The 72,089-nt window shown below is 45.5% G+C and overlaps 2 protein-coding genes across 4 annotated transcripts; both read left to right on the plus strand.

The window, feature by feature from the left end:
• Positions 1-3,566: 3,566 nt before the first annotated feature.
• unm_hu7912 (un-named hu7912) lies at positions 3,567-10,339 on the plus strand. Its single transcript, XM_080003236.1, has 2 exons — positions 3,567-3,627; positions 6,765-10,339. The coding sequence occupies exon 2, from the start codon at positions 6,817-6,819 to the stop codon at positions 10,036-10,038; it is 3,222 nt and encodes a 1,073-aa protein (XP_079859362.1). The 5' UTR covers positions 3,567-3,627; positions 6,765-6,816; the 3' UTR covers positions 10,039-10,339.
• An 8,072-nt stretch (positions 10,340-18,411) lies between these two features.
• On the plus strand, positions 18,412-54,150 carry gapvd1 (GTPase activating protein and VPS9 domains 1). Of its 3 annotated transcripts, XM_080004059.1 has the most exons (29): positions 18,412-18,505; positions 25,375-25,591; positions 27,582-27,849; positions 30,437-31,009; positions 31,373-31,456; positions 31,546-31,680; positions 32,065-32,257; positions 33,539-33,619; positions 35,362-35,519; positions 36,901-37,030; positions 37,178-37,303; positions 37,423-37,596; positions 40,294-40,431; positions 41,697-41,831; positions 42,646-42,765; positions 43,016-43,093; positions 43,769-44,115; positions 44,215-44,302; positions 45,213-45,245; positions 45,935-46,006; positions 46,248-46,379; positions 46,471-46,597; positions 46,691-46,803; positions 51,909-52,068; positions 52,279-52,466; positions 52,617-52,830; positions 53,261-53,333; positions 53,446-53,643; positions 53,815-54,150. In XM_080004059.1, the coding sequence occupies exons 2-29, from the start codon at positions 25,407-25,409 to the stop codon at positions 53,953-53,955; spliced, it is 4,464 nt and encodes a 1,487-aa protein (XP_079860185.1). In that variant the 5' UTR covers positions 18,412-18,505; positions 25,375-25,406; the 3' UTR covers positions 53,956-54,150. The 3 variants fall into 3 exon arrangements, with proteins under 3 accessions (XP_079860185.1, XP_079860186.1, XP_079860187.1); XM_080004060.1 differs by lacking the exon at positions 45,213-45,245; XM_080004061.1 differs by lacking the exon at positions 33,539-33,619.
• The last annotated feature ends 17,939 nt before the right edge of the window (positions 54,151-72,089 follow it).

Here is a 72,089-nt window from a genome sequence, read left to right on the forward strand (position 1 = left end):
ATTCCCTTTGAAATCAATTCATTCTCTTTTGCTCCTACTCAGCGCAGGTTGCCATGGATACCGCTCCCAAATGGTTTCGGTTCGTACATGAATTTTGTTTTCGAAGGGAACGGCGGTGGGAACAAATGCCTGTAGCCCAAAGTAAACACGATACTGCCCCCCCCCCCCCCCCTGCTCCCCGATCGGGAATAGGCCTACTTCACATCATGACGGAGGCACAGGCCTGGAGTTTGAAACCACATGGATCAAACAATCAACGTCTCACAGGATCTCCATCTTCTACAGGGAATGCAAAGTTTGACGGTTGCTATGGGTTGCTATGGACTTTGGTCGCCATTTTTGGATCACTTCCATTCAATTGCAAAGAGAAATACACGAAATGCACAAAAACGGTGAAAGGAAGGGAGAAAATGAAGGGTCGAGGTTTCACGCAAGATGGTGGCAAGACTTTCTGTGGCAGATTTTAACTGCACGAAACTTCCAAGCCATCTTTTAACTCAAAAATGCAGACCGGCACAGTCAATGTGATCCCGCATATATTGCGGCTTGCTCCAGCGGTGTGACCTCAGCTTCACATTCCCTATGGCCAGTGGTTGTGTGGATGATGATGATGTTGATTAATAAACGCGATGAGAGCTGAGTTCGTTGAAAAGAAGGACACGGGAGCGAGTCTGCGGAGTTGCCGCTGATGAAAAGCCTCAAACGCTCCCCAGCGTGTGTAATCTGGCCTGATCCTCCAGGACGCTGCTCCAGGAACCTCACAAAACTCCGCCAGGGGGGATTCTTCAACCGCGTCCAAATGCATCCGAACGGGCGTCCAAGCGCCCGTGCCAACTGTGTCCAAATCCTGCCGGGAACACGTGATCCCGTGCGGCCCCGCTCCTTCTGTAGGGGAGCGGCGTGGCTGTGAACTCTGCGGCACAAGGGTTTGGACTGAGAAGATTGAGTGGTTTATTTTAATTTGTCGCTTAATCTGCCTTCAATTAGAACTGGGGTAAGACTGGATGGCTCTCCCCCGGAGTCCTCAGATTTAGCCCCTTAAACTCACCGCGCCCGGCCCGTGAAGTCTAAATCCCAGCGGAATCATCCCGACCGCTACGTGCTGGATTTCATCGTGGACTTTAGACGATCCTGCAAGACTTCTGAAAGAACCACCCCCCACTGCGAGCGAGCGTCTAAATCTGGTGATCTGAAAAATTAATCGCTGTCAGGAGCACACAACACAACTGACGGCGTTCGAGGACTCTCTGCGGACTTCTCCGTGACACAAAGAATGTGACAGGCGTTCGCTTTGCCCCGTTCTTTCTACCGAATTTTCTGTGTTCCCCTCTGACTGCTCTTTGCAAACTAATACAACAGATATAAAAATGTAGAATAGGTACAGCGATTTTGTAAGTTCATAGTTTGCAGGCGTGAACGCTGCACACAGTAGACAAATAAAGCAATCAAATCTTCCCCCACGTCAACCATCTTGGCGGAAACCCCCTCCCGAGAGCCCCGTTTGATGGACGAGGACGGACTAATGCCGTGTTTTCGTTCCATTTCGCTCCTATGCAGCGATATAAATCGGACTGATCCCCGTCGACGGCCCCCTAATCAACAAGAGCGAAAGCCATTGATTTTCTTTCCGCCGAGCCTACAAGGTGCCGGAGACACCTGGTGGCAGCCAGCTGACGGATACTATTGCCTTGCCAACCAGCAGCTGACAAAACCTGATGATGCCAAAGCACGGCGGCGTTGAAGGGGGTTGAGTCACACGCGGTCGGACAGAATCCCACTCTCCAGGAAGGTTGAGAAGATGTGGGATCCGTCGTGCGATCCTCTGAATCATATTTGCCACAAGTGTTATGTCACAGTTGGAACGCCGGTTAGTGTTAGCGTGTTTTGTAATGCGAATGTACAATGTGAATGTACAACCCCCCCCACCAGAGATCACCTGGCGCCATTTGCGCGGCGGAAGACAATCTGTCCTGCAAGTAGTAGTACGACGACCGCTACTCCGATCTCTGTCAAATCAGCCCCGTGTCTGTGGTGATTTCTATCTGCAGCAGGACTGCTTCCGCAAGCACTTCTCCTGCAGCAGTCACACGCGGTAAGCACGGTGCTTACGTACGACACCCCCCCCCAACCTTAGACAATTTACACTGGGCCGAGGCTGTTTGCAGGATTTAGAGCCAGCGAGATGTCAGGTACGATGATCGACCTTTCCAGAATCGTCCCCTGTTGAATATCACAACCGTACCATTTTACAATTTTACTGTGCTCTCAGCCTGTAAAATAGAAAACAGTAAAACAGTCAATGCAGTCCATTACATGCACGATAAGTTAGGACACCGAGCATTGTCCTATAGCCTAAGTAAAATGATAAGCCATAGGGCTGGGCTATACATCATTATATTGTCGATATCGTAATCGTGACTAGATATTGTCTATGGTTTTGGTTATTGTAATATTATATCAAATTTGTCTTGCTGCAATAAAGTAAAGAATTGCAACTCTTTGAACTTAATAATTGTTCTAGCTCTAGTTCTTACCAATGCCTCTGCCTCTACCTAGCCCGAGGCCATATACTACTGTAGTGCTAATATCCAATAAAGTTAGGCCTTATTAAGTGAAGGTTGGCAGAGCGGATGCTTAAAATTCATCATATTTTAGCTATCTGTAACCTGCAGCTGCATGGCATGGTGGAATGACAACTGTGCAGGCCAAAAAAACAACTTATGGAAACTGAAGCAGCGGTGGGAGGGTTGAAATGACCTGGATTTCCCCTCAGAGTTTAATAAAGGTATCTTATCTTATCTTAACTTATCTTATCTTATCTTAAATGGATGTGCAGTAGTTGCAGAAGTTAGTCTGGATGAAAAAAAAGTGTTGTTAGTGCTTTTATCTTAATTGATCTTAAATAAATACATGTAAAAATAATAATCAATTAACTCAAAAATAAATCCTAAAATCTTATGTGACCTTTATAGCTAGTCAGGATGAATACAGTGTTGTTTATGTTGTGTTATGTTATTTCAAATGCTTGCGAAGTAGTTGCAAAGAGGTAGTTGGGATTAAGTGTTTTATCTTACGTTTTCTTATATTATTTTTTTCTTGCCCGAGAGCCTCATCTTAAATGTATAGGCAGTCGGGATTAATAAAGTGCTATTTGACCTTGTGGCATCTCGTTTTTTTCTTATCTTATCTTTGATGTCTGCAAGGCCGACATTGCTGCGTGCTTCCCGGCTGAACGGTAACCCACTCCCCTCTAATTCCCTCCATCCTCCTCCATCCTCCTCCATCCTCCTCCATCCTCCTCCATCCTCCTCCTCCAATAAAAAAAAACCAAAAAAAAACACGCGCACCAGGGCCCTCCGGAGGCGAGCACGCGCGCACGTACCACAGCACGCCCACGGGCCCACGCGCGCAGGCTCAGACACACCCCCCTCCCCGCCCGCCCCCCTCCCCGCCCGCCCCCCTCCTCTCCTCGGCGGCAGAGACGGTCCGGACCCCGTGGAAACGGAGCGGCGCGGCGGCGACAGCGATGGCTGCTCGAGGCGCGGGGCCGGTGCGGTAGCGCCGAGCGCGACAGCACCGCGGCGGCTGCGGAGCGTCATGCGAGACGCGTCTGTCACCGACGAGACGGTAAGAGACACCCCCCCCCCCCCCCCCCCGCCCCCCCTTTCTGTTTATCTTTTTTTTTGGGGGGGATGTCAAATGTTACATAAGAAAAGTTATCTGTTTACCTTTTTCCCATTTCTACGGATTTATTCGGAATCGGCGTGTACGCGATCGTGGTCATCGGCGCTCAAAGACATCGGGTCGGGGATGTAGATCGCCCGCGCCGCAGCACCAAAATAAAAAAAAAAATATATATATAAAATCAAACAAAAACAGGCTGCTCAAGTGCATCACAAGATTTGGTCTTGTTAAAAAACAAAAAAAAGAAAAAGAGAAAAACAAAACAACACCCTGCGCTCTCGTCACGACTCTCTCCTGACTGTGAAATATTATTGTTGCTGGTTGTGCATATAACAGTGGAAACAGTTTCCCACCGTGTTCATTGTTGTTCCTTGCTCCACGGGAGCGCCCTGACGTGTTCAGGGTGGCATCGCTGGCACAGTGCATCGGGGCATCTGGTTCCCGCTGTGGATGAGCTTATAGACTGTCTCAAACTCTGGCCTAGAACAGTGATCATCAGCCTTTTCTTTACCAAGAACTGTCAGTTTGACAGCATCAGGCCACTGACCCCATTTGATAAGAGAGGTGTATCTAGGGCCCCCAATCTGAGATGATTTTTATCGTTACATATGATTAGATTTAGTCCAAACCTCCACACCTGTCAATAGGCCTTACTACTATAACGTAAGGGAGATAACGATCAAACTAGGATCAACACAGCCATTATTGCACATTATCTAATGGTGCTAATTAAAGTAACGGTGAAGTTTAAATATGAACTATTAGTCATTTTGCTGGGGACCCCCTGGAACCTCTCTAAGGATCCCTGGCGGGGTCCCCGGACCCCACGTTGAGATCCACAGGCCTCGAGAAATCTTCAGACCAACATTTTCCCCCTCACCGCTCTGAGTCTACAGTGTTTCATTGTTTCGCTGCTCCGTGCTGCAGCTAGGCGACAGACTTTTGTGGCATGTGGGCTTCCACTTGAAGGCCACGCTAAAACCACAACAACACATGGGCTCAGACTTCACATGGAGAGATAGAGGTTTGAGGAGCAAATGGTGAAACCTTACCACTGCAAATAGTAAAATCATATGGAGACAGTTTTATTTGTTTATAGCGTCATTTAAACAAACTTTAATTGCACTTTAACTGCATCTCGCCACATTCAGAGCAGAGGTGAATATCCAGAGCTATTAAAGAGTGAAATTATTCATGGAAAAATGCACATTTCCCTTTGCATCCAGCCCATATTTCCGGGAAATGTAAATTTTAGCTTCATCTGCACCGCACCTCACAAGGGAGTAGACCTACGAGGAGCGATCATCAACCTTTCCCTTCATTTAAAATATAGCCCTCACCTGAGCTGCTAAACTATCATTGACAGTATATTTTCAGTAAGAAAGGATATTTGTTTTCAAAATGTATCTACATACTTGGATCAGCATCCAGATAAGTCTATAATAATTCAGTTTCGGCTAATGCCAACTTTGAAAACAATTGTCAAATGCTGCCAAATTAAATAAATAAAACTCCAGGCACGGTGGTAAAAGTCTTTGAAAACATAACAAGTCATTAAGACTAGAGAAGTTTTGAAAATGATAATAGGATGTGTTTTACATTCTACCTAAATATCTAACATACATTTCTTTCCCAAGGGCCAATTGTCTATATCATTGAAAAGCTGCTGTATGTGAGACAATGAGGATAATTTTGAAAAAAGCAAAGGAATGTAGATGTGCTGATTTTAATCCATTTTATAGGCACATTGATCCGTTATTAATTAAAACAGAAACGATGAAACCGTTATGACAAGAACATTTGGGATGGTTCTAGTGAACAGGAGGTTTATTAATCATAATTATTTTTCTGCCAATAGGACCATACCGTTGTCAGATTTTATGTTATCGCTTCTTATAGTCAGCAATCACATTTTACTTTGCCCTGATGAAATCTCATATTTGAATCATTTTAATATTGGTTTTTGAAATGTGAACAATATGGTTTGAAACCTACCTTAAAATGATTAACTTCTGGGCCCGCTCACGCATATCTTTGCCAAAAATACTTTATTTTGCTGTATTTTGTATTTGTTAAGTGGCAGCAGTGCCATTGCTTTAACAAATGTACAACTTAATAAGAATAAGGTGAATCGGTACAATAGTGTAGATTTACTGTATATCTGTTGAGGTTATGGCCGTGTGAACAGATTTGATATTGAGGTGTGTGGTGGACAAATGAGGGATGGTTGGTCAGCTCTCTCATCAGGATGAACAGATGGTAACTCAGGGTTAGCTCAGGGGTGAGTGCCAACAAGGAAGCCTGGATGTGTGTGTTTGTGTGTGTGTGTGTGTGTGTGTGTGTGTGTGTGTGTGTGTGTGTGTGTGTGTGTGTGTGATGGACATGTTTCAAAACATGTTTCAAAACAGTGATGAAACAGATTCTAGCCTTTTCACACTCACACACACACACACACACACACACACACACACACACACACACACACACACACACACACACTTTATATCTACTGTATATATACAATATATATATATAACTGTGAAATATATATATATATATATATATATATATATACTGTATATATATATATATATATGGAGAGAGGGATATACAGATATACTAGATAGATAGATAGATAAATAGATAGATAGATAGATAGATAGATAGATAGATAGATAGGATATATTCATCCTTAATCTCTCTCAAATTAAAAGTTCCCAAATATTCCTAGTTTTCATCTCCTTTTTACAATAACTGTTTTGTAAGATACTTTAGTAGGGGAGCCATTCATTGTTGTAGATAATGGAATCCACTGCTGCAGTGGTAAATCAGTTACTAAGTCTCTTCACAGTCTTTGGCCCATTTACACAGTAAACTTTAGGCAACCAAATATACGCTTACAGTATCATCAGACCAAAACAATAATATTATAATTAAAAACAGGTATATTTCAGAATTGTTTTTATACTTGTCGAATTCTATGAAAGTCACATTTAAAGAACTACAGTTTAATCACATTAAGCACATATTTGCTTGTTTTTGTGTATATCCCTACTAACCCCCCCTCTATCTTTCCACAGGCAGTGTTCACTTTGAATCACACCGAATGGGGCCTAGTGGAGTTCCTCTAAGATGACACGCACCCATCCACCTGATATTCTCGTCTCTAGTCTATATCAGGACATTACTCGCAACCCCATTACTGGGCACTCTGTTTCTCTCCATTCTTCCCAGCAATGTGATCTACAAATGATTGACAAACCAGAAATCATCAACAAAAGACATTGCCGTAGCTTTGACTTTATCGAGTCACTGGATGAACCGCACTCCTTCTCTTCCTCGATGGAGTATCCATATAAGAGGATAGCGCATCACACACTGGGGAAAGATGTCATGTGGAATGGCCTCGACCAAGCAGGACACCTTCGCTTCTCCTCTCCTGACCTGTTCAACAACAGACTGCTCAAGCAGCACGCGAGCCAAGCTGAGACAGCCAAACCCAGCCACCTGAGCTGGTGTGATTCAAAAAAGAGAACAAGGTCAAAGAGTGCTCCTCGAGTTAAGACGACCCTCACCCCAGTGCCGATCTCCGTTTCCCCCCCAGGAGCCGGGAAGGGGAAAGAAACCCCTCATGCTGAGTCAGACTCTCTTAACACCGCTGAGACACATCGAGAGACCTACTCCTCCAACAGGGCTTTCTTGAATGAGGTTCACCCCATCAAACTGCAGCCCCACTCTCCGCTCTATGTTTCGGACTGTTTTGAGGAGGATAAACAAGATAAACCAGCCATTACTCCCCATGTAAGGTGCCGTGTGGACATTAAACCGGATTCTGCTGTACTCCAGCACGCATCCCGACAAGTTCCCAGTGTAAGGACTGAGCATCCTTGGCAGAGATATTCTCAGTCCAGTAGCAGCAGAGGCTTGTATGTGCCACGGCAGATTGTCTCCTCACCAACGCCCACTCCAAGCGAGTGTTACAGTGGTGATTTCAGACAAGGATACCATTATACCACCAGCGTGTCTCCTATCTCCTATCAGCATGTCGACATGCACAGAATATCATCTCCAACATTGCCATACCTTACCAGAGAGCAACGGGCTTACTCCAACCCTAACATACCCACTAAGTTTTTCTATACGGAGGACTCTGTCAGATATCCCTTTCACCCCTATTCTAGAACCTGCTTTCAGGACGATCAAGCTAGTCTCACCAGCCATGGCAGCACTCTGACCAGCCAGTATGATCCAAGGACTCGCTGGGTGCACACCCTTCCAGTCAGGCCATTTTACACAGACCATGTATCTAGCCAGGAGCCAATGCAGACTGTCTATGGCAGACCATACTCCACAAGTGAGGCGGGATCGTACTTTTCCCAAACACCACTGTCTCGACCCTATTGTGGAGAAGACCATCGTGGTCATCCATATACTTTTAATAACTCCAGGATGATTTATTCAAAGCCGTTCACCCCCCCTGCAGAGCAGTATATTCCATCAAGGCCATATTACACGGAGGGCCGGCGGCGGCCACGGATGTCCCAGTCTTTCACAGATGACTGGTATCGCTCAAGCATTTCTTCTCACTCCAACCAGTCCTTCCAGCAAACACCCCCAAGAGTAGGGCAGGAGTCAATTATGCCCCCCTGGTTTTCCAATATGGAGTCAACTAGGCTTGGTGCAGAGGTCAAAAACCACTCAAAATCTTGGGACAATATTCTATATCCACATCCTGACAGCAGCAGACAGCAATCGGTGCCTCGTGGACGCAGCTATGAAAACCTGTTTTACCAGGGCAGGAATGCACCATCTTCAGATGTAGCACCTGAGCCAGTAATACTTAACCTGTCCAGTTCACCGAGGCGCTACGCTGCCTTGTCCCTCTCTGAAAACTCTTTGGAGAGGGGTCCAAGCAATCCTTGTAGGAACAGCAAGAGTGGGATCTGGTTTGTAACTCCAGAGATCACTATAACAGACAATGACATACGTGCTGGAAATAGAAAGCAGCGCAACACCCACTCAGTTAGCTGGGATGCTTTAGATAATGAGGAGGCGCCATCCCCAAGAGCAACTCCTCAAGAGCAGCCATCTAGCATGGCTGAAATGACCAAAGACAGAAAACACAACAATTTCTCCCTTCAGCAGAGTCTAGAACAGTTAGATGAGCTACTGGCAGACCTGGTTGTCGATTATAAACCGCCACCTTGCAGGAAATCGAGCGAAGGCCTTTTGGACCAATTAAAACAATTAATCAGTGAAGACGATGGAAAAGAAAGAGCACCGCCTGGTCTCAAGAACCTCGGACCTCTGAACATACTGCAGCCATCGAGTAAATCCAGCCCTGACATGGCAAAAGACCCAGATAGTGGCTGCGATGGTTTACAGAGGAGTGGAGAGGAGTGTTCTCCTGACCACAGCACAGACGAGGAGGACACCATGGTTTGTGCGAACAGAAATTGCAAGCGGACTGAGACTCTGTTCAACGCCTGCCTGTACTACAAATCCTGCCATAGCTGCTACACATTTTACTGCTCCCGAAACTGCCGCAGGGATGACTGGGAGAACCATAAAGAGAACTGTTTGTATGGTCGTGTCAGCAGTGTGTGTCGGCACAGCCTCAAGTTCTGCAGAGAGAACACAGAGATCCATAAAGCCTTCTCTCGCATTGCCAAGGCTGGCTACCTTTCCAGAGGGAGAGGCGTTCTCTTCCTCGGTTTCGCAAATCCAGGGACAGCTGACAACTTCCTCCAGGTCGGGCTGGAGAGTCTCCTCATGTCCCCAACATATCTGTCTCTTAGAGAGCTAGATGGCTTCAAAGATAATCTGGGGGAATACTGCAAGGAATTGCAGCAGGCAGGCAATGAGTATGACCCCAATGAATGTTTCCTTCTGAATGTTTCAATAGCTGTTGGTGAACTAGTGCCTAAAGGACCCTCGCCCAGACTCCAGGCACCGACAGTTCGGAAATACGCAAAGGTGTCCTTGGCTTCTTCTAGCCCGGACAAAAAGGTATTCAGGAAGGACAGTGAAATGGAGACCCTCATCCTCACCCCTCCCCCGGGCACACCTGACATTGACAAAGAGGGGGAGGAGGGAAGGAAAGCCAGGGAGGTGTGCTTTGTCAATATCCAGCGCGAGCTCAGGACCAGGGGCGTCTTCCTTCGTCACGAGTACCCCAACATCTATAACCAGCTGTGCGAGTTTGTGGAAAGCAACAAGAGGTTCACTCCGACCACCATTTACCCGGTTGATAAGAGAACAGGGAAACAGTTCATGTGTATGATCATGGCGGCCTCTGAGCCAAGAACACTGGACTGGGTTGGAACCCCCCATCTCCTGGATGATATTATATAGATTAGCACCACACGTTAAGGGTAAAGATGTCAGCTGCACTATGTGTACATACTGTATATCTTACAGTGGTTTGGCAAAGTGATTTTGAAGTAGTTTGACTTTTTGGCAAAAGCTGATGTTTTATGACCTCTCTTAGCCTATACTTTAACATGACCCTTTTGTTTTTGGTTTTCTTTGTTTTGATCCTGTAGCACTGAAAAGATGTTTAGCCTGCATGTTGACCGGGCGCAAGCCTGGCAATCCAGATGTTCCAAGATATGAAAATGTATGATCTGTGCAATTTGTGGAGCTACTGTATGACGCACACGTAAATTATAAAGTACACACGCTCTAGTGTCCACAAACAAGAGAGGCACTTTACATAATATACTGCTACAGTCACCGTCCATTGTTTTTTCCACCAAATACTCTATCCAAAACGTATATTCTACCTTGTTACAGTGGCTGTAATATTACTACTGTTCAGTAGTATTTAGGTATTATTTCTGAAGTATAGTTGTGTGAGTGATTATTTATCTTATTGCTATATTAGTTCTTGTTTGATAGTCCAAGGGAAGTTCAAGAAATACCAGGAGTTCCTGTTCCACTAAATTGAGAATTGTGGTTGGAACTCATCTCACTTGATCACATTTGATGTCATTCTTGTGCAACTTGCTTAGTTTGAAAGTGCCCTTCAGTCAGAAATGCGGAAAATGCATTTGACACGAAGCAATGTATTAGCTATTTCTTAAAGCCTGACTGCTCTTGGCTTAGGTTGTATTACCTACCATTGTAAATTAACAATTATTTTGCTTAAAGCATGTAATTTATATTCAGGTATTTTAATATTGATATGGCTCATAATGAAAATTAATTATATTCATAATAGAATATCATTTGATGCGCGGAAATGTAATATCTATATTATATATAATAATTATCAGATTTGTTATTTCGTTTCAATGACGTGACCTTGACACCTTACCGTAACTGACAACAAAGTTCCAAAATATATGCAATAAATGGATTTAAAAAAAAGAGCACCCTAATCACCTATTGTAAACAACTATTTTATTAATGACGAATAAGCCTTGGAGCAACGAGCTGCAAAGACTTTGTTTGCACTAAAATGTACATGATAGAATATGAATGTTTTTAATGTATCTGCGGTACAGCACACTAAAATGAGATTGATATCACGCTTATTTCCAGTGTCAGGCTTGAATCTAAAGTTGCTCTTTTTCTTCATCGGTTATCTTTGTGCAAGACCTTCCTCTATTCTATTTTGTGATGTTTATAACCTATAATAAATTGAATTTAATGACTGGCTGATTGTGTTTCTCACAAGGTGTTATTCTCAGTTTGGAACTTAAGGTATGTGATACTATTAAACATTGTCATTTTCACCACGGATGCAAGAAAGGAAAGATCAGCCACACGGTTGTGAAAACGAAATACTACCTGATACACCTGATACACAGTACTGTATAGTTCAAATAATATGTGGTATAACATGACCCCCCCGCAAAACGCTCCTCTGTTTACTGTGGATGCACACAGCAGCTTACAGATGCAATTAGCCTCTTTGGCCTTAGCTTTACACAGCTTTATTTCCTCTTGTTCCTACAAATTGTCCCTTCGTTTCCCTAAAAGACATGCACGTCAGGTACGCTTCCCTGCTGATGCCCTTGACCAAGGCTTTGGCTGCACATCTGGAGTTGGTCCCTGGGAACCGGACTGTGGCTGCCCACAACTCCAGAACGGTCAGGGTGGGTTAAATGAGGACGAAGTCCCGCCCGGGGATCAATAAAGTAGCTCTTATTCTTCTTAAACAAATCATTTTTGCATTACAATTGAGCTATTTTTTTGTTTTAGAAAATGGACGGTGTATACATCATCCATCTGTTTGGATAGATAAACTACTGAAATTCGACTGCTGTACATATTGTATACCATTACACCATATATAGATATATATTGTATAATATACAGTATATATGTGCTATGTACCCTGCTTTTATAATCTCATAGGTATTCCTCATAGTATCATTACATTATGTTATTATTATGATGATGATTATCATTATTATTATTTTTCTCCTTGGCATTTTTCCAGCTGAAAGTGTCCGGCACACAGCAACCGACAAACCTATGGACATGGATTAAATATCGTTGGATGTGGGGAAGTTCGGACATTTTCTCTCAATGGATCTATATTTGGAGCAGGCATTAGTGAAAAACCGTTGACTATCTACCGGAAATGTGCCGGTTCTCACCGGTACACAGTACCAACACTTCTACCTTTTTCTGTTTCTGTTCTGTCTTTGGCGTTCCGGGGCGTTTTCTTGAGCACCGGCACGTCTCACAAACTGCCGGTACTCTCTTCTGCCCTCTGAAGTGAACAGATCAAGTGGGCATATTGTAAGATATATTATATTTTATTGAGTCGGAGCGCACTTATTTATTTTATTATTATATAGCTCCGTTTCAGGGTTGCCATGACGTCATTGGCAATATATGTACACAGATCGTGGGCGTCCTTGTTTCGCACCTTTTTGGTGGGAGCAGCTGGTTTCACTCAATCTATTCCACCAGTTCTGGTGGCGCTGCCCGTGTCAGGAATGGCTCCCAGCAGATAGCACTATGAATGTGTTGTCTGTGCAATTGGGATTTAATTGTGGGCTTTCGCCCGGGGTGAGGTGCGCGGTAGTCTACGCTCCGCTGTTGTGCATTGGTTGCTTACTTTGCTTCGCGCAGGATCTGCGCCAAGTCCAGACGAGAGGGAGCCAATACTGCGATCCATGGGAACTCAGGAAATTGTAACTCGTGTTGGTAGGAAGTAGTATTGCGTTCCATGGGAACTCGGAAAATTTGTTTTAACTGATGCTGCGTTCCATGGAAACTCCGAAAATTTTAATTTGGCTCGATTTGAAGCGATGCTGTGTTTCATGGGAACTCGGACAACTGTTATTCATGACTAACGTGATTGACCTGGACCCTGTGCATTGCTCCCTGCAGCTATATTTAGTTGGGGTCCAGCCCCGAAGGTCCAGCCCTATTGCTTTTGTTAATGATAAACTGATGTCAGTGGATGTCATGGACAGACGATGAAAAAAAAAAAGTGTATTTGGGCAGTCCCGACATGCATCGTCCAAGACTGATCCAGAGCGGTCCATTATTGTGGAAATTAGTAAAAAAACTTGTTTCACCACCCATGTGCAAATGGCTCGCTCAGGTCACATGATAGCATTGCAGTATAGTGATCGGTGAACAGGAACCATCTGATTTGTTGAATGTTAGACTTTGTGGATCCAACGAAACCACAGACAATCCGAATAAGATTTGTGTTCGGGGCAGTTCCAACCTGGTATTGTTTGCGTTTCATCCAGAACGGTCAAGTATTGTGGATGAGTTGGTGATCACTGCCTCACCAAGATGGCACCAGCACAGATGTATAAATCCATGCGCAAGTTGATGTAATAGCACCTTGGCACTGCAGTCTGCAGGGCGTTACGAGTGAACCTCGCAAAATATTATGTATGTGTCATGCGCAAGGACATCTCAGCGCACTGCCAGGAGGAGCCAGGGATCGAACCATGAACCCTCCTGTGCCCAAAAATGCAAACTCTTAACCAGACGAAGTCAGAGGTATTATTTACTATTAAACTTTGTGTGAAGAAATGTTGTTTAAGTAGTACCAGAAGACAATTGGATTGAACAAAGCGCAGCATATTAAATGTCAAAATTCAGGTACTTCTATATAGTATATAAAGGGTGCCACTCGATGCTTACCAGTGAGACGCCACGCAATTGCGCGCAGCGTACAATACAGACTGGTGAGAGCTGGTCGTAAGTCCCTTATACATAAGTTACAATCCCATATACTGTACATGAGTCTATTCCCTACTGTGGCAGAGTCGCCACCACGCGCCTCCCAAGTGGCGTTTTCAGGGCCCTCCGGCACAGAGACAGACGGCGGGGTTGATAACGAGTTTATTGTGGAGATGAGGCCCGGTGGAATTAGCCAGGAGCAGATGGAACATGTTATGACACAGGGCTCCCATCCTAACTGGGAGTGGGGATGGGGTTTTTAAACCTGATGCTTATTAACCCAACCAACATCAGGTGTGGCGTCTTAAGCCACCCCATACATCAAACTAACCAGGAAGAATTCCTGGCTGAAGCCTATACCTGAAACTACAGACTGACACAGGGTTACTATACCGTGAATAAAGAAAACACTGGACTCTGAAACAAGGTCCCCTTACAAACGTCTAAAAACTTTTTACAGGTCCCCTCCCAGAGGACCTGAGTTCCCCGGGGCGGCACGGTCGACTGGCCTCCTTCCATCATGGCGTCGACAGACTGTCCCCTCCTCCCCTCTGGAGCGTGGGGCCTTCGGGCTGCTGCGCTGCTGGTGACGGTGTGGACCGGACTTGGTGGCCTGGCTGCTCCTGGGGGCATCTGCTGGAGCATAGAGGGAACATGTCATGACAGGGCGCTTATCCTGACTGAGTGTGTGGACGGGGTTTTTCAACCCGATGCGTGTTAGCCCAACCAACGAGCATCGGGTGTGGCTCCTGAAGCCACCCCATCCACCACACCTACTATTTTGTAGCACCGCTTTGTGTTATATTTCTGAGTCTTATTTAATTTTTATTTTAATTCTATTTATATTATTCTATTCACTAACTGCATTACGTTCTAGGAATCAGTTAGTTACAGTTAGTTAGCTAGGTAGGAATTAGGTCAGCTGTTATGTTCGGATTTGTAACTATTGTGCATAATCTCCGAGTGCGTTGCAAAGGCATGTATGTGTGAAAGTATATACGTCAGCATATATGTAGGAAAGTATGTATATGGATGTGACGAATAAACCTCTTGAACTCTTGAACTACCTGTATACACCTCTGAGGACAACTGACACAGAAAATAAAAAAAAAGCCCAATAACATCACTGTCATAATTTATAGACATTCCAGAGATAGCAATGTAAACAAACTTCCTGAATTATAATAACTGGTAACTATAACCATAAGCAGTTATATAATACAAGAAACATGTATTTATTGTGTATGTGTTTGGAAAAAAAAATGTGTAGGTTTTTGGTGGAGGCCACTACACATAATTTATTTCAGTATATACAATTTCAATCTACAATTGCAATCAGTTAAACGACTTTTCTTAGTGTATTTATTTATAGGTTTATAAAATACATATACTATTATTATTATTATTATAATTATCATCATCATCTTCATCATCATCATTATCATCAATATTATTATGATTATTTGCAGTATTAGTAGTGGGAGTTTGGCATCAAAATTGGTATTAGAATTATTATTATGGTATATCCACTACAGCTTCTGTCCTTTTGGCTGTGTTTTGTGTTTATTAATCTCATCAGACTATAAAGCTTTTCTTGCGCTGCAACGTATATGGTCATGTGAATGTGTATTGCTTAATGTTGTATATTCTGATATTCAGGTCCTCTTAATTCTATTTTTTTAATGACGATTATTATGCAGCTTGCTATTGCGACGACTGAAAACTCCTTTTGAACATTTTTTTTCCATTTGCGTGTAGTTTGAGCGCAACCTAGTGGCTAAATTTTCGAACTCCTTCCCACGTTTCAAGCACATTATCTACATGGGGGGGTTCATGTACATGTCTTTACCAGAAGTATTGTTCACATACACTGTTCACTTAAACAATTTGTTACCAAATGCTATTTTAGACATTTAACATTGAAGGCCATTCACCCTCTTTTATCAAATCCCTGCTGTATCATTTGTTCAATAACATAATGATAGAGAAATAGGTGACGAGAGATGAGTATCCTGTTTGAAGTAGAAGTGTGATGAACAGATTTCAGGAAGTTTGAATTGTCTATGAACTCCAAATTATAAATACATTTGTAATAATAGCAATAACAATAACAATAATAATAATAATAATAATAATAATAATAATAATAATAATAATAATAATAATAATGATAATAATAACAATAATAATCATAATAATAATCATAATAATAATAATAATAATAACAACAACAACAACAACAATAATAATAAAGAACAATAGAATTTCTTATTTCTTTCTTATTTTCTTATTTATTCTTTATTTGTATAGTAGTAGTGCAGTACGGATCTCCTGGTTTTATAATATTCAGTGTCCTGAAATCTAGATGAAGTCAACAGCATTCTACTCATCAACAAACTGTCTAAATGCAAGACTCAAGAGGTTGAGAACATCCAATCGCTCAAATTCACTTTCACGTCTCTACTGCTGATGATGTCGTCAGTTTAGATGCCGACAACATTTTCGCGGGTCTTGGAATGGCAGTCCCAAATGAGAAGACACGATTATTGTATGGCTCAGCCCAGGAAAATAACTGATCCATCGCTTCACTTCTCTCTTCAAGCGCGCTCAAGTAAGACTTCAGATGACACTGCATGAATCCCAAGACGCGGTGGTGAGCAACGACGCGCCGGCCTTGGCAGCAGGACGCAAATGGAGACCAGCCAGAGCAGTGGAGGAGGCAGCAACAGTTCTCAGACATGCGGACACCGTGGGACATGTTCAGCAAGGAAGAGGAGGCCGTGGGTTAACAACTAACCGCCCAGCTTGGAACAGAGCCACAGCTCCAGAACAGATGAAGATGGTGGTGGAGGAAGTACGCCACCAGGAGGAAGCTGCAAGGTGGGCCAAAGCGGTCCTCCCTCGCTAAACGGGGCCAATGGGCACGGTGGGACAGTGCGGAGAGGAGGAAGATCTGCCGGAAGGACTTGTAGAGCATGGAAGCGAGGCGGCTTAGCTTTGTCATCAGAGCTACGTATGACGTCCTTCCAACAGCAGTTGATCTTCATCAGTGGTTGGGTGAAGAACCAGGATTGTGCCCTCTGCTCCAGGCCAGCCTCCCTCAAGCACATACTCACAGGGTGTAATGTCAGCCTCAAACAGGGACGGTACACCTGGCGTCACAACCAAGTCCTAAAGAGCCTTGCCTCCACCCTGGAAAACAAACGAGCTGCCACCAACCCCGTACCACCATCAGCATCCAACCACCTGCAAACAACCACCTTTGTCCGTGAGGGGGCTAAGGTAACCAGGAGCAGCCCAACACCACTGGAGCAAGGCCAGCTTCGCTTAGCCTGCGACTGGAAGATGCTGGTTGACGTTGGCCGGCAAATTGTATCTCCTCCAGAGATTGCAACCACCACCCTAAGGCCTGACGTGGTACTCTGGTCCCTTTCTCTCCCCTTCTCTCAGGAAGGTCTTCATCATTGAGCTTACCGCACCCTGGGAGGAGCAGTTAGGGTTAGTAGTAAATGGTTAATGGACTGTATCTTATATATTAGTACTAGTAATAATAGTATCATTATTACTACAATTACTATTGCCTTTTGGGCTATTGTTACCACTGGTATTATTGTAACGCCATTATTTGGGGTCAAGCATTAAGTTTTCTGTTTTTGTGTGGATTTTAATTGTTATTATTGTTATTATTATTATTATTATTATTATTATTATTATTATTAATACACTTTTACTTGGCAGGATACTCATCTCTCATCACCTATATCTTTATCATATGTGTTATTGTACCAATGATACAGCAAGGATTTGATCAAATAAAGGGTGAATGGTCAATGTTAAATGTCTAAAATAACATCTGGTAATACATTTTTTGAAGTGAACAGTATATTGTTATTGCTCGGATTTTATTATTTTTAATCTCTGCGTCTTTCGTGGGTCAAAAGTATCTGGAACAGGGGAACCGCAGTGCACGCAGACGTGGCTGAGGTCTCGTTGGAACCGGGACGTTTCAGATGTCCTGCCATTTGGGTTTGATCGACACGTTTCGAGCGGAAACGAGCGAAAAACTGTCTTCATTTTTCCACTTGTAGAAGAACGTTGGCGCGATTTGATTTGTTTCGGGAACGGGGGGGGGGGACGTCATCACCCTAAGTTATATAAGTCCAAGCCCGCTGCGTTTCGAGGGAACCCGGAAAACTCAAGGTACATTTTGCTCCACTCAGCCTGTGAGTTTGGATCGGAGCTGGTTTCGCTGCCGAAGACGCGAGTGACATTGGAGGTCTTCGGGGCACGAGAGCATTGAACGGGGTTTATCCGGCGTTTCTCCCCTTGTGATCAAGGGGCCGTCACACGCAGCGCAGCATTGACATCTCCAGCAACCCGGCCACTGGCCACAGCCACCCCCCCCCCCCCATGCCATTTGAGCTGGAGACCCCCGGCCTTACAGCGGGCGGTCGCTCCGACTTTGGACTACAGCCCCCGTGGGCCTTTGCGGCAGCTCGTCTGTGCGCACGCGGGGACTCCTCGTGATGACAGCGAATGACAGCAGCGGATCCTGACTGGAGGCGATCGGAAGCAAACACAGCCCGTTTCCGAGATAACCCCATCGGCGGCGCCTGGACCTGCCCGTGGACGCCTATCGCGCCGCAAACCCAAGTCGGTACGTCGCCGAGTTCCCGCCGTGTCGTTTCGTTCGGCGGGTTTTGGCGAGCGAGCGAGCGGGCGATTGTCATTTTAATGCTAAGCTAACGAGGCTAGCTAGCTTACGTTACCCCTCTGCCCTGTTTTGGCTAGTTCGCGTTAGCTGCACGTACGTTGGCACAGTGGGTGCGAGGTCGCTGTTTCGAAATGTAAGTGCGCCGCCTACGACGCCGACGCATGCCACCAACCTGCCGTGTTTCTGTTTTCTTGTCAATGTGATTAAAAAAAAAAAAAAAAAAAAGGTATGGTCATGTTATCATGGTGCCCCCCCCCATTTAGCTTGGTGTGAAGCTCAGCGTTAGCCGCGCTAGCTGTTCGACGTCAGGTTAACTCAGCCCGCTGGTTAATTTGAAGGTGTTTACAAGCTTAGGTTGTCGCTCAATGGACACATTTCGATCAGTAAAACACGATTTGAGTCTATACTCCAACCGCATACATTGTCTCCGGTGGTTCTCACTTCGTTTTGCTTGGGCATGGCATATTAGGTGTTATGGTGTTATGTTATGTTAATTTGCGCTTTAGACGCCGAGGGCCGAGACATGATAACAGTCCCAATTGCCTGAAGACCCAGCTGTCCAGAGCTGTATCTGTGTCTCCCCAACTTATTATCCTGGTTACTTAGACTATCAGTATCCCAACTGGACTCACGGTGGCTGGCATCCTTTAATCTCGAAAATTGGAGATTGTTTAGTAGCAGTGGTCACGTAAAAAAAAAACAAAACCCAAAACATAAGTGAAACGAAGGCAAGTTGAACCGATGCGTCTCTGTAAGGATGGGGCAGATTCCTCATTATGAAGAACTCTACACCTGATCACATCTCATACATTTCAGACGTGGTGGGCACCTTTGGCCATGGTCCATCTTGATCCCACAGATAAGTGCAGCTCGATGGGAGTGAAGGGTTGGGACAACAAGGGACAGTAGTGATAAGTTGAATATTTGTGGGCAAAGGACTTATAGGATACCTGCGTTTTATTTTCCTTTACTGCGAGCACAATCCAACACCTACCTCAGCAATGTTTAGGTGATTTGATATTTTGGGGGTGATATTTGTGTGATCCTAAAAGTAAAACCGAAAAATAAAATGGAGAGTACTTTATACAATGTTAATTTATCTCCCTCTAAATGACGTTATCAGCAGTAGTGTACAAGTAGGTGGTTTAGGTGTTAACACCATTCCAAATGATTCAAAAAGCAAATTTTCTCGGAAAACCCTTCCAAGTTCTCGAGATACATTTTTTTCAAATTATTTGTCACTATAATATCACCTTACAACATTCCAAGCATATTCCCGTGAGCAGCTGTTCATTTACAGCAATGATATTATAGACCTTGCATCTTGAGACAGCGCCTGAAAAGTAGAATAATAAACAAATTAATTTAAACTCTCTAAGCTTAAGGAGCAGAAGAATATACTGTTGACCTGAATGGAGTTTTTTATTATTGATCAATGGCAACTCCATTTCACGGAAACTGAGCAGTCAAATCAAGCAATTAATCGAAAAAAACAATGCCAAATAATTGTGTCCAGTATACACAATTAGGAGTGTTGTTATATGTTATATTGTGAATAGCTGTGTCCTTTAAGCCACTAGTTGAGCCAGAAAATGGACTTTCATCCCCTGCCAGTCAGGGACAGTTTTTGTGTTCCTCTTCTCTTCGGAAATTGAAATCCCTTTTCCTCTGTAAAGTTGATGGTGCTGCCTGGAAATGGGGTCACTGAGATTTTGCTGCAGTCAGGGTTGCATTCAGGAAGTCAGAAAGTCAACCACTTGGATGCCTCTCCTTGCGGAAAGTGGGTGTGGTTTAAATTGAACATTTAAAAAAAATATGACTACGAACAAGGGTGTGATGTGTTTTTTTATTTTATTTTATTTTTATAAATGATTGGAAAACATAATAGAAGTTTTTAAACGTTTTTTCAATTCCATTGTCCTTTCACTAAACTTAGCTGACATTGTTTAGGTATAAGCACGAGTTGAGGCTGGGATTAAGGCTGGGATTGGCTGGTGGGCCAGTTTGTGTCTTAAAGCAACACTATGTAACTTTTTTTTGTCTTTTAATAACTTCAAAATCATTTTGATGGTATGTAATATAGAGAATGGCACCTTTTTCACCCCCTTGCCGAACACCTTTTCTTGCACTAAGTAACTTTTGTGTTCGGGTTAAAAACCATGGGAAAAGTGTGTTACGCTTACCGCATTACATCACTTGCTTGATCAGGGTTTCTGGTAGCCGCTAATTGCCTTTTTTTTGCCTGGTAATATTTATAAAAACACCCCCGATAAATTATAAACTTGCCGGGCAAAATTGTCCAGTACTAATGCCAATACCAAACGTAGCTGCTCCACCTCCTTCGACGGCGCAGGCGAGACTGGCCAGTGGTGCGCCCTGCACCCTCACCTCAGCCGTTGCACGCCGGCACTCACTTTCATTGCGCCATAGGGTTCGTTTCCCTCTGAATCGCGTGTGGAAGATGATCTGCCAGGCCGAGCACATCTGGTACCTTCATCGGTAGCAGAGGGCCCTGTCCCTGCCCGCGCCCTCTCCATTTGTCCGGTAAAATAAATTATTTTCAGGCACCGGACCGAGTTTTACGACAGTGGCGTAAAAGTGCAATTGCACTCAGAAACTGTAGGGACGCCAAATACCAAAAGTTACATAGTGCTGCTTTAATTCCAGGTAAATTATTCAAGTAGGACTAAGTGAAGTGTATTTTCTTTTTTTGTGGTACATGAAAGCATTCTTCAAATATAATTTTTACATTATATTAAGATATTTTTTCCACTCTTCCTCAAATTAGTCTATTACCATTCCATTTGCAGGGCAAGTCCTTTATGCTTCTTCTGCAATATACAATTCTAAGCTTTTCTATTAAAGAAAAAGGAAAACCACAAGGTATGATCAAAGATAAAAAAGACAGCATGATGGTATTCTATGAAATATAGGCCTATCGTTACGGTGTGAACAATGTTTAAAATGTATTAACATGAAGATTACATGCTCTGGTTTGCACTATCCTACAAAAAGGACCGCCATGAAACATTGGAGTTATTTTTATCCTGCACGTTTGTGTGCAGTCATTGTCATTTAGGCCCCTCCACAGGGTGACACACACTCTGGTTGACTGGAAGCTTTCAGATTATTCTCATGCAGTTTCTTCATATTAGTTGTGTGCAGAGCAGCAGAAGATATTGTGTGTCGAGATAGTGAGACAGGGACAGTCAAGGGGTCTCTGAACCGTTGCCACCTTTTTGGAAAGGGAAATCATTTTGAATAGTCTACGAAATGTACTGTGTTCCGCGGTCTCCGTTGGTACAACTCATCGTAAGATGGGGTGCAGTGCTTTTTTTGTACTCTGTGTTAAAATGATAATTCCTTGTCGTTTGCTCTAATCTCTTCATTAACAGCTGGTTATTGTCCTTTTAATGTCACATCAGTGGTGTTAGGATTTGGTAGCCGTTGTGCCTTGGCCATCATCACTTTCACACACATTGCTGAGAGCACTGGTCTGCCTTCCCTTCCAGACTGTTTGGTTTTTAGTTTAGTTTCTCTCTTCTGCTTTAAAGTTCCCCTAGTACACGGTGGGACTGACTCACCGTACGGCTTATTTGATCTTCATTTTTGGAACTGCGAGGCACATGGGAGGCATGAGACATGACAGGAGAGCCGTCAGCTAGTTGTTTTTTCTTCCTGTGAGGAATGTGCTAGCTTGTTCAAGAACTTGCAAGTGCCTGCATGCAGGCGCGCTGTCTACCTGTCAGCAGTGCGAGTGTACCCCTTGCAAGGGAACTAAAAAAGAAACAATTTTAGTTTGTGAATATCTTTTGGTCCTTGATTAAAATGATAAAACCATTGTCAGAAAGCTTTGTCAGAAATTCACTACCCCATCCACTTCTCACACTGCTTCTGATTTGGGAATGCCAGGCCTGGTTCATATTTCTTAATATGCATAACCTATTGAATTTCTCAGTGATTTCAAGCACGATGCTTTGGTTGTCTGTTAGCTTGCGGGTCTGCTTGAGGCGGTTTTGCTCCGTCTCCCCTCACTCACCTCCAAGTCCAAGCTGCACAGTCTAGTCTGTTTACCATGTTAGCAGCCAACCACAAAGAGGCCTTTTGTGTAACGGACTCCCTGGAAATCATTTAAATTTCACGCATTCAATCTAGTTCTATGTCATGCCTGTGTATATTTGGAAACGGGAAACATTGATTTGCATATCCAGTGTGTGTAGTGACACCCTTGACTTAATTGGAAAGAAAGCTTGACATAGAAGGGCCTTCTTCGCCAGAGTGTTTAAAGCACAGTCAATGCACATATGACGTGAGTGTCATGTGTGAGTTAGGATGCCTGGTTCTCCTGCAGGAAGCCGGAGGTATTCCCGCTCTTCCTCCTAGAATACACCATGCCTAAATGGTGAGAGCTGAAAAAAGTAATTGCCCGCTATCAGCAGGCCAAAACAGTGTGATTTTATTTTAGATGTAGGTTATTTTATTTCACGTCTCCCTATGGAATGTAACGTGCGTATGGAACGAAACCTGGTGTATTAGAGACACTTTCTCTGTGGCTGTCTCCCCGATTGCCTCCTCTCCATGCGTTTTGCGCAGAAAATGATCTGAACGAGTCTACGGGTCGTGCCCTGTTCCTCCGTATCTTATCCCCACACTGTTTTTAGTTGTTTTATTTGGAGGAATGGGACTCAGTCCATGTTCGGATGTGGGCGATTCATACATATAAAAATATATTTATGATTCCCCTAATTTACACACATGGACAAATTTGTTGGTACCCTTACAGCTCATCGAAACATGGCTTCATTCCTCCTGAAAAGTGATGACATTTAAAGCAATTTTCTCATGTGTACCTGCATGCCTTTGGTATGTCATAGAGTAAAGAAAAGAAACTGGTAAAAGAGATAAATTATTGCTAAAGAGATCATTATATTCTAAAATGACCTGGACAGATTTGTTGGTACCCCTTAGAAAAGATTATAAATAATTGGATTTTCGTGATATTTCAAACTGACTGTTTTCTTTAATTGGTATCACACAGGTCTTCAATCTTTTATAATCAGTCATTCAGCCTATTTAAATGGAGAGAAGTAGTCACTCTGCTTTTTGGTATCATTGTGTGCCACACTGATCATGGACCAGAAAAAGCAAAGGAGAAAGTTGTCTGAGGAGATCTGAAAGAAAATTATAGACAAGCATGTTAAAGGTATAGGCTATAAGACCATCTCCAAGCAGCTTGATGTTCCTGTGACTACAGTTGCAAATATCATTAAGAAGTTTAAGGTCCATGGGACTGTAGCCAACCTTCCTGGACGCGGCCGCAAGAAGAAAATCGACCCCCGATTGAACAGAAGTATCATGCGAATGGTAGAAAAAGAGCCAAGGACAACTTCCAAAGAGGTACAAGCTGAACTCCAAGGTCAAGGTACATCACCGTCTGATCGCACCATCCGTCGCTTTTTGAGTGACAGTGGGCTCCATGGAAGAAGACCCAGGAGCACTCCACTTTTGAAAGAAATACATAAAGCCAGACTGGAATTTACTAAAATGCATATTGACAAGCCACAATGCTTCTGGGAGAATGTCCTTTGGACAGATGAGTCAAAACTGGAGCTTTTTGGCAAGTCACATCAGCTCTATGTTCACAGACCAAAAAATTAAGCTTTCAATGAAAAGAACAACATACCTACTGTGAAACATAGAGGAGGCTCGGTTATGTTTTGAGGCTGCTTTGCTGTATCTGGCACGGGGTGCTTTGAATCTGAGCAGGGCACAATGAAATCTCAAGACTATCAAGGCATTCTGGAGTGAAACATACTGCCCAGTGTCAGAAAGCTCTGTCTTATTCGGTCAGGGGTCCTCCAATAGGATAACGACCCAAAACACACAACTAAAAGCACCCAAGAATGGATAAGAACAAAACATTGGACTATTCTGAAGTGGTCTTCTATGAGCCCTGATCTGAATCCTATCGAGCATCTATGGAAAGAGCTGAAACATGCAGTCTGGAGAAGGCGCCCTTCAAACCTGAGACAGCTGGAGCAGTTTGCTCAGGAAGAGTGGGCCAAACTACCTGTTGACAGGTGCAGAGGTCTCATTGAGAGATACAGAAATTGCTTGTTTGCAGTGAATGCCTCTAAAGGTTGTGCAACAAAATATTAGGTTAAGGGTCCCATCATTTTTGACCATGCCATTTTCATTTGTTTTATTATATAAAATATTCTGTTGAATCAAAAATCAAAAGCAAAGTCTGATTAATATTATGGAATAAACAATGATGGATGGCAATTACTTTTGTGAGTTTCAAGTAATTTCAGAGAAAATTGTGGGTTATTTTTTCGTCAAAGGGTACCAACAAATTTGTCCAGGCCTTTTTAGAAAATAATTGATCTCTTTAGCATTAGTTAATCTCTTTTCAGAGTTTCTTTGCTTTAATCTAAGACATACCAAAGGCATGCAGGTATACATGAGAGAATTGCTTTTAATTTCAGTTTAATCACTAATTTCAATCACTTTTCAGTAAGGAATGACGCATTGTTTCAATGAGTGGTAAGGGTACCAACAAATTTGTCCACGTTTAATAATATAGTATAATTCCTCATTGAAATGTTATCCCTACGCATTTTGTAAGCTTCTGTCTGTTTTATCCTGTTATTGTAATGGACACTGACTGGAAAATAACAAGCCAAAAAGAAAAACGTCAGCTCGACTTGAGGAATCTCAGTCGACTGATGGCTTTCCGACTGATGATTCAACTCGTTGACTTTCAGGGGCCAGCCCTAGACTGACCGTATGCTGTCTGATCTCTCCTCCAGCTGCTTGCCTCCACCTGCCTGAGCCCGGCAAGATGGTGAAGCCAGACATCCACACTCTGGCCCACCACCTGAAGCAGGAGCGGCTCTACGTGGCCTCTGAGAAGCAGCTGATCCAGCGTCTCAACGGCGATGTGCTGAAGACGGCCGAGCGGCTGTACCGCGCGGCCTGGATTGCCAAGCAGCAGAGGATCAACCTTGACCGGCTCATCCTCACAAGGTCAGCCCCGCCACCACCCTAGATCCCCCCCCCCCCATACCAAATAAACCGGGAATGCACACGCACCACTTTTCAAGTGTCACTTTCATGAGCCAGTATTAGACTGAGTGGAAGGTTACAAAAGTCTTCTGTTTAATTTAGCCTGCAAACTGCAAACATAGCTTGGTAACTCTGCTGAGTTGCCGAGTGCATTATGAGGCTCATTCCACATTATCACATTCTAGAACCTTTCTACTAATCCTAGTAAATATTCTGAATACGACATACCAATATATGTATGTCAAACAATAATTTCTGGGTTGTTTTACCGAAAAGCATGAGCAATATGAGACCCACTTTCCTCCTGCTTATGAAATGAATGGAGAGTGAAGTTGCCAGGATGTGTTTGGCTTGGCTCTTTGTTTGTTTATTTTGGTCTTTGGAGAACATTGACCACCAATCATTTCTCCCGAAGTGATACTGGGAAAGTGTACAAAAAGGTATCAGTTCATCACAGTTGAGGACCTTTTTTAGTTTCAAACTTCCTTTTTTAAGGTAGCATTCTAAATAACCAGCATGGCACCGTATCTGAAACTGTGGGGGTTGATGCTGTTTGCCTAAAGCGTATCTGATCAATAATTATATAAGCTGCTGACCTTAGCACAGACATCTTGTGTCCACAAATATCAACATTTATTTCAGTATTGATATTTCCAATATTGTCTAAATTTTAAGGTACTAATAATCAATGCTTAATGGCATCAAGACAAGGGACAATGGTATTTTTTACAAGGGCTTTCAATCAATTAAAATATTTAATCACAATTAATCACATGATTGTCCATAGTTGATCATGATTAATCGCAAATTAATCTGACACTTTTCATCTGTTCAAAATGTACCTTAAAGGGGTATTTTTTAAGTGTTTAATACTCTTATCGACATAGGAGTCGACAAATATTCTTGCTTTATGCAAATGTATTTTTATTGCAAATCAATGAACAACCTAAACAATGACAAATATTGTGCAGAAACCCTCAAAGGTACTGCATTTAGCATTAAAAAAATTCTCAAATCTTAACATGGCAAACTCAAGCCAAACAAGTATCTGTAAAGCACTAAAATGTCCCAGTTTTAAAACATTCATTCCCAAATTGGCCCGGTTTTTCATCTCAGTTCAACGAAAAATAATAATAATAATAATAATAATAATAATATTATACTTGTTTTCAGCGCTTACATAGACATTTACCATGTTCTGTCTCACTCATTACCTAACCCGATCAAGAGAACATAAACAATGCACTACTCGTATGATTGATTGTGTGTCAGTCAATCAATGTGTCGATGTCAAGGCGGTTGCTAGCCGACAGTTGTGGCACTTTCTCTCCCGCTGTCCTCCCGTTGAGATATTTTCCTGTAAATCTCCCATGTTTTTAAACTTTAAAAAAGTTTAGCTGTGAAGGTGTGTTTAGTTAAGCTGTCTGATCAGAACGAGGTTCCCCCGCCTTCTCAGTCACTTTCCCCCCTTGCCTCCCTATTGCGTTAATGCGTCAATAAAAAAGTTTAAAACTTGCATTAATGTGTTATCACATAAACTTTGACAGCCCTATTTTTTACTTTTACTTTTTTAGAATATAAGCGGTTTAAAGAACCATTTAAAACTCTTGCGTTAACACTGTCAATATTCACCTGAGCAGTGTCTTGCAGGGGGGGCCTCCTTCATACCAGGGCACTCTTGCAAGAGATGCAGACTAAGAGGAGCCCTTTCATCAAGAAGCATGCTATACAGTTAGGGCTGCGGGATTATGGCTAAAATGATAATCATGATTATTTTGCTCAAGCGGACAAATTAAAAAATTTAATTAAATCATCCCCAGCTATGATTAATTAATTGTGGAGGCCAATATCGACATTGCGATTACTATACAATTTTATAGCCGTTTCCTGAATCTCCCCCCATAGATTAATAAAGTGTTTATTTTAACCATGAAACCTCCTGGTCCCACAGTGCCGAGGCCTCTCCGGCCGAGTGTTGCCAACATGCCAAAGTGCTGGAGGACACGCAGTTCATTGACGGCTACAAGACTCTGGGCTTCCAGGAGAGCATCTACGGCGAGTTTCTGGCCAGGATCCGAGAGAACCCCCGCCTGGTGGCGTCCTGCCTGGTGGCCGGGGAGCGGCTAAACCAGGAGCACACCCAGGGCGTCATTCACACCGTCTTCACCTCGCTGTACGGAAACTGCATTATGCAGGAGGACGAGAGCTACCTGCTGCAGGTCAGGAGCTCGAAATAAATCATGGGTTCCACGTAGAATGTTTCTCTCCTTGTCAAAACACATTTACATCTCCAAATTTAACAACTTAATCCTCTCTTATCTCAAATCATGATCATTTAGTTGTGTGCCTGATAGGGTTAGGAAATATTGAGGGATCTGTCTATGGAGCTCGGCAGTCGTCCACGAGCCCGCCGCAGAGGATCCGCACAGAACGCGCTGCCCGACGTCCGCACTTATTCCGTCCGAGTTACTTCTAAAATCAACAAAAACATCTCTTGAAATAATAAAAAATATCTGGAAGGAAGCAAATTCAATAATTAAATAGATATAAGTCAAACATGGCAATTTAAAATAACTGTAATGTCTGTTATTTATTTATTTATTTATTTATTTATTTATTTGTCCCTTTTAAAAACAATTCCAGGACAGATCCAGTAGCAACAGGGTCTGTTGCTTTAAGACATTGCATTGTGGGTAATGTAGGAGCCTTGTCTGCACATGGCTGGAGGGGGATGCTTGACAGAGAGACCACTATGAGAGCTGATAGACTTGTTGCTTGTTATTACTTTATCCTAAAACATAGAAGGTAACTGTATGTCTACAACCTGTCCTCAAATAAATGCAAGTCTACAGAGTCCTGCCTCATGGAGTCTCTGTGGAAGGAAATCATTCCGTGTAGGTTAGGGTTACTTTATAATCCCAACAATAAAAAAGTTCCATCCAAACGGACTAAACACTGCATGTACGTCAGAGACCTTTCATCCACTTTGGGGACTACAATAAAATGTACAAGATTGAGACCCGTTGCCCTTTTGCGGTAAGCAAACTCCAAATGTGTAGACACAAACATGGAATATTTTTTTGACTGACTTGGCGTGAGTAAGTAAATTCCGCCATACCTGTATCAACAAATGTCTGAGGTCTAAAAAATGCATTTTAATCTTGTCGGCTAATCGTTAATGATTTGTTAACAAGGGTCGGCTATTGGTCAGAAACAAAATTCAGACATAGCATCCCTGAAGCAAACATAATATTCTGTTAATCATGTCATATTGCTTATTACTAATTCATTACAAGTTGGACCGTCAGCACAGGTTGCTGCTGTAGGCTACTTTTTAATTTGCCAGAACGTCTCATAATGACAAATGCCAGTTCAGTTGCTTTGCATAAAATCAAACCTGTTTAGGCTTGTAAACAGACAGAACCAGACCGTTAAAACTGGCTATTGACCAAACTCTTTTTGTCCCTGATACACTTTCAGACTCTGATACACTATTTAATTGTATTTTTTAGGCTAACCAACTGAATAAAAATGATTTCACATATTCTTTAAATTTTTTTTGCTCATTCTTATTAAAACATCATATTCAAATACTTGTGACTACAGTACGTAAAATTTGCCTTGTTTCCGTTTTGGTAACTTATAGCATGCCTACATGGACCTCTTATGCTCCTTTTTACACATGTTAATATAGGTCTCTGAGGTCCCCGTAGTGAAATCAAACTCATACATTGGCATTTATTGAGAGTACCGTATTTCCTCAAATAGTGACGGGGGCTTTTATCTACCTCAACTTCTGTTTGGGTGCCGTGCTCCTCAAAATAATATATATGAACTTGCATTTTTTTTTTCCCCGGAGACACTGGAACGGAACCGTGGACCAGAGATCGATCTCGCTCGATTACGCGAGAGAATGACAAAAAGACACAGTTTGCCTCAGGGGCTTCTACTGCGAACACCGCAGGAACCCAGATCCCCGCGTCAATTTGTTCTTATCTTGTTCTGATATTGTGTTTTTGGTCCAAAAATTCTACTTATTTATAAGTGTACCTCCACCTTTACTCCATTTTATTTATTTGGTAAACTTTCACTGATTTCACCTTATCAGTCCACTGAAATCTGTTTCTGAACAAATGTGAGGTGAGAAATAAGCAATCAAGTTGCTGAATCTTCACTCCTAATAGATCAACAAGGCCTCATTTAAAAGTTAGTTGTAGACTTGGGTTGCCATCCTCCAGGCTTGTGGGAGAGAAGGACAACACACTGTGACGCACCTGGACTGTCACATGCGGGGATTTTTTTGTTTTATGTAAACATCAGAAAATAAAATGAATACATCTACAATAAAAACACTATTTTTATTGGTTTTGCTTGGAGAAATGCCCAGCGTAGCGGATTGGGGCGGATGATATGAAGAAATCCGTGATGAGCTGATGTCAGCTCATGCAGAGAGTAGAAAAAACCTTTGAAGTCAGAAGCGAGTGTTGGGTTCACCGCGATTACTTTGTCATTAGTTTACCTCATTATTTAACACTTTGGCCACGTCTAATATGAATACCAGACATTGTAACATTATATGACAGAAATTAAGGAAAAGCATAATAGGTCCCGTTTATAAGCAGACTATTGTAATAGAAAACTGGAGAATGTTTCTATCCTAGTTTTAAGAGGTTTTAGTCTGTCCAGAAGCAATAATGTTTTGTTTTTCAGATGTTAGTCTACTTTAACTCTGTTTTATTCTATTTAACTCTCAGGTGATACATCTTCTCAGATAGTTTTTTTTAATATGTATGAACCCCCCCCCAGGTGTTGCGGTACCTGGTGGAGTTTGAGCTGAAGGAAAATGACAACCCGCGGCGCCTGCTGCGGCGGGGCACGTGCGCCTTCAGCATCCTGTTCAAGCTCTTTTCTGAGGGCCTGTACTCGGCGAAGCTCTTCCTCACCGCCACGCTGCATGAGCCCATCATGCAGCTGCTGGTGGAGGACGAGGACCACCTGGAGACGGACCCCGCCAAGGTGACAGAGCGGCTAACGCCCGCCCAGCAGGAGCGCTTCGGTGAGAAGGGTTCTGAGGGCTACCGGCAGCGCGTGCAGGCGGCCGTGGAGGCCAATGAGGCCAAGCTAGTGGCGCTGGTCAACAAGTTCATCGGCTACCTGAAGCAGAACACCTACTGCTTCCCGCACAGCCTGCGCTGGATCGTGTCGCAGATGTACAAGACACTGTCGTGCGTGGAGCGGCTGGAGGTCGGCGAAGTGCGCACCATGTGCACTGACCTGCTGCTCACCTGCTTCATCTGCCCGGCCATCGTCAACCCCGAGCAGTACGGCATCATCTCGGACGCCCCTATCAACGAAGTGGCCCGATTCAACCTCATGCAGGTCAGTGGCTGAGCACAGGTCAGGGTCTTCACATACCCCCAAATGGGTTGTGGTCGGTGTATTTACAACAGAATTTTAAATTAATCCTATCAACTTATCCCACATACAAATGCATGGAAATGAAACAACCTTGTAACAAAGCATTATGTAATAACTTGCATACAAAAAACTATCTCATGTTCATTATGACACCCGCATTTTATAATACACATCTTAAACTCAATACATAATATGTTTTGCCGCATTGTGTAATAACCTATAACATAATGCAATGGTTATTACGTATTGCGGGGGTTACAACTTTTCATGATGACTTAAGTAAACAATAAGAGAACACAATGCATCACCCTTTCTGTTACACAGGTCGGACAACTGTTGCAGCAGCTGGCGATGGCTGGCAATGATGGAGACCCCAGGCGGAAAAGCAGTCTGTCCAAATTTGATAAAGTAAGCGCCTTACCTAGCAGCCCTGATCAAAGAGTTGCAATCGTAGTAACTGCTATTATTAAGTCACCGTTCTGGGTTCGTCACCTCAGAGCTGTGTGGCTGCCTTTCTGGACGTGGTGATTGGAGGGAGAGCAGTGGAGACTCCACCCATGTCCTCAATGAACCTTCTGGAAGGCCTCAGCAGGACTGTGTTCTACATGACACACAACCAGCTGCTAGCTCTGGTAGGCTGCAGATTCAGTGATGATACTGATGATACAGCAACTGTTTCATTTTGTATTCTATTTTAGCATTCAATATAGATTTATTTTTTATTTTTTAATTATTAACACAAATATATGACCGGGGATTAATGACCCAGGGACTGATCAAATCATATTGTTATCTTTAGTCACTATGATATAAACTTTAGACTACGTTTTTAAAGTGTCTTGATTGTAACCTGATTGTAACCCCCTGCTGGCGAGCTCGGCGAGCCCAAACTTAACAACTCAACGTCCCTCTTATAAATTGAACAAAGTTGATTCCCACAGTCAGAGAAAATGTCTTTATTTAAAGGGCACAAAACAAAACAAAAACAATAAACATTTCCTAAATGTCTTTCCCAGGTCGACTTTGTGCGCAGTGTGATGGCGGGCGACCACCTGCGGGAGGAGGAGCACGTGGCCCTGGAGACGCTGCTGTCCACCGTGCCCCAGTCCAGGACGGTGAAGAGCAACAGTCTGGAGCTCACGCCCTCCAACACACCCCAGTTGTCCCCGGCAACCACCCCCGCCAACAAGAAGAACAGACTCCCCATAGGTACTTGAACTCCTGCCGCGTCTGATTTTGCTTTGTATTTCTTTTTTGCTTTGTTATTACTCACTTGCAGCCGTGCTCCAGGTGTGTGAATGTATTATTAATGCGCTGGCCGTGGTGCAAACCACCGGTAATTTCGTGAGGTGAGAATTAGAAGGCCGCTGTAGCTTTCTTGTTTTCTCGTAAATACTAAAATTCGAAAAACCAGAAGTGGAACCGAGGACTGACGCGTTTCCTCTAATGAAGAACGAAATAAACAAGCCTGGCGGAGGGCTGATGGCCAGTGAGAGACACTTGTTTTTGCAGGAAGCTAATGAGCTCCTTCTCAGCTTGTTATAAAGATAATTAGCACGGCCTGGATCGGAGCTCAATTACAGAAATGACAACCAATTAAATTGCCAAATATAAATGAACTAATTTTAATTAGGATGGATGGAAAGATACATAGACTTTACCTTCATTAGGATTTCCAGGACAAATGATGCCGTAGCAACTCCCCCTCGATTAGAAGAGACCCACTTCTCTGTAAAATGTGGCTCCTTTGTACCTGAAATCCGACTTATGTAGAGTTGTAGGGCTTCACAATTAATCGTATTTTCATCAAGATCATGATTTCGGCCACTGTGGTATGTTAATCGCAAAAGGGTCGCCATCGCTAAATTCCATTTAGTACTCCGGGGTGCTAAAACCAAGCTTTCTCAGATGCAAACCAAACGAATCAGTAAATGAGAGTGTAGACAATCACAGACATCTGTTGAGTGTGCTGGTTAATCATCTTTTAGTTACTGCCAATTTCTCTTTACAGTAGTTAAACTGCGAGGTGCAGACTCAGGTTATTATTATGTGTTCAGAATATAGCACATCCCTGTGTCCAGCAAACTCCAAAGGAAAACATGTAACTGAATCCCAGCCATTGTGTAATATTTAGCAAAATAATAATAATAATAAAAAAAAAGATTTACTCAATTTATAAAAGATTCATGATCCCATTTTGTTGTAATACGGAACTGTATCATAACCTGATGATGCTATGAGTTATGCTATTAGTGTAGTAAAATAATTTAGGAATGCAATTCTCAACTTTATTGGTTTCAACTGCGTAGGCCCACACATTTTGCGCCACAAAAATGTATTTTTCATTCAACAGATCACAATTAGTGATCACAATAATAATCATTGCAGTTATAATGGTGTGATGATGGTGCACTCTGAAATCCCTCTCCTCTCAACCTTCAACCTATTCCTCTTCCATTTTTTCCTCCTGTGCTGCCAACCAATGACCAGGACAACACTTTGCCGCGATAACATCCTGGGACCCCACGGCCACCGCTCTGTCTGCTCATATTCCATTAGTAACCCCTTTTGGTGCGTAGCTGCTCAGCCGTTACAGGGTCTGGAACCAACCTGTTCATGTCTCTGTTTGTGGATTTTTAAACATAGCAGTGTGTCGGGTGTCCGCTAATACTCATCCCAGCACTAGCTCATGCACCGTACCGCAGTCACCCTGCCTCACCAGGTTGAGCTCAGCAGCGCTCCTGTCCACACGCTTTGTGCCCCCTTCACCGCGCTTCTTCAAAAATAGAGTTTTGCCTTTTTAAATTTTTTTGTTTGGTTTCACTCACTCGATTTTTTTTCCTAAGTTTTCCATTTCGCTTCTTCACTCAGCAGCATGTGGCTATTCATTTCCAGGTATTGTGGGGAAATAGCTCTCTCTTTAACCCCCTCCGCTCCAGGAGCAACTGAATTAAAGGAAACACTAATGAGATTATGAAAGAAACCCACGAACAATGTAGAGTAGGATGCTCTTTAAGTGTGATTTTTGACCAATCATCTTAACACTGAGTTAAGTTACTATCTCAGCCTAACCCTAACCCTAACCCTAGACCTTTTACAATATTTAAAACATGCTTGATTGGGATCGTGTTTTCCTCCCGGGCATAGCATATAGTGGAACGTCTCTTTTTATGGTTGTTCACATCACTACTTCACCGTTGAAAAACACTTTGCATGTTTGGAGGGGAGCTGGAGTTGAGAATGATTGTAATTATCAGGAAATTCAGGGGTGAATTCACACAGCGATTGCGCAAATAACACAAAAAGCGAGCCCCTGTGGAGAGCTGGTGGTAACTGATCTGTGATCTGTAAATAATATTGTGACATTATTATTATAATCATTATTACTGTCATGGCATCTGTAGGTAGCGGAAAAAGCACGTAGCCAAATAGTCGTTGACTTGCTGCACAATTCACACCGCGCTTCCCACATCACGCTGCTTGTGTGGTAGAGAGCACTTTAGGTCTGGCATGCACTTGTGATTCCTGGGATGTTCTTCGAGCGGTCAGTTTGTATTCCAACGCGCACAGACTCCAGCACACTAATAGTCGCAAAATATTCATCTTTATGTCAAATTTCCCAAAGTGTTAAAAGTTTAATTCTGTTTTTCCCTACCAAGCATAACTACAAAGCATGGGTGGTTGATATATTCATATATATATATATATATATATATATATATATATATATATATATATATATATATATATATATATATATATATATATATATATATATAATTATTTTTTTTTTTAAGGCAGATCTAGGGTCTGGGTGCTTTTCTCTAATGAGGCTTTGGTTGGAACGGTAGCGGAACTGGGTATAATGAGCGGGAGGCGTCTGCGTGCTGTCACATGTACGTCTACATATGCAGATGAACCCGCGTGGTATAGTCAGAGCAAAAGGGGGATACCATATTAGCTTTGAAAGGTTATGAGAGAGAGAGAGAGAGAGAGAGAGAGAGAGAGAGAGAGAGAGAGAGAGAGAGAGAGAGAGAGAGAGAGAGAGAGAGAGAGAGAGAGAGAGAGAGAGAGAGAGAGAGAGAGAGAGAGAGAGAGAGAGAGAGACACTTCCTTTGTTTTTGCTACAGCCCGTATGTTGATGTGGTCTGAGATTTGTTTTGCTTCATTTTTAATTCCCTCCTCACGCTACTCTTCCCGCCTTTGAGTCTGTCAGCTCTTGTGTGCTTTAAACGTGGCGGCTCATCTCTGTCTTCTGTGCTGTCCGAGTAGAACCACCTGAAAGGTAACCGCTTCACACCCCCTTTCCCCAGCGACGGCCCGCAGCCGTAGCCGTACCAACATCGCCCAGGAGGGGGAGACAGAGGCCAGCTCCCAGGAATCCCTGCAGGAGGTGATGCCCGAGGAGGTGCTGGTGATCTCACTGGGCACCGGCCCGCAGGCCGTCCCCGGGATGATGTCAGAGAATGAGGTAGCGCTGGGGGACGGGGAGAGCGGGTCATGCGATCGAGTCAATGTCGTAAAAACCTGACGGGAGAATGGGAGGCTTAATCAGCCTGTTTTAAGGGAGCTCTGCGTTTGCTTTGGTGATAAAACAAGCAAAAGGGGGAAAGAAATGCCTCATAACTTTACTGCACTTCAGTGTCTTTGGCTGTACCCAACTCAGAACGGGCACGAGCAAGAGCAATCGATCATGCCTAGGGTTGGGTACCTGCACCTGGTATTTAACCGGCCCCGGGGCTAAATTAATAAAAACCGTAGTATCGATAAGCTTCGACATTACCGTTACTGTTAACGGTATTGGAGAGCTAAAGAAAATTGATTTTAGATTTATTTAGGCTATATATCCTTTTTTTAACTTGCAATAAGATTAAGGTATTCGTCTGAGAAGCATTTTCACTATAATCAGGAGAGACCACTCTCCTCTTTCCATCGCCGCAGATATGTGTGTGGAGGGCCGGACCGGCTCCTCATGCCTCTGACACACACATAAGGAGACCCTGCTCTGAGGGACAATGGCACCGCAAGCGCAGACTGCTCCTGATTGCCCCCTCTTTATACTTAATTCAGGGGAAATAAAGCAGTGTTAATTCTGCTCTTAATTTTTTTTTAGTATTTCTGTTGAAAAATGAAAAAAGAACCGATAAGAGTAGCCGAGAAGAGTACCGGATCGATAAGCATTATCCGTAACTAAAAACAGGGTGTTTTTAGTTGTTTTATTTGGAGGAATGGGGCATGGCGCTCGGGGCGCTTGGAGAGCCGGGTTCACATTCTTCTCTCACATATACATTTTTATTTTTTTTTATCATTCCCTTATTTATAATTCCTCATTGAAATGTTATCCCTGAGCATTTTGTCAGCTTCTGTTTTATCCTGCTATTGTAATGCACACCGACTGGGGGGCGACTACTCAACTTGAAGAATCTCAGTCGACTGACGGGTTTCTGACTGATGATTCGACTCATGGACTAGGGGCAGCCCTAGTTGTTGCTTTGGATCTCTATTTTGCGGGTCATACCCCTTCCAAAACATTTGTGACATTAACATTTTGGATAGAGCTGACACAATTTATCATATAATCGCCTGATCGCAATTATTTAAACTAATTGCAGTCATTTTGTGAAATCGTTAGATTTCACAATCATATGTTTACTTGTAAATTATGTGGGAATTTTGAGCCAATGTTAGAAGTGTTTCTTTCCAAATCAACTGTACTTGAATTTACATTTCTATTTTCCAATATTCATGGATTTTCTTCCTTAGGTGTATGTGTATTAGTACACAAAGATAAAAATGAACATTAAAGTCAATTCAATTGCTAACCACAAACACTTTTCTTTCTGTGACCCCAGGTTCTGAACCTGCAGATGAACGACGGGGCTGCGGGCGACGCCCCGGCCGACGACAACAAGCTACACGGCAAACCGGACAAAACCCTGCGGTTCTCCCTCTGCAGCGACAACCTGGAGGGCATCTCAGAAGGTCAGTTCAGGGCAGGGAACACACTACGACAACTACCTAGCAAATTAGGAATCCACTCACTTTTCTGTTAGTTGTTATTAAATAACGCTATAGATTCATATAGAATCTAATATCCGAATAATAACTAAAATAATATCTGTTCTCCAGGTCCATCCAACCGCTCTAATTCGGTGTCTTCGCTGGATCTGGAGGGAGAGTCAGTCTCTGAGCTGGGGGCCGGGCCGTCAGGGAGCAACGGGGTGGAGGCTTTACAGCTGCTTGAACATGAACAGGGTGTGTGGAAACTTGGTTGTGTGTATTTGTGTTGGAAAACACAAACACATTTTATTTTTTTTTAAATATTGTCAAAAAAAGAAATAATAATGTTTTCCCCATCTTTGTGTCTCCCTCAGCCACCACACAGGACAACCTGGACGATAAGTTGCGTAAGTTTGAGATCAGAGACATGATGGGTCTGACGGACGACAGGGACATCTCTGAGACGGTCAGCGAGACCTGGAGCACCGACGTCCTTGGAAGTGACTTTGACCCCAACATGGACGAAGACCGGCTGCAGGAAATAGCAGGTAGGGAAGAGAGTAACTCAGTAAAAGTAACAAGTCATTTCGGCAGCCTGCTGTCCGATTGTGGAAGGAAATGATTTCAGGGAAATGTCGCCACCTTGTGATGGGACGCTGAAATGGCATTTAAAGGAGCAGCTTTTTTTTTTTCTTTCTGTGCTTGCTCTCTCTTGCTCTCTGCATTCATTGACCATCTCGGGCTCAGAAAACACTAGATACCATTTGTTGCCCAAATTAGATGCCAAACTATATTCATTAATAACCTATAGGTTAAAGTTGTAATCCATACCTGTTGTAAGTCCCAGAATTCCATTACACCCCTTCTTCTAATCGATTGATTAGTTTTTTCTTGGTCACTTGAGGTGGTGGGGATATTAATTCCATCTGAGGGGGCTGTTATGTGAATGTTTATTGATATTGACAGTTTACTGAGCATAACTAGGCTATGCTGCTTTGTCAAATTCACTTTGGCTGCCTTTCATTTCTTGCGCATGCCCGATCAGTACATTCTTGCCAGGAAAGGCGGACCCCGCCACCAACAACTGAAACAGCATGTAGCAGATACATAACGCAAATACTGTGGCTGTTTTCTATTTGTGTCAGCTTAATCAATGTGAGCTTTGTATCAAGGAGGATATAGACAATCACAAAAGCACCCAGAACTTTTTCAAAACTGTCCCACTCACATGTAAATGGAATGGAATTAAATATCTCCAGACATGGCTTTCTGATATTTGAATTCATATTCAGTCAATCATCTTGTACAGCCTTTCCACACATGTTCCATGTTCATCACACCCTGAATACCTTCACTGATGATAACAAATGGTGTGCAATTAAGATTTATCGTAACGGTAGTGTTTGTCCATTTATATGTACGTTTATATGGACAAACAGCCTGCAACTGTAATTCTGTTGAATTCTGTTGTTTGGACTACTCCCAACTCAAAGTGCACGTTCCCTAGGAAACATGTTGAAAATGGACAGACATTGAGTATTTTTCGAGCTTATGGAGCTTGTGTGTAATCACCGGGTGTCATGCCATTTCACTGCATATATGTACGACTGTATGTGTATGTATGTGACAAATAATCTCTTGAACTTGAACATCCAGGGAGTTTAAACGAATCGCACCTCTTTCCAAATATGTCAAATATTAGTAAAAAAGGAATTCATAGGAGCCCTTCCCATAATTCCAATAAAGTTCATTGTGGTGCTTTTAATTTAAAATCGATTTATGAAATTGATCTACAGGCTATTGTTTTTTTTTTCAAAATGTCAAATTCAGAAGTTGATGGGCAGATGCCATCGCTGTCTACCACCACAGAGTGGATTCTCAGAGCAGATCCCTGTCTTCCCGTCTCTATTCTGCCCTCCCTCCACACGCTGCTCTCTCACTCGTTTCACTCTTTTCTGCGCTCTTTCTGACATTCACTAAGTCCCCGCAGTCTTATTGACCTTGGTTCCTTCTCATTTGCATCCACCATTTTTCATTTTTCGGAATATGGCGTTGGGGGACTTTTCCATCATTAAGTGAATTTACAGCGATTTCCTTATGTGTTTTCTCCGAGGGATTGGGTTATGAGATGCACATTAAATATCCATTAATACCTCATTATCCCACTGATAAGATTACCATGATAATGAGGCAGAAATTCTAATTGTTTCACTTCTTGTTGTGCCACTCATTTAATCATCGGGCTGAAAGACGAGTGCGGCGCGCTCCTACCTTGAAGACTGTAAACACGGACAGCAGGGTGGAGCTCTCCCACCATCGACGAGGGCCCTGCCCCCGCCGGCACCAGCGCACGCGCTGCTGGCTGGATGCTGGCACGCATGCACACTCGTGGCCTGTGTGTGCTGTGATGCGGAAGTATGGCATACTGGGTACCGGGCGGCGGGCGGGTGTGAAGCGGGGGGCTACCACGGGTCTGCTTCTGATCCTCAACCTCAGCCTCACACCTGCTCCCTTCCCCAGGAACGAGCCATGCTCTTCCTTCCGCCTTGTTAACCCAAATGGAGATGGAAGTACGGCGTGGTGAGGACTTTACGGGGAGGGTTTGGGCGAAGGGGGTAATTTGGTTGTGAGTAATGCCCGTTTTAATCAACGGCGCAAAGTCATTGCCCCGGAGGCCGGGCACAGGGTGAGATATTACCATTAACCTCTGACCTCTGGCACAGTAGTGTACGTGCCTGTGGGTCCCAGCGTGAAATGTGCGTGACCTCCAGCTCTCCGACCCTCCCTGTATCTCTGTACGCAAAGCTTAGCGTCTGAAGCCACACTCGCACAACAAGCGCCACTGCTGTGCCGCTCGTCTCAGGGCCATTAACACTGAAAGTCAACAAAATGTCAGAATTGAAGGCTCAGAGACACAGAGACAGAGGCTTTTTGGTGGTTGCTTGACCGATGCGCTTATAATTGCTCCAAATTGAATACAGAAGTTGTGACTGAACATTGGGTTTGTGCAACCAAGAAATATGCTGTTGTCAAAAAGGCATCATTTTTGTGAAGAATGCTTTCTGGCTTCCACACTGTCACAATTTACTTGTAGAATTGAAATGGTTCAGAAAGCACATAAACAATAAGAAGGCTACACAAAGTCTTTGGCCCACCAATGAAGCAGGAATGCAACTGAAGCCCCAAAGTCCTAAAAACCAAAACCCACCCCCCAACCTTTGAAAGGTGTGTCTCTCATCTTCCAGGGGCGGCCGTGGAGAACATGCTCGGCAGCTTGCTGTGCCTGCCCGGCTCTGGCTCGGTCCTGCTGGACCCGTACGGATCCACCATCTCTGAGACCACCAGCGAGGCCTGGAGTGTGGAGGTCCTCCCCAGCGACTCAGGTGGGTCTCCCTAATCACACAAGCTGAGTTCTGGAGTTATTGTCATTCCCTTATTTAGATGGCTCCATGACAGTTTTGCGTGTGTGTTGTGTAAAATGCTGGTGGTGGGGCGCGGCAAAGGAGACACACCAGGCGTGGCTGCGCTGCATTCCACGCCAAAAAAAAATAATGTGTGCATGCATCTGTCATCACGTTTGCCTGTCTTTCAGGGCAGATCTGCACATGCTAGTAAAAGGCGTTTCAGGGGGTCCCAGGCCGGCGGGCGGGGGGGTGAGGCACGTGTGAGGTGTGAGGCAGCGGGTAGAACGCACAAGACGGCAGCTGTCCTCAGTCAATTTGTGTGGTGTCAACCCTTTATGTATATAGATAGACGCATAAAACTTCACTACACTTGATCTGACGGTGTGTGTGGTCTGGCACCATCACCTGCTGTCAGTTAGCAACACAAACTCCTGTGGTTTCCTCGCAGCAACGATACACCAATTATGTCATCGTGTTGAGGTTAATGTCACGCAGTCCAATGAATTATGGAGTACTTCTACTGTATCTGCGCAATAGTTAAATTAGCTCACTTAAAGCCAGAGCTTTTGTTAATGCCAGATTACGTGCTCAAAGTCTCCCTGCCCCTATCTCTTCTGAAAGGCAGTGTTTCGTAAAAATCAGCTGAGTGCTTTATTAACGCTGCTAAATGTTTCTCGGAAAAACGCCCGAGCCACATGTTAATCGAAGCATTGCGCCGTTTCAATATGTGCGGCGTCGGGAACGACATGCATGAGCGTCTTGATTGCTTTTTGTTCCATTTGCTGCCCCTGTTCTGCTCCGTAATGGCACTGTGCGAGGCTCACCCTGGAGTGGAGCGCTTGTTTCACGGCCAGGCAGCGGAAAAGTGCACTCTGAAGAGCACTTCACTGCCGCTTTATTACTAACGAGCATGCAAATGAGCGCTGGCCGCCGCCGGGTGTGGAGCCTCTGTGTTCGGCCCGACGGCTCCACCGGGCAGCCGAGGAATTGACCGCACCGGCTTTTATGGTTTGATTTTGGCAGTTATAGGGCGCCGTTAGGTATGCTTTGTTTGGCTCTGTGCATATGCGCGTTTTCTCGCCTCCCCCATAATCTTCTCTGAGCGGGCAACAGTGAGAGGTCGGCCGCCACCCGCAGCGAGCGCTTAAAGTAGAACTTATTAGCTGTTGCCGTTTAAAAACACTCCGGTTTGAAAGTGTCCAAAGTGAAGAGTTTAACTGTACCGCTGTGCGTTCCCCCACCAGAGGCCCCAGACCTGAAGCAGGAGGAGCGGCTGCAGGAGCTGGAGAGCTGCTCAGGGGTCGGCAGCACCTCGGACGACACCGAGGTGCGGGAGGTGAGCTCCAGACCCAGCACCCCAGGGCTCAGCGTTGTCTCAGGTAACTGGCTCTGGCTCGCTGTCTCTCCCATTCTGGCTTTATGTCTCTTTCTGTCCCTCTTCTCTTTCGTTTTCTGTTTGCGTCTTTCTCTATTTGTTTCTCTCCCTCTGTTTATTTGTTCTGTTTCTCTCTCTGCCTCTTTCTTTATTCTGTCTTTTTGTTTATTTATTCATATCTTGTTCTTTGTGTAAATATATATATTACTTTATTTATATATGTATATATACTGTATATTGGCTAGGTATTTATTTTCCTCCCACCTGGTCAGGTGAAGGTGAACTGAAATTAAGTTCCGTCTGTGCAAAGTGTTACACAGTGTAACACTGGGAGCGCTTGTTATCCGGGGCGCGGGGGTCGGTGGGGAGCACTTGGCTCGGACAAGGAGGTTAATGCCGCTCGTCTTTGCTGCGGGCTCAGGTGGGCGCGGCAGGTTGACGTGCATAAAGCGGCAGCTCGGGTTAGGAAGGCGGCGGTGGCGACACCCACGACTCAGCCGCCGGGGAAATACCCCAGGGACCCGGGCCCGATTGATGATGTGCACCTGACTATTAGTCTTACCCGTGTCTTTCCCCAGCACCCGTGGGAGCTTACGCTGCTTATTTAGAGGTCCCAGTAGGCTCTTGTCTGAGAGAAAGAGACCCAGTATGATGCTCCATGCTGTCTGGCGCTCCACCAAATAAGTTCTGAGAGCAGAGACCATTCCGGCTCTCCTGGGACTTTACTTTTGTTACAGTTGCTATTATGTCCTGTTTGGCCTTGAAATCAGCAGCACTGCTGGATGTTTGAATCTGTCCGTCCACTACCTTGTGCTCAGGTATCAGCGCGACCTCGGAAGACATCCCCAACAAGATCGAGGACCTGCGTTCGGAGTGCAGCTCGGACTTCGGAGGGAAGGACTCGGTGACCAGTCCAGATGGGGAGGATGCAGGCCACGGTAGGAGAGAGAGGAAGAGTGTCACCCCCCCCATCACTCCACAGTCTAGCCGTTCACCACGGCAGCAGCCGCAGCTATCAATCTCTGTCCACTTTGCAGCTGTCACTAGATCTTAGATACTAGTGTTTGCTGACTGTGCTAGACACCTGTGATTTTAGTACACTTGTTCAATGTTTTGAACAATGTCTGTTTGTGTATCAGTGGTGTATGTATTAAATGCTAATAATTCCCTTCTCCTCTGGTGTTCCAGGTACACACCATCTGACATCTCCACCCTCGCAAACTGACTCCTTACTGGCCATGTTCGATCCCCTGTTGTCCGCAGAAGGTAATTTGCTTTACCCAGAATGCTCGGGAGCCAATCGGGCGTCATTAGGTTATAGTGTTGCCGGAGCACAGCTTGAGCACCAAAAAATGAATCACAAAAATTGGTCCGCACCCCACATCCGAGTCGTACCCCAATTACCGGCACAACATTAGCACTGCCGAAATGATTAGCCGTGTCATGCCGACTGACCCATTTTTTGTCTCACCTCTGTGTTCTCCGCTCTGGTTCTGTGAAGTGGTGCGACAACAAAAGAGTTGCCTCGAAAGGGGGTGGGGGCTGTGTGTCTGTGACAAGGTGAAGGCATGACAGGTTGAGAGACCTCACCCCAGGCTCTTTGGCACGGCCCCCCCCCGCCCCACTGTGCTCATGGCACGAGGATACCGTTGGAAGCTTTTCAGGAGAGTGTGTCTACCCTTGGAACAGGTGGCCTGCCTGCACCCAGAGCCGCACCCCCACTAACTCTTTCCGCTTTACTCCCTCAGTCTAAGAATAAAAACAACCTTTCTGCTCCTCACTTATAAACTGACAACATCCATTACTATGAAGTGACTGTGGGGTGACTTTTCATAGGTGTGGACAGCAGTCTGGGTACATTAAGGAGAGATAACTGGATACATCATTAAAACCCCACCCCATGCTTTTTCAAACATTCTAAATCTCTTTTAACCCCCACAGGCTCTTCCACTGGAACTATTGTGAGGCCCAAGGTGCACTACGCCAGGCCCGCTCACCCTCCCCCGGACCCCCCGATCCCTGAGGCCTACGCCCTGGGCCAGGAGCCCCGGCACTCTCTGTTCACCCCCCACTGCCTGACCCAGGCCGAGCTGGAGCACGGCAAGCTGCGCCACTCCTACCCCGACAGGCTGGTTCGCAGCCGCAGCTCGGATATCGTGTGCCCCGGGCGTCGGCCCACCAGTGACCCCGGCCTCAACCGACGGGCCATGGCCGAGGAGCGTGACCCTGCCGGGGCTTTTGCCTTGGGGCCGTCCTCTTCCCCGAGCAAGGACTCCCTGAAAGGAGAGGTAAGCAGTGGTCCCAAAGCTATGACCATGTAGTTATGTAAAAATGTAAAAAGAAAAAAAAAAAAAGTCTAATTTGGTCTTGGTCATCTTTATCCCTAGATTGAAGAGAGAAAAGACAGTGACGATGAGAAGTCTGATCGCAACAGACCATGGTGGAAGAAACGCTTTGTTTCAGCCATTCCAAAAGGTGAGGCTGCAGGTCAACTGATCATTTTTAAACCCGTCTATCTTCCTTCTCTGGGAATATCGTGGTTTTTGTCCCTTTTTTTTTTTTTTTTTTTTTGTTTTTTAGAAATGTGAATTGCACCGTTACCTTTCGCCACCTTATTTCTTGCTTCCCTTAATCACACCCGTGACGCGAAATATCGCACTTTAAAGAGCGGAGCCAGAACCGATTTATAACGTGAGGAAAGAGAATGATGATCCATGTTCTCCGCTGCTGATTTTCCAGTTGGAAAATGATGTTTCTTGTTGTTTGGGAAAAGTTCCTCCAGAGAAATGTCTAGCCCCCCCTCTCTCATGTTTCGTGAGCCGCAGATTTATTTAGACTTTTCAAAGCTAATCAGTCATCAGAGGTGGCTTTAGCTGTGCAGATAGCACGGCCGAAGCCCTCCCAGCAGTGCTGTCAGCCAGCAGCTAATGGTCATTCGATAGACCTCTCTGTCATCGGCGCTGATAGATGGCACATCTCTCGTTGCCGTTCAACTCTACCGCCATCTCTCATATGCATCTGTCTGCCAAATAATGAGCTCTGCGCACATGAGAGGACTGCTTATTACTCTTTGAGGTGATGACGGTCCTCAAGTAAACATTAAACCGATATTCATAAAATGGAGAGGTGCGTATACGTGGGGCTGGAGGGATGGGGGGGGCGGGGGTGGAAATCCTGAACCCCGAGCCCGCAAAGCTTAAACCTGCCACATCTCCGCCAGAGTGAGTGTGTGTGTGTGTGTGTGTGTGTGTGTGTGTGTGTGTGTGTGTGTGTGTGTGTGTGTGTGTGTGTGTGTGTGTGTGTGTGTGTGTGTGTGTGTGTGTGTGTGTGTGTGTGTGTGTGTGAGAGAGAGAAAGGCCAACCCTGTCTGTTGTGTCCCTCACAGTGCTTTATTGGACGGCAGAGAGCGAAGCGCCAGGTAAATGTCTCCACCCACCCTCCTCCTCCAAAACCACCCCATCGCCTTCCAGCTAGCCTCAAGTCACTAGAGCCGGCGATTGCGTGCCGTGCTGCTTTGTAAAGCGTGGCTGTCTGTGCTGATGTAGATCTGTTTGTTAAAGTGGGTGCAGCCCGCCGCAGCATCTCCCCACCCGTCATCCATGCATTTGTTTTGCCCGTGACACCCACACAGCACCACCTTGTTTTTTGTTTTGTCCAATGTTACGTAGCCCCCCCTCATGGGGAGCGCGCAGAGTATTTCCTTTTCTGTGTTCTGATTCACAAAATGGAAGACTCTCTCCTCCCCCCCGGCGCTGGGTCAAATTGGCAACCAGCAGGTGTTCATAGGACGACCTTCTCTCACTCGACTATATCCCGGTCTTGACCGTTTGTCAGGGGTCACATAACAAACTAAAGGAAAGTGAAAGAAAGCGCGACTTGGGCGGCCGTGGAGCTCAGGTATGAAAGGCCGTCCTTGGGTGTATGACTCGCATGTACAACCATGGGACACAGCGTAAGTATTGATTCAGGAGTCAGTGCCGCGATTAAAGAGGTGATTCGTTGTTTCTTTTTCCCTCCCATACCGGGGATCATCCTCTCATCTGGGGAAACGGTGTCTCACTCTTTATTGTCCCGCTGCCTCATCATGCCCCCCTCTCCTCTCCACAGCTCCGATAGCAGCATTCCGGAAAAAGGACAAGCAGGAGAAAGACGATATGGCCCACGAGCGAGTCCCACAAGGTCTGGGCTGATTTATTGTCACCACATTCCAATTTTTTATTTTTTATTTTATTTTTTGCACAATCTGTAAAATCAAGCTGTGTGGGCACGCACATGCACATGCACACACACACACACACATACACACACACACACACACACACACACACACACACACACACACACACACACACACACACACACACACACACACACACACACGTTTTTCAAAATTCTAACACGTGTCAATGGGTTGGGCCAGATGAGGCAGTGCCCAGACAGCACTCTCAGGCCCAGGCGGCAGAAGACATCTTGGACAAATACAGGAACATTAAGAGGACCAGCCCTAGTGACGGAGGCGCTTCTGCCGGAACGTCCTACGACGCAGCTGGAGGTCAGGGCCAACGCTAGACATTCAGAAACAAAACCAAGACACCTGCAGTTGTGCTTCACTTTTGTTTTTTTCTTCTCTATATGGCCAACAGATCTGTGCGTGGAGGAGAGCGTGCACGACTGCCCCAGGGATGACGCCCTGCAGCACATCTCCACAGACGACCTGCCGGACTCGGCCAGCCAGACCGCACAGCAGCACGATTCCAAGTTCTCTTTCAGGTGCATAGAAATCGCTAAGCGGGCTCTCGATTCACCTGCAGTATACCAACGTAGGGTAGATTTAATCTTTTCTCTTCTTTTTGTTCTTTTCAGTGACGCCAAGAAGAAGCTGAGGATGGTGCTCTGCTCTGCAGACTCGGTGGCGCTGCCCCTCATGGCTCCCGCCACCACACGGAATGGGCTGCCCGACCACACAGACTCTGAAGGTAGTCAGCCTGTGCAACTTAGCCGTGCTGATGTACACGGTAGCAGTACTATATACAGTGGCTTCAGAAAGTATTCAGACCCCTTCACTTTAAGCACACTTTATTGTGTTAAAATAAAATTTCCATTTTTGCCCATCAATCTACACTTAATTATCCATAATGACAAAGTGAAAACATGTTTATAGACTTTTGCAAATTTATAAAAAATCAAAAACTGAAATCTCTCATGGACATAAGAGTCCACCCGTGGCAAATTGAATTGATTGGACATAGTTTAGAAAGGCACACACCTGCGTATATAAGGTTCCACAATTCACATTGCATATCAGGGCAAAAACCAAGCCATGGAGTCCAAGAAACTCTCTGTAGACCCTCGCAATAAAACTGTGGTGAGGCATAGATCAGGGCAAGAGTGTAAAACCATTTATAAAGCTGAAGAGTGTTCCCAGGAGCGCAGTTGCCTCAGTTATTATGAAATGGAAGAACTTTGGAACCACCAGGACTCTTCCTGGAGTTGGCTGTCCTGCCAAACTTGGTAACCGGGCAAGAAATGTCTCGGTCAGGGAGATGAACAAGAAACCCAACGGTCGTTTTGAGAGAGCTTCGGAAGTCCCCTGCAGAGATGGGAGAACCTGCCAGAAGGACGACCATCTCAGCAGTGGCTCGTGGAAACCCACTCTTGAGTAAAAGCCTTATGACAGCTTGCTTTGTGGTTGCCAGACTGCATTTAAAGGAGTCAAAAATGTAACTCTTTGGGTAGAACTCCAAGCGCTGTGTCTGGCGAACACCGGGCGCTGCTCATCAACTGGCTAATACCATCCCTACAGTGAAGCATGGCGGTTGTTTCTCAGCGGCAGGGACAGGGAGACTGGTGAGAATCGAGGGAAGGATGAATGCAGCCCAGTACAGAGAGATCCTTTAAGAAAACCTGCTCCAGAGCGCACCCGACCTCAGACTGGAGGGATGGTTCACCTTTCAGCGCGACAATGAAGCATACAGCCAAGACAAGGCTGGAGTGGCTTCGGGACAAGTTTCTGACTGTCCTCGAGTGGCCCAGCCAAAGCCCAGACTTTAACCCCACAGAACATCTGTGGAGGGACCTGGAGATGGCAGTTCACGGACGCTTCCCATCCACTCTGATGGAGCTTGAGAGGATCTGCCGGGAAGAATGGGATAGACTTCCAAAATCCCTGTGTGCAGAGCTGTAGAGAGTTACCCAAGAATACTCAAAGCTTTTAATTGCTGCTAAAGAGTCTTCTACAAAGTACCGAATTAGGGGTCTGAACACCTAAATTAGTAAAAATGAGAGGTCTCTCTTAAAAAAAAAAAAAAAGTATATATTAAAAAAAAAAAAACAAACAACACACGTAACCCGCCACCGATCCTGCCGTTTCCCGGCAGATTTCAGTTTTTGACTTTTTTTTTTTGGTTTCATTCAATTTGTAAACGGAAATAGAAAATTCTGATCTAAAATAAAACACACTTTCTATTTGTTTTGTTTGGAGAAACGGCGAACAAGGAAGCGCAGCGGGGAAAATATGTGCCGTGTCGGTTGCGAACGAGTCGGCTCCAAGCCGGCTTACGAGAACCGATTTCTTTTCTTATTTTATTCAAATTTTTTTGTAAAGTGATACAAGACAGAATAGAAAGATGATCCTTAAGAACGACCCAGAAACGTCTCACTTTGGTAATAATAAGCCTGGTGAGACTTGTATGTTGCAGCGTTCACCCCCTCAGCCCCGCCCCCTCGGAGCGCAAATTTAAATCGTGGAGGTTGAGGTGTCCCGTCGGAAAATAACAACCTGGGATGGCCGTGTCCCTTTTTATTACGGACCTCTCGTCAGTCTGGTTTTCACTCGACCCCAGCGCTCGCCTCACTCTCCTCTCCTCTCACACTCCCCAGGGACCCGCTCCCTAGACACCTGGGCCAATTACCCACTATCCTGGACACCTCCCCTCCAATCACATGAACTTATGCAAATGATAACAACCCACCAATGAACTTGAACCCCCGTCTCCCCCCTCCCCCCAAACACACACATTGCAATACCTTTTATGTCTGAAATACCACCAGTGCTTTTATTAGTTATTGTGTGAAAACTAGAAATCGGTTTCTGCCCATTACTTGTTTAAAAATGACATAACAGCTTGGAATGTTAATAATTAACCGCTTTACCGTTAAACGACAATTAGAATTTTGACTGATTAATACTATCAGTTAAACGGTTAAAAATAAATAAATACAATTAAAACATAATAAAAAAAAATGTTGTTGCACGGTAAATGAAAATAGGCTATACAAATCTATATCTTAAATACAATACAAGACACGTGCGATTAGTTCTGTGACGAATACCGCAGTCACGTTACGTCACTGCGGGGTTGAGCTTATCACCGCAAATAATAATAACATATATATATGTATTTATTTATTTATTTATCTATATATATTTGTATTTCATTTTTTTGCTGGTGAAAGTTACAAGTGAAATATAAATGTAATAATCATTGTTTAATGATCATCATTGACTGTCTTCCATCCTATGTTCAAGGGCTTCGGGAGAAACAAAACCTTTCAGTTGCTCCGCTCGTCACTTGAGCTTTGTGCATGAGGGGGAGGGACAGTCCATTAAACATGTGGGGGATTTACTTTGTGTCCGATTTCTTTTGTATGCGCACGGAGGAACGGGGCACGAGTTCTTCTGTGCCCCATCCCTGTTCCTCTAAATACGGAATGCCTCTCTACAATCGGGTGCATGGAGAGCCGTGTTCACGTCTAAAAATATATTTATGATTCCCCTTATTTATAATTCTAATTTGTTAAGTCCAATAAAATAGGCCGTGAATTTTTTTTTTTTTTTTCCCCTCTTCGGGGACAGTGCCCTAATATTTTAATATTTTCTGATAACGGTTAATGATCGGTTAACAAGTGTCGGCTAAAAAAAAAAATCTAAATTAGCATCATCAACATGTTGATCTTGTTTGTACTCCTATACAATACAATGTACAATATATATAAGATCTTACAGTCTTACAGTTATCCAGTTTAAAAGGTATGAAAATGTTTTTATAGTAGTCTGCCATAAATAACTTTTAATATTATTGAAATGTGAGCCACAACTGTAATTGTTGAAATTGGTCAGTGGGATATGTTTGTACTGTATTTGCATTAATTCATATATGTATGTTTGTTTGTATCTAAAACATTTTTTGATCAATAAGCAAATCCGACAGCAGCTCTACGTCTCGTCTCATGTAGGCTCATGTAAAACACATTTAAATTGATTGTAGTCTTTACAAAAACATTTCTGTGTAGATTTATCTTGTGTTTCTATGGAAAAGGCTCGAGGAGCCGCACGCTTTTGGGAAAAAAATAAGCCTCTTGCGCCAAAATAGAGAAATGCCGCACGGCTCCGAGCAGACCCTGCGCGGCTGACGTGGCCAGGGGATTAACATGGATTTAATAGGAAGAGTGCACCTACGTGACGCCGTGCCGCACCCGCACGCTGTCAATGCGGCATCGTGTCCGGTGTTCTTCTAGCATAAAAGGCAGAGCTCACAGCTTGAGCCGGAGCCTGTCTTTTATTTATTTATTTATTTTAAATCAGATTCAAAATGCATCCACAATTGGCAAACAAGCGATTTACGTGTAACTTCATTAAATGTTACACAAAATGTATTCACAGATTTTGGTAATGACACAGGAGGTGCAGGAACCAATATTCGCAAATAGTAGGTAGTTTATTTTTTCTTCAATGTTTTGTTACCTTGTAGGGCTATATTAAAAAAAAAAAAATAGGGAAATTAGTTTGGTTGTACTGTTCAGTAACTTGCAAACTAATCTAGTCTAACCCTAAATGTAAGCACAGAAATAAAATGCTCAAAACAGATTAAGATGTTGAAGTGCAATTTAAAACATGGCAAGACTCAAACTAGAAAACTCAGTAGGACGGTTACTGCATATCATCTAAAATTCCAGGAATTCCTTCAAGTCCCTGTAAAGCAAATATAAATGTGTTCTGAATTTGTCACACAACAGAAAAATGTGTTGTCCAGCACCCAGCCAAATGTGAATGATTGAAAAAAATCTGCAAATACTTAATACTTAACTTAACTTAAGTTTCTTAATTGTGGAGGAAAAAAAAGGCAGTACCCTCTGCTCTGAGACGCTGGGGGCATGTCCGCTGAAGACGCTGATAATAAGGTTGAATGTTTACATTGGTAAATTCCATGTTTAAACGTTGTGCTGAACCCAGTCCTGTGTCTCTAGTTGCTCACCTCAAAACACCTCTGTCTGGCAGTGGGACTCCCTGCTCTCCGGTGCCTCTGGTGCGCCCCCTTTCGCTCCCTCTCCATGCGTAATGCGCAATGGACAATTTGCGCCCCTGTCCCCCTCTCCCTCTGCATTTTTCCTGTGGGTACCTGACCTGCTCGGTCCTGAAAGCACCCACGTGATCGCCCCCAAGACTTGGCATGAGTTCAGTCTCCCTGAAGACGCCTTTTACTCCGAGTGTTAATTCCCAAAAGAGCGTTTTATCCCAAACTCCGGGCTGTTAGCTTATCTTATTTCACCTCCGATGCTCCTATTCTGACTTGGTGTTTATATATAGTATTAGGGGAGGGGCCGTGCCAAGTACGACCGCTCCACCTCATCCAGTCCTGATGTAGTGCGGACCACAAAAAGGTTGAGAACAGTCTAACTAATTCAGTCCTACATCGCTCAGTCTTTTCACATGTTTTCGGCAATTACTTTCGAACATGTATAATTGATTTTGAAAGAAATCGCTGAATTCATGAATCAATGAATTATATGGATTAATTAAATAATACATACAAACTATTGTTTGACCAGATATGCATTCTAGGGTTAAAAGTAGTCATTGTTGGGGCTCCCCAACGTGTCCTCGCAGCCCTCCTGCGTTAGGGGGCGCTCTTCAACTTCCTAGAGCCAGAACACACAGAACAGAGAGCGGCGTCCCCTTCCAAACGGCGAAATCCGCGAGGTGCCGGCCCGGCAGCCATCCGTCACGTCCTCTCGCTGTTGATCACATGATCGCATTACCGAAACTCTGTCTTTCCTCCGTCCTCGTCTCGCCGCTCCCCAGACAATGAGATCGTCTGCTTCCTGAAGGTGCAGCTCGCCGAGGCCATCAACCTGCAGGACAAGAACCAGATGGCACAGATCCAAGAGACGACGCGCTGCGTCAGCCGCTTCGACGCGCGCACCTGCAGGAAGCTGCTGGCTGCCATCGCAGAGGATTACAGGTGACTGCCGGGGGTCTGGGCAGACAGCGCGCCTCTACAGATGTCTGTTGAGTGTTTATTTGTTTTTTTTGTTTTTTTTGTCTTGTTCTTGTCTTTATGAGCAACTCTTGTTGTCAGAACTGTAGTGCAGCGACAGCCCGCGTTATGACGGTAATCGCAGGACGTTTGAGTTATTACTTTATCTGTGTCTCCTTTCGTTTCCACCGTCAGGAAGCGGGCGCCGTACATCGCCTACCTGACCCGGTGTCGCCAGGGGCTGCAGACCTCGCAGGCCCACCTGGAGAGGCTCCTGCAGAGGGTGCTGCGGGACAAGGAGGTGGCGAACCGCTACTTCACCACCGTGTGCGTCAGACTCCTGCTGGAACACATGGAGTCCAAGATGCTGGACTTCATCAAAGGTATTTCACTGCGTTCGCGTGAAGTCGTTTTTCTTCAGCCGGGCACCCTGTCGAGGACGGAAACACCGGCTTCTGAAATGCTCCACCGTGACCTTTTTATTGACAGTCAAAGTTAAAGTACACGTGGATATTGTTTTTCCCAATCCCCAGCATTCCAGGGGTGCACAGCGTCTGATGACAAGACCGCGGCGGTGGAGGATTTCCTGCGCTACTTGTACGGTGCCATGGCCCGTGATGCCATCTGGCAGTACGCCAGCGAGGACCAGCTGCAGGACGCTCAGATGGCGATTGAGCGCAGCGTCATGAACCGCATCTTCAAACTGGCCTTCTACCCCAACCAGGATGGCGACATTCTCAGAGACCAGTGAGTAATGGGGTCGCCGGTGCCTCGAACGCGCTGGCACCGTGCCCCGTGAGCCGCTGGTGTAGTCACTGGGGCTTTAACCTTTTTTTTTTTTTTGTTTTTTTACTTTCTGGTATCTTGTCTTTTTTATCCATTTATAGATGGATAAATGTTCTCGCTTTAAATACCTCGGCTTTTGAGACGCCGGAAGGTGTATTTCCCGAATTTCACAGGAGCTAGGCTAGTTGATTCCCTCTGCAGCCTTGTATTATTGTAACACAGTTAGCATGCAGCTCATCGCTATCCCAATACTAGCATACAGGGACCTATTTGCTATTGACCATCTTCTCTGAATCGGGGTAAGAAAGACAAAAAGCAGTATCCCTTTAGTAGTTGGAGATTGTGTACTTGTTTCGTTGCCGACTGCTCCATAGTGTTTTCCCGTGTGCAGGCTTTTCCATGAGCACATCCAGCGACTCTCCAAAGTGGTGACAGCTAATCACAAAGCCCTTCAAATCCCAGAGGTAAACACACTGGCAGAGAAGGAACAAACGAGTGCCCGAGCAAGGCCCTCAGCAGTATGCGAGGCCGGCGGCGTTTTATGCCTCTCTTCAAGTCGTTGTGTTGCGGTCGCAGGTTTACCTGCGGGAGGCGCCGTGGCCCTCTGCGCAGTCTGAGATCAGGACCATCAACGCCTACAAGACCCCGCGGGACAAGGTGCAGTGCATCCTGCGCATGTGCTCCACCATCATGAACCTCCTCAGCCTGGCCAACGAGGACTCTGTTCCCGGAGCCGACGACTTTGTCCCCGTGCTCGTCTTCGTCCTCATCAGGGTGAGTGCCTTCCAACTGCCCCCCCCTAGTTTGGTCAAAACAAAAAGGCCAAAATAATTGTCTCTTTTTGTTTTGTTCCCATAAGGCCCTATTTTTCCACATTTCCATAATCAGTCTCGCAGCGTAAGGTTCTCTCAGCCGCTAATGTGGGCCCCCCCCTCCCCCCTCCAGGCAAACCCGCCCTGCCTGCTGTCCACCATTCAGTACATCAATAATTTCTACGCCAGCCGGCTGAGTGGGGAGGAGTGCTATTGGTGGATGCAGTTCACCGCGGCGGTGGAATTCATTAAGACCATCGACGATCGCAAGTGAAGCAGAACCGCCACCTGTACGGGCAGACTGCGGGGAAGGAGAGACTTCCCACCCAACTGCTGCCTCCGCACGGCTCCCAGGACGCCGGCCGCGCTCCCTCTGTATAGCTGTACATAGCCAAGAGGCAGTGAAAGATTACAAAGTATATATGGTTACTGTTAGTCTGTCGGACACATCCCGGGTAGCCATGGGGGAAACTGGCCTTGGAAGATGTGTGGGGCGGGTTGGGAGGGGGGTAATTGACCTGAATCTGATTTGGATATTTTCTTTTTTTTATCTCTTTATCTCTTGAAGTCACATTGGGGGGTTTTTTTTTTGGGGGTGGGGGGGTGGGGGGGTGTCTGCGTTAGGTTGTTCTTATTGGCATTACATTGATACACGGTGGAAGACGAAAACAGATGAAAAGGGACCATGCTTCCTCGATTCAATCCTTTCTTTTTATATTATTCCTCTCCTCCCTCGAAACGGGCCTTCCAAGCTAAATCCAAGCGACCTAACGTTCAGTCGAATTTGATTGTCAGTCGGGAATTTTACGGTGCGCCACATCACGCCGAGGACTCGGTGACTCGTGTGCACTTGAGATCGAGTCGTCATCGCCTCACTCCGTGTCATAATAGTCGGGCAGCTTTTTGTCGCTTTTAACCGGAACATGTGAATCACTTAATCCCGCCCCCGCTCACTCCTCTGTCCAGTGATAATTTGGTAACAAGGGCCCACATATTTATATCATGAAATAATATGTATTTATTTCCTCAATTCTATTTAATGCTTTCTTTATCTCATGTGTAAGAATGAAAATACATATCACGCCCATTTAAAGATGTCGAAGGGGAGAACAGATTTTAACGAAACTGCAATTGAAGTGTGCGTCAGCGTGGAAGGCACCTTTTAAGAAGCGCGTTGTGGATGGGTGAGGACGTCGAGCGATGCGGGGTCATTATGCACAGTCTAAGCAGCAGTGGTGCTCTGGGTGATAGTGAAATAGTGAAAACAGTGCCTTTGAGGTGGGGCACTCTGTACACAACTGGGTGACTTAAAAAAAAATAATAATAAAAAAATAAAAAAATAAAAAACAACCTCTTTTGAGGTTTCGATAGGAGCTCAACACAGAATAGACAACTCCCCTTCCCCACCTAAACAAAACGTACGAACCTACCAGTAGACGGACAGCGTGGCGCACTGAGGAACTGAAATTTGACCAACGATCCCCCTTCATGTTCCAGATCCTACCTCAAAGTCGAAAACCAATGAGCCTGGCGTCTCGCTTTTTTTTTCTTGCGCAAAAGTACCCGTCTTACATTTGTCAACAACAGAGTTTCCCGGTCGTATTTGCACTGGTCAGGCGGTTTGCTTTAGATTCAGCACCTTCTTTCCTGGTAGGACGACGGGGCGGGACGAGGATCCGCTCAAGTTCGGGTTCCTGTCCAGTTGTCCCCACGCCAGCCTTTTGTCAGCGAACAAAGACATTTTCAGCGTGGGTAAATCGCGTGGATGGGCAGGCTAGTGATCCGATTAGCTTCCTACCTCCTACGTTTAAGAAAGGGACTCATGATTATGTGCACTTACTATTTCTTTTCAATATCCTCGATTTCTGAGTGCAATGATATCCCGTTGTCCTTCCAATTATAGTACAAGCATGTCTGTAATTTGCCAGAATTACTCAAATTAATTTTCTGTCAGTCCCGCCGCTTCTGTTCTGTGCACACACCTGTGCCATATGTGTGTATTCTAGTTTGGATATTTCAATACTCTGATCGGTAAATGACCTGACAGCACAATATACAGTAGGATAGTGACGGGTGTATAGTCAACATTATTGACGTGTTACTGACTTGGGGTGTGTGTGCCAGAGTGCTCTGTGTAGTTGGTGTGTGTGTGTGTGTGTGTGTGTGTGTGTGTGTGTGTGTGTGTGTGTGTGTGTGTGTGTGTGTGTGTGTGTGTGTGTGTGTGTGTGTGTGTGGAGATGGCTGCTTGACCCTCTGCCTCCCCCTGCATGAGGTCATCACATGGCCTGTGCATTCTCACTCATGATGAACGGTGAAATAGGATTAGTATCTGACACAGGGCCAGTAATTGAAACTGCAGGAGGACGTCGAGCTCCTCCTCCCTCAGTCAAATATGCGGAAATATGTGGAGAACATGCTCCAAATGTTTCGACTATTTTGAACAAATTGCCTTCGCAGCCACAGCCATCTCACATGAATATTACTGTAAGTGAGAAATTGATGATTTGAGTAGTTAAGCTAAGGACCTGACTGTGACTGTTATGCCTTGCCTCTTTAAGTTAATGGACATTTACAGTAAACAGGACGATTAAAAAAGAGAAACAAAATGGAATAATGCAACCGGTCTGTTTGGCTCTGTACAGTATGTGCAGTTTATTTATTTCCCCGCAGAGTCTTTGTAATCAATTTTGAAAAATCCATGGACTGAATAGATGCACCCAGCAGAATCGGATGGAATTATTCAGACTTGTTTCCTCAGATACAGGAGCTTTCTATAGCTTTTCTCAGTGACCCGTGTGAGGGGGGGAAAAAAACAAAACAGTTTGTGCACCCAACTCTTTAAACCCAGAACACCGTGAGGGGGATTTGGGAGACACGTGACTCCAATCTACCATTGATTGTATGCAAACTACTGGGCAGATGTTTTGGCCGGGGCCGGAGAGACATCGGCTCTTCAAAGCTTTACAATCCTCCCTGTGTTCTGCCGTTTTCCCTGTACAACATAAGAGTTTCAAGGCTGGGCAAATAAGTGACTTTTTGACATTTTACGTTTTTTATTATTTAATTGGTAGCTTGCACAAATATAACATTCGGGGAAGGCAATTTGTCTTTACTGTGATTAATGCATTATGTAATTCTTAAAAAAAACAATAAATTAAGTAGACATTTCCTTTGGCTCTGTGTTTTTATTATTATTATTATTGTTATTATTAATAAAATGTCAAACCTGTCAGCAAATTGAATTGCTGCTGGCAAGTACACAGTGGATTGTAATTGGAGATATCTTCTTTACTCCAATGTAATTCACTTTTTTTTCTGCGTGCATTAAATTGCTTGCATAAGCCCAGTGGCTAGATTTTTTATTTTATTTTTTAAAATCTGATTTGATGTTTTATCATTTTTGTCTGTTATTTTTTCCGACCATATTGCTTTGCCCTGAATCACCTTGCGTGTGACGTCACATGTTTTGGCGTGACGTTGCTGAACGTAGAGGAAGAAATTACGCGTAATAAACTGAAATCAATTTGTTGTAATTATTATTAGTATTATTATTATGATTATGATTATTTTATTTCCGCTGTTAAGAAGATCCAGCGTCAAAAATGATTGTGGTCGTTGTGACGTACAGCACCGTGTTATCCATCCTGTTGATTGAGGGTATCAACACAGCAGCTCTATACCGGCCTCACCCAGATGGCTGCAGGAATAAAAAAAAAAGAAGCCAGACGATCTGTCCAGAGGGGCTTGTGCGTGATTTCCCTGCTTCTCCTGCTGCTCTGGGGAAAGGGAGGCGACATGAGTCCAAATCGCACACCCACTGTAACGCACTGTGGAAGCACACCTGCATCCCTCCAACCTTGTCAGTACTCACTGATATAATCATAATCATAATGATAATAGTACTAATATTTATATGAACAAAAGTAATAATACTAAAAAGCAAAAACAATAGAAACAATAATTGCATGCTGAAGCCACGCCGTGTCCCAAATGACTCGTGCTATGCGGTTCCTCCTGCAGATGGCACACGCACCATTCTCCACGACGCTCCAGAGCTGAGCTGCAGACAAAGAACTCTACGGGCTCCACGGTGCCTCTTGCAGCCGAAGCCAATGGCTGTTTGAGGTTCTTTTATGGTTCTGTTATTCTGCTATTATTAATAATAATAATATCTATTTTTTATTATTGTTACTACCATCATTATTATGATGATAATTATTACTATTATTAAGACTATTATTATTATTATCATGGTGATTATAATGATGATGATATTATTGTTATTATTATTTTAGGTATTACCTCTGAATTCAAGCTTGAAATGTGAACCTCTGAAAACAGATGAGCTAAACCTAATTGTACCTCACGGGAGATATGCCTCCATAAAATAAAACAAAGTAAAATAAAATGTAAAAGTAAGTTCCCAAGCAACTGCAATCTCTAAGCCCTGACTGCAACATTCTTTATTCCACAACATGCGTTGAGGAGAACTTGCATGATCCGAAAACAAGCCCACACAGGCTACGTGGCGTCTTGCAGATGATCACGTTCGTGCCTTTGCTAAAGAGCAAACAACACGAGGCAGCAGCATGTCAATCCAGCTGAAAGGAGAGGATGGGAGGGAGAGGATGGAGGGATCCTGCATGAACAAAAATGTCAAATACACATATTAAAACTTGAATGAAATAGCCGCAAGGATGCTGGGAGACCAGAAGATTAAAACTCAGAGGGATACCGAGTCTCTCTGCCCCCGGGTGAGAGAGAGAGAGAGAGAGAGAAAGAGAGAGGGAGGGAGAGAGACCCCAAACTACACAGACAGGCTGAGGAACACCATGGAGATCTGTTGGGTGGAATCATTGAGAAAAGCTCCGTCTCATTCAAGGGGCCGAGATTGAAACAAAAAGCCGCAATGAAATGTCATGAAATGGTTCTGAGCTCCAGTTTGTTTTTAGGTGCAGCACGCTCACACCACCATGCAAAGGGTAAACATGTGGAGCGGTTTATTGTCTGTTGCATTACGCGCTGGATCGTATCCAAACCAGCTCCAATGCGATGAAATCACACATTCCACGCCTCCGTCCCTCGCCGCAATTACATAAATTCGATAAAGTTGTAAATTACAGTCGAGCCTCCGCAGTTACTGATCCCTCCTGAAATAATGCTCATATCATTGGAAATGAACAGATTTCCACGGCCACGGCTAATGGCGTGCGCCCGAAGAAAGGGAGGTGACATCGACTTGAACCACGCAAATGGAACAGGAATTAGACGCTCTTAGCCGCCGCAAGTTAATGGCAGCCATCAACAGCCAATTACCCAGACGCAGCTCTGCACGCTGCCTCCGCCCGTCCAGGTACCCAACCGCGGCAGGCGCCTCCTCAACCGCATTTCCATAAACCCCCTTCTTGGTCTGCTTTGGTTTGCAATCACATCTGCAATTAAGCAACTATTGTTAGGCGAGTGTCGGCCCGGCCGGAGGCAACAATCATAATCATTTCACCGTTTTATTTCCAGTGGAACGGCGTGGAGGCTCCATTCGCCGTTTCAAAATGGCCGGAGAAGTTTTTCAATCTAGCGGCTCATCCAAAATTGTGTTGATCTGAAACAGGGGGGGTTGAGGGGTGGTGATTAAGTAGCTGGTCCAGCGGCTGTCACTTGTTGTTGGTTGTTGTTTACAGCCGTTGCCGGGATGCGTGTCGCTGGCACGGGGGCCCCAGAACTCTGTGTGATGCTGATGGTCCCTGGCACTGGATTCCAGGCCGCGGCGCGGCTCGCCCGCCGCTCGCTGTCGCCACCACAAGGGCAAATTTGGGAACAATAGAGTACGCCTTAACCCCCGCCCGCAAAATACGACCAACGTCCCGATATGACCCCTACTTGGATCATCTCGTCCTTAATAAACCACCACAACAACAACAACAACAACAACAACAACAGCAAAAATATAGCTGCAGGCAGAAAAACACGGGGTCCAGTTTAGTCCTGTTACGTACGTATGACAGCTTTCCGGCTTCTGTGAAACGCAGCACGAGTTACAACGTTCCGAGTTGACGTTGATTTTCACGCATTGATTCATAACTTCTTTCAAGGTTTTTTGGTCTTTTCTTTAACACGAGCGTGATTAACCTCTTTGGATGGATGTTCTGTCCACTCCTTCCGGGTCCGCCTTGTCCTTGCCCCTTGTCTCTGACCTTGTCCAGTGTCCCTCCCACGTTGTGGAGGGAAATTGTTTTTTTTAATCATAGATTTGATGTTTTGGAAATGAATTGTGTATAAATAAAGACATGTTTACTTTAATTGAAGTATCAAATTTTTCCAAATCACAATGGACTTATGTCTGTACCAATCACTATGCACTCACGTCACTGAATGTTCCTCTTGTGTCGTTTAGTTAAAATGTCCCTCAAGTCCGGTGTTTTGACAATGGCGTTCATGCTGGATCATGCAGTGTGGACACAAAAGAAAGGGACGGATCCTCCATAGGTTCTCAGAACTTCCTGCAGTGCGAAACCTCTTCAATCTTGAATCTTGATCGTTCATAGTTTTCGGGGGTTTCGTAAAATGCAGCGCGAGTTGCAGTTTTCCGAGTTTCCGTTAAACACAGCATCGGCTCAAGGTCTCCGTCCACGTGGTTGCAAACGCCATGCAGTCCACGTGGCGCAAGGCACTGGATGTGAACGACCTCCGAGGGACGAAGCTTGGACTTATATAACTTCGGATGATAATGTCACAAAGCGCCCCGCTCCTGAAACGAATCAAACCGCGCCAACATTCTTCAACTTCCGGTAAAAAGCCCCGTGGGCTGGTCCCCTTACGATAGCAACGCCCGGAATCAGCGCTCAGGACCCCGGGGAGAGGCGGCCGATCTGCAAGTGAGCCGTCCTATCACTGACATGGAGTGAGCGCGAGATGTCGCGACGTCTTCATCTTCGGCCTTTCAGGACGGATCAGGCTCCCTGTCGCATGTGAAGATAAGTGCAGCGGATCATGGTTCCTCTTGGGGGGCGGGGGGGGGGGGGGGCGGAGGAGGAGGTGGAGGAGGAAGAGGATGCCTGAAGAAGCCACGCGGATGGTTCTTATCACAGGAGACCTGGCGGGCGGTGGAGGAGTCAACTTGGTTTGGGGGACGTGGCAGACAGCGACAGCTACTTTTGTAAAAAGAAATGAAAATAAAAAAGAATAAATGCCATGTTGTCGGCCCGGCTCCCCATCACTTATCCACTCAGGGGGTGTAGTCGTACGTGCAATGCCATTATTTTTCAAAAATGAACCCTGTAAATTCAGATGCTGCGGCCACACAGCGCCGTATCAGATCTGTCTTTGGCTTCCTGGGATGCAGTTTCATCCCCTTTCCCTTCGTTCTCTCCTTTGTTTGCCCTCCAGCCGCTTGACTCGTTCTACTTGACTCCTGAACCGTTGTGAAATCACATTGTTGCGGCTCTCCTTCCCGCACACCTGCCTGGCCCCGACCGCAACACCGGTTCAACCATCTTCACCCACACACACACACACGTGCGCGCACACGCACACGCACACACACAGGCACATTTTCAGTTCTCTACAGAATAGATATTTCAACTGTGAAATATGTTAAATTTAGTGCATCAATATACAGTAACTATCTATCTATCTATCTGTCTGTCTGTCTGTCTGTCTGTCTGTCTGTCTATCTGTCTGTATATGTTGATGTGTCTATACTATATATACTGTATAAGGGGATGTATATACACACACACCTATCAGCCACAACATTAAAACCACTGACAGGTGAAGTGAATAACATTGATCATCTCGTTCCAAAGGCACCTGTCAGGGGTGGGATGTATTCGGCAGCGAGTGAACAGTACTTGAAGTTGATGTGTTGGAAGCAGGAAACATGGGCAAGAGTAATGATCTGAGCCACTTTGACAAGGGCTAAATTGTGATGGGACTTGCTCAGAGCATCTCCAAAACGGCAGGTCATGTGGGGTGTTCCCAGTATGCGGTGGTCAATACCCACCAAAAGTGGTCCAAGGAAGGACAACCGGTGAACTGGCGACAGGGTCATGGGAGCCCATGAGCTCATTGGTGCGCGTGGAGAGCAAAGTCCAGCCCGTCTGGTCCGATCCCACAGAAGAGCTACTGTCGCACAAATTGCTGAACGAGTTAATGCTGCTATGATAGAAAGGTGTCAGAACACACAGTGCATCACAGCTTGATGCGTATGGGGCTGTGTAGCCGCCGACCGGTCAGAGTGTCCATGCTGATCCTTGTCCACCGCCGAAAGCGCCTACGATGAGCACAACAAGCCTGATCCTCGGGGGCCTCACCTCACAACTTACAGGACTTAAAGGATCTGCTGCAAACGTCTTGGTGCCAGATACCACAGGACGCCTTCAGAGGTCTTGTGGAGTCCATGCCTCCACGGGTCAGAGCTGTTTTGGCGGCATGAGGAGGAGCGACACAATATTGGTGGTGGTTTTAATGTTGTGGCTGATATATATATATATATATATATATATATATATATATATATATATATATAAATCCAAGTAAGACCTTAATACAACCTGTATACATCACTTATACATTAATCAGTCGTTGTGAACTTATTAAAACACTAAGGACTCTGCCCTTTCAAAAAGCAGCATTTTTCCAGGAATATGTTTTCACACTTGTAGGAGCGTTGACGTGAGCCTCCTCCTCCTGGCGTGAGATGATACTCCAAGGTGTCCAATCGAATTGTGATAGTCATCATCTCTATAATCATAGCACTAAATACAATTCAAATCTCTGTGTTTTGGTTTGGCCTATTACGATGTGAGGAAAGAAAAAAATAAAATCAGTACAATGTGGCGTATCAGTTCAGTTTTGTAGGCGGTAAATACAGCGCTGCCGCCACCGCCGCTGCTGCTGCTTAGCGATTAATATTAATCACTTTTGAAATGACATCAATAAAGCAGCCCAGTGGAGAAAGGAAAAAAAAACAAAAAAAAAAACCCCAGCAATTAAGCATTTATTGGTCCGATGTGATCAGCGTTGTCAGAGGTCGCGTGCAGCCGTCAGCAGCGGCGTTTAAATGCCTCTTAGCATGTGTGTGTGTGTGTGTGTGTCTGTGTCAGTGTGTGTGTGTATGTGTGCATGTGTGTGTGTGTGTATGTGTGTGTGTGTGTGTGTGTGTGTGTTGTTCTGCTGCGGCGGGCTACCTAACTTCCTCCTAGTGGCACAGCCAACTGTAAAAGAGAAAAGCTTGCTCCGTCTGGCGCTCCGTCACTGCGTAACCAACATGTACAGCACTGCACAATACTACATATTAATTAGATAGGGTTTGAGAAAGGATAATGCTGACAATAAATATGGCCGTCCCTCTTCATCCTGCACCTTCCACTGTCAGACGACATTAGGAGGCATGGGTGAGGATGTGTGTGTGTGTGGTGGTGGTGGGGGTGGAGCTCCTTCCCCTCCCGAATGTAATCTCCCTGATGTTACACGGGCGCGGCCTAAACTGATAAATTGCAGATTAAATGGCGGCCACACTCCACCTCACCCCGCGGCCCGCCGCCACACCCCCGCGGTTTCCGCGCGCTCCCGGTCCCGCTCCTCGCCGCCCGTCAATTCCACCTAATCGGCAGAGGCACTAAAACACCAGGTCCTGACAGAGCCAGATCAAGAGTGATGAACATCCCTCAATGGCAAAAGACTGGTCGTGCTCCCAACTCCACTGGAAGGCGCACATCACTTATGCAGAAATCAGCGGCGAGGAATTATGCCGCTGACAGGAGATGCACGAGGGCCACGGCGTGCGGCTGCGGCGGCCTTGACACGGCGTAGTTAACTGCACAGACCCCGAACACAGAGGGAACGCCGGCTTGCTAATGGGGGAGCGTCCCTGTCAATAATCTCTGCTTTTGGGCGCCGTCTGGAGCCATGCATCTTACCAGACACTGCACTGCACGCCAGTCACACCTGGAAACACACACACACACACACACACGCGCGCACATACGCACACACGCACACACGCACACATATGCACACACTCTTCCACACAAACACACACACACACACACACACATACACACACACACACACACACACACACACAATCACACACACGCATACACACACATGCACACACTCTTCCATACACACACAAACACACACAAGCACACACACAAACACACACACACACGCATTCTCTCTTTCACATACACACACACGTACACATTCACACACTTTAACACACACACACACACACACACACACACACACACACACACACACACACACACACACACACACACACACACACACACACACACACACACACATGCTCTCTTCCCCACACACAAAAACACATACACAAAAAATAATTAAGGGCCGGAAAGCTTTCTTTATAACCTTATAGTGGTTTTGGTGACTTCACATCTGGTGCAGAAAAACAAAAGGTGAATATAAATATTATGGTATACGTCCAGGCTTAATTATTTATCTGTTTTCCGAAAAAATGTTGCCTCGGGGGTACGACGGGGGCTGGGGAGCATCGGGCAGTGGGCACCCAAATCCACGACTACAAAGGAATAAGTCATTAAAATCCTAAATGCATGTTGCTCGTGTCGTCTATGGAAATATTTGTAATGTATATTCTAATTTTTCAGAATAAATTAGGAGAGGGATACATTCTCATGTAAATTTATTCAAGACGAAAGGAAGCGGGCGTGGGGGGGTGCGCGCTAAGATCTGCCAGATTATGCATAATTGTAGTATTGTAGCCCTCGTTTCTACATCTCACGCCGTATTGCCTGGTCATTAAATTCTAAAATAATGGCAACCTCACCGCTTCCCGTCCTAATTATCCCTTCCTCACAATTGCCTTCGCTGAGACAATATGATGAAGTGTGGGCTGCGTACGTGTTAATAAGATGGCATTTCTAAAACCCGGGAACACCATCCCGCCCAGTGGCGCTCCTCCCGTTTCGCCGCCCGAGCCGAGTGACTTCTCTCACTCTTTGTCGCTCCCCTTCGCTCACCTTTCCTCCGCTCGCTGCCTCTGAGGCGGCGCTCATCTCCACGGGGAGGGGGGAGAGCAGAGTTGGAGCTCTGCTCGCCGCTCGCCCGCAATACGCAGAGAAATCAAAGAGGGGAGGGTGGAAAAAAAGGCTCATTAACTGGAGATTGTCTTTAATCCATTCGGAGGTCGTGGGGCGGGATTTTTATTTGAACTGTGCTTTTTTTCCCCCTTTTCTTTTGTTATTTTTTTCCTCGTTTTTTTTTCTCCAAGGTGCAACGTGTTATCTAATTACCCGGCTGTGTCGGCGCTGCAGCGTGAATTCCAAATAGAGAAAAGCGGCCATTGCATTTTCTTATATATCGTCTCTCAAGTGAGACCTGAGGGGAATGGTGTGGTCTGATGGCGTGATGTGGGGATGAAAACAAACCCTAGAAAAACCCATTCTACACCTCCGTACTGTACTTTTTCCGACGTTATACCGCCAGTCGGGGCCCTCCGAGCATCCTTTTTACCTGCAGCGAAGTAAACAACTCACAACCTCAGACAGATCTGTCCCCGTTGCAGCGTGTCGGAACACACCTTCGAATAAGCTTCAGTGTAATGTGTGTGATGCGCCTCCCTGGTGGTCTGGTCCACAGTAGTGGGACTAGATGAGCCTCCCCCCCCCGCCCCCCACGTCCCACCCTCTCCAGAGTCCCCTCCATCCGCTAAAACCTCGGCCCGCTCCATCTCCACGTCCTTAAAAAGCAGAAATTAACGACAAGCCCGACGCCGCTCGTTTATAATTGCTTCATTATGCCGTTGTGTTCTCCTGACAATAATGGTGTTGCTGGTGTTTTCTAATTATGTGGCATTTTTTTTCCACTCATTATCAAGGACTTCAGGTAATTGTGGGGAAAATAATGACTGCCCGCCCGCCCGGCCCACCCGCCCTCCTTCTTCTTCCTCCTCCTCCTCCTCCTCCTCTTCTTCTTCTTCTTCTTCTTCTTCTTCTTCTTCTTCTTCTTCTTCTCTCCTGGGCCGCCCATCACAAAGCGTCTCGGCGCCAACCGAGCCTTATCAAGGCGGCTCCTCCGTTTACAGTGCGACTCATCAGAGCGGCCCCGACGGCTCGGGCGTCTTTAATGAGCCGCTTGGATTTCCCGGCGTTTAACTCGGGGGTTTTACGCCGGGCCGCGATTAGCTGCTATTTTTGTTGTGCGAGGGATCCATCTTTTTTTTCAGAGGAAAAAAACAATGCATAATAATTTATTGAATCCCACTCTCTGGGATGCGGGAATGTAATGTAAATGAAAATATGGACATGATACGTCCGTAGTAACACAGGGGTAGATAGAGACTTTTGGCATCTTCTGGGTTCTGTTTTTTTTTTTCGTTTGTTTGTTACACGCATTATCGCCGGATGATGTGAATGATGACGTTCTGATGATTAAAGAATATTACGGACAGACGGGGGGTGCGGGGTCTTTTTGAGATTCTCTACGGCAACAACGGGGACCACCGCTGTTATTTCTATTTGACAAAATAGTCATGTGTGAAATAATAATACTCCCTCCAGGAATACTATTGTCCTACGATTTCGTTTTTTTATCCAGACGGAAAATAAATCTCATTCTCGCTTTATCGTTTCCTTCCTCCCTTTATTTCCTTTATTTTCTCTATTCTGCTCTTGCATCATCCGGCACCGTTGCTGTCTGCAAATCTCAGCGGTGGACTTAATTAGTTGCTAAGAGAAAGCTGCCAGTGGTGGTGGTGGTGGTGGTGAGGGAGAGAGAGAGAGAGAGAGAGAGCGGTTGCAGATTTTTAGTTCGCTCTGAACTTCACTAATTATCAGGTAGTCTGTAATTTACTCCGCTCCCGAGAGGCCCCCGACAGGGCGCGACACCGGCGGAGGGGTGGAGAGGGAAACGAGGGCCAGATAGCAGGAAATACCGAAACGCTGCTTTTGTCCCTTTCAGCCCATCACTCAGAGTCATTATTATTGTTATTATTATTATTGTAATTTATTTATTTATTTTCTGTTTCCGGTGATGCTGATTATAGTGTACACCTTGACACAAGCCGCTGAGAGGAGAGCGGAGAAAAGGCAAAACGGGGTGGAGGTGCGAGAGAGAGAGAGAGAGAGAGAGAGAGAGAGAGTGAGAGAGCGAGCGAGCAAAGAGAACAAACTATTGACGGAGGAGGGAGCGGCACGCAGTATAACTCAGTACGGGGGAGGGGAGGGGCGGGGGGAAGGGCGGCGCCGCGGGGTCGGACTTCATTTATTTGCGTCTCCGTCTGAGCGGTGACGGGGACTGTGTTTAGCAGGTTCCTACGCATGTCAAACTTCTGACATTCCGCTTCGGAGGCGTCACGTCCACAGCCGCCACACGTAGATTTCAGGTTCCGACGTCGCGCCAGGCACGTTCAACGCGGTTCCGTACAGTACGAGAGACGTTTTCTATCATTTCGGTGGGGTTAGGGTTGGGGGGGGGGGTGGGTGCTTTTTAAGATGTCTTTTGTTCGCTGTTAACTTGGGAAGCTTCCCCTCCGCATCACTCGGGGGCCGCGGCGTCCTCGCACGCACGCCTGAGCGCGTTGAGGAAAGGGGAGCACTTCTTCTTCTTCTTCCTCTTCCTCTTCTTCTTCTTCTTCTTCTTCTTCCTCTGCTCGCTTTAATTGTCCCTCAGAGACTCGCCGAATTGGAATCTAAGTGGAATTCTAGTCTCACTCTTTAGCTTCACCCCCAACACCACCATTAAACCCCCCCACTCCCCACCCCGCCACTCCACCCTCTCTCCCAGGGCCGGCTTTGGGAGACTCCTGATTCGGTCCTGTCTTTATTTCATCACGGGCGTCTTCTCGGCCCGCTCCCTCGCCAAAGCGCCGTTCGGCTTTATTAACCCCCCTAAGCAAGAAGTACCTAAGGGAGGTCAGACACCGGTCGTTAAAAATCTATTGTGACTTGTCTGAAAAATGAATAAATGAGCACATTATTTCCCCTCCGTCCCGGGGCCCCGGCGCGCTGTTTGTCTAATCAAGTCCGAGAGCCGAGCGAAGTCAACCAGGGCTGACGTGCACATTTTATTTTAGTTTTTTGTCTGTCAGAGGAGTTTAAACGTGTAATGAACAAAGGAGGGGTGATTTGAAATATAATCCCATTACACTGATGAAATTACAAAGGCGGCGAGAGTTCACAAATCACGCTCATTGTTTTCTATCATGAGCGATGCACCCGTTGAGTCGCCGGAGCCGGGAGGAAGGGCGCGCCGTCAATGAATAGTGACAGCGCTGGAAAGGTTGGGGGGGCGGGGGGCATGCCTAACCCCTCCCCCCACAACCCCAGGGCCCCCAGTGCAGCTCCACTGAGCTGAGAGCCGCCAGGCTAAAACCCTTTAAAGCCACTGGAACGGACCCACCTCCAAAACTGGCAACCCACAGAACCCCGAACCTGGCCCTAAATCCAGACGTGGACCCCGGAGTCCAGACGGAACAAGAGTGAGAAATGGGAAAATGGAAGCGGCGATAGCTTCTAAAATCTGCTTTTTTCTTTTTGCCTCTTTCCAAATCACCGTTTCCAATTAATTTGAATCACATCGCAGCCGCACTGAAAAGTTACACAGATCAGGCCTACGTCTGTCGTGAAAAATCATGAAGCTATTCATTCCCTGGATCCATATGAATCCTTATATTCGGTCCCCGGGATTAATATAGTTGCGGGTGCACAGGGTGTGTGTGGAAATCCTTTGATGGCTGCCTTTGATAAGGAGAGTCTGAGCAGGAATTCCTGCGGTTTGGAGAGAGAGAGAGAGAGAGAGAGAGAGAGAGAGAGAGAGAGAGAAAAGTTGCGTTTAAAATAAGAAAAAAAAGAAAAAACGCGTCGGAGCAACTTCTGTTTTAGTTTCCTCCAGCTCTAATTGGGAGCCTCGCATGCCCCTTAAACAACATCGTACGAAGCTAATAAGAGTTAGGAAGTACATCTGCCTCCAAAATGCTTACCATTTTTAACACTAATGAACTGAGGCGTGCAAAGGAGATTGCCGAACCGCGGGGAGACGCGCGCGCTATATTACGGAGAATTCCCCTGCCGCACCGGAGCTCATAAAACACACTTGAAGACAGGAACTTGTATCTGGTTATTCGTGTTTAATTGGAGGCGCTGAGTGATGCAAACTAGGTTTTAATGCCCTCCCCCGCTGCCTGACTACGTGTAACATCGGCGCCGCCCGCCATCGCTCCGGAATCCGTCGATCCCCATGGAAATGACCAAACACAGGCCAGCGCGGGCAGTGTCTGGAGGAGACCACGGAGGCACGTCGAGGCCAAGCCTTAAGGGTGGTGCGGCCGGTGAAACGTATGGAAAAAAAAAAAAAAGAGTCCGATTCCAACTAAGATCCTGAAATCTGAAATCCACTGGAGCTTGATTTACCATTTGTTTTTGTTTGTTGTTTTTTCTCATATCCGTCGATCCCCGCGGAAAAAGAGGCACACACGCACACACACACACACACACACACACACACACACACACACACACACACACACACACACACACAGCGCAAACAACTGAAGGCAGGCCTTAATGGCGGACCACCACGTGGGGTCGGCTGGAGGTGGTGGAGGTGGTGGTGACTTTTGGTCAAAAATGTACGAAACAAAAAAACAACGACAAAATTCCAATGCCAACAAACGTCCCGTGAAATCCACGGGAGCTTTCTTTACTGTTTGTTTGTTTTGCTTGTTCTGGTTTTCTCCTCAACAAAGCATCTGGAGCCCCCTGCCGAGATGAACTTGATGTCATCAGTTGAGAATCGGTCGAGGAAACCGTGGAAAGGTTCGACGACGGCGGGGTCGCCATCTTTCCAACGTTTCAAAAAATCTGGTCCCGGTCAGTTTGACGATCCTGGGAGACCTTTTAGTTTTGTTTACTTTTTGAGGCAATGCGGCGCCCATTTATTCGCGCTGACTCCGTCGCCACCGTTTTTGCCCCGGCGTTCATTCATTGTGTGTTCATCGGATTCAACCTGCGTTCCATCCTCCACCGGGCTCTGACCCCGCCCCCTCACCCTCCCTCGCCACACCCCCTCCCCTCTTCTTGTACATATAATAGCTCATCCTGTAAACATGAAAACAGATTGAATAAAGAATACTTTGGTTTCCCTCGGCCGTGGAAAACACTTCTGTCATGTGCTGTCCGCGCTCATCTCCGCCCGTGGCTCGCCGGGCCGCCTTTATTCGATGTGACAGAGGAGGGCCGGGGACTCTTTCTCCTGGCACCCCGGTACGCACCGCACTGACACTCTCCTCTGAAGTGCCACATTAATTCTAATAAAGCGGCGCCTTAGCAGGGGCCCCGTGCAGACCGGGGTTCTGCCGCGGGGTGGGGTGGGTGGTGTGTGGGAGGGGGTAGTATAAATACCAGGCTTAATGAAGGGAGGCAGCGGTTGGCGCAGGTGGCGTGGCAGTGCAGGTGGCACCCCCCCCTCCTGGGTGAGTCCGCTGCCACGGGGCGGGAGGGTGGAGGAGGGGGAGGTGGGTGAGGCAGAAAGGCAGAGATTGCATTTTAATTACCAGCTACACCTTGTCCTCCTGACGGGTCATCGCCTTGGTGGGAGTCGCCCCCGCGCCGCACGTGCGCGCGCCCGTGTTCTCCGGTCCCCGACCATTTATTCGCTTGCTTACAATCAGATACTGTACCTCCCTGCACTCACCTCCCTCCTCCCGCCTCCCTCCTCCCTCCTTCTCCTTCACCTCCGCCTTAATCGCCAGCGCAACCGAACCCTCCTCCGTACTGTACTCCTCCGTCCACTCCACATAACTAATTTCTCGTGTCAGATCATTCTGCGTCTACCTTTTTCTCCCCCCACCCCGGGGGGGAGCCATCCGTCCGGCTTGGCTCATTGCGAACTCTTCTCCTGGGGAATTCCATCCACGGGGAGGTCCACACCTGTCCCCCCCCACCCCCAATCCCACACGCCCTCACTCCGGTAAAACTCTGGTAAAAAGCTGTCTCTCTCTCTCTCTCTCTCTCTCTCTCTCTCTCTCTCTCTCTCTCTCTCTCTCTCTCTCTCTCTCTCTCTCTCTCTCTCTCTCTCTCTCTCTCTCTCTCTCTCCCGCTCCCGCTCCCTCCACCGCTAACTCTGGAAGCCCTTGACGTCTCCGATGCTTCCGCCGCCCGAGAGCGGTAACTACGGTCGGATCTTGTGTTTGACCCGTTTCATTCAAGTGTCAGGAGCCTCGCAGTACGGATGGGTGATGTGAGGGGCTCGGGAGGGTCGGGGGCGGGGGGCGGGTGGCGGGGGAGCGGGATGTTTGTACTGTGTCCAGAGGTATGTGAAGACCCCACTCAAAACCCTGTTCCCCCCCCTCCTCCTCCTTCTCCTCCTCCTCCTCTTCCTCCCATCAGGCTCCTCTGGGGACGCCCATGTCGGCACACACCAGCACAGATGTTGTTGCATTGTCTGCAGCAGCAAAGCTGGGATCAGACCAACAGGGAGTTCCTTCTCATTAGCTATTGTCTCTGTGTGTCTGACTGGGCCTTTGATGAATGCAGCAGTTAGCGCAGGATGAGACGCCAGACAGAGAGCAGAGAAACAGAGAGAAGGGGGGAAAAAAACAAAACAACAAAACATCTATCCATCCACCGCCGGTACAGTGGTGGAGAGATTGTACCACCAGCGCGCTGCTCAGAACTCACCAATGTTGATTTTGTTTTACATTCATACCAGGTTTGAAAGTACATTTTAAAAATATATACAGTATATACTGTATATATATATATACAGTATATATATATATATATATATATAGATATACGTACATACTTTCTTTTAGGCATGTTTTTTACTTTTGCATGCAGCATACTATATGAACTTAAAGTGGATATCTTTAACATTGTCCGTGTTGGATTACGCTGCCACTCCCAGAATTCCATTCAAAACTGCAATGGTCATCCTGGTCAACAGGCGGTGAAATTATTTTTTCAAAAAAGTATGGCGTCTTCTCATCAGTGATTATTATTTCTTTTTTTATTGGTTGTTGTAGTATCTGTGTTTTTACTCTATACGCACAAATCTTTACATACTTGCCGGGAGAGTGCAGACTCAATGGAACCCAACAATGGAGACCACATACAATATACAGGGAGTACATACATATTGCAAATGAAAATACATCATCAAGTGCCAGCTAAATCAATAAAGTATCAAATCTAAATGATTTTGGGTTTTTTTGTAACAAAATAATCTCACGGATTACCACTTTAATCTTTGTTCTTTATCATGGAGAGCACGGGCTCTGGGGCTTTAGGGAAAATAAAAGGGCACCATGCGTGCCCGCTTTTAAAAAACCCTGCTTTCCACTCTGCTTACTCACCCAGAGAAAGGCCAGACTATTATTTATTTAATTCCCTCCCCTCCTCCTGCTCCTCCTCCTCCTCC

The sequence above is a fragment of the Zeus faber genome, assembly GCF_960531495.2.
Source record: "Zeus faber genome assembly, chromosome: 7".
Lineage (NCBI taxonomy): Eukaryota > Metazoa > Chordata > Actinopteri > Zeiformes > Zeidae > Zeus > Zeus faber.

What these genes read in the sequence shown, in the direction of transcription:
- unm_hu7912 (XM_080003236.1), top strand. Translation starts at nt 6,817, where the DNA reads ATGACACGCACCCATCCACCTGATATTCTCGTCTCTAGTCTATATCAG.
- gapvd1 (XM_080004059.1), top strand. Translation starts at nt 25,407, where the DNA reads ATGGTGAAGCCAGACATCCACACTCTGGCCCACCACCTGAAGCAGGAG. An exon ending in ACAACCAGCTGCTAGCTCTG is followed by an intron (nt 31,681 to 32,064) that starts GTAGGCTGCAGA and finishes TGTCTTTCCCAG; the next exon opens with GTCGACTTTGTGCGCAGTGT. An exon ending in GTCCTACGACGCAGCTGGAG is followed by an intron (nt 46,380 to 46,470) that starts GTCAGGGCCAAC and finishes TATGGCCAACAG; the next exon opens with ATCTGTGCGTGGAGGAGAGC.